The sequence below is a fragment of the Saccostrea cucullata genome, unplaced genomic scaffold (assembly GCF_032062105.1).
Source record: "Saccostrea cucullata isolate Sc308-1 unplaced genomic scaffold, CSIRO_AGI_Scuc_v1 ctg434, whole genome shotgun sequence".
NCBI lineage: Eukaryota > Metazoa > Mollusca > Bivalvia > Ostreida > Ostreidae > Saccostrea > Saccostrea cuccullata.
The window spans coordinates 1-71947 of record NW_026924500.1 but is presented as its reverse complement, the minus strand read 5'-3'; the positions used below and the strand labels follow the sequence as shown (position 1 = coordinate 71947).

Genomic DNA, 71947 nt, shown 5'->3' with positions numbered 1-71947 from the left:
ACATTATCATTTATTGGCAGGAATCTATTTAATTTGTAAGCTAAACCACTTTATTTTGGAAGTAGTACACTCAAAGAAAGTATTAGTTTACCGAATGTTTCTGAATCATATTGACCTTTATTAATTTCTTTATTAGATTTTGTTTTTGATATACAGATGGTTCTTGTATGAACACAATAAAATATTTTGTACTGAAATAGAATCTTTTTCTCGCTCTCTTTAAACACTTTGAAATACGTGATAAGTTTACCTATCTATATCCTTTGATCTATCCGTCCTACCAGGCATTTTATCACTTGTTGGGGGGACGTGTGCCTATAACGACACAATCATGACACCCTTGATCTATACGCGTGCCTACACGTCGGAAATTGATGGCGTTACGTCTGACACGTGTATGTAGTCAAAGCCTTTTCACGCCTGTTGTACCAAAAGAAATACCCATACATGCTGATCACAGACTTCTGTAATGTGTCTGTATATGACAATATTTTTACTGATTATTTCACCACATTTTCAAAGTCAATACGATGATTTAGCTATACAATATTCACCTCGCCCATACGTCATTTGTGCGTTTTGCAATGAAAAAGACCATGCTATATTGCAAATCTTGCGTTCTTTAGTTTATAAAAAAAAATCTAGATTTTTTTTTCGGAGTGTCCTCTGATAGGAGGTTGCCCGTCTCTAGAGAGAAGACTAGATAATGAGAGAAGACAGAACCGCTAATGGAAAACTCTCTTAGCGCTTTCTTTCACTGCATTAGCGACAAATGAAAATTCATCAGCGCCGACACTCCGGCCTCGAGCGCATTGCCATCGCTGGCTTTTTCGAAATTGAATTTTCCCCCTTCCGTACATCCAGTCTTACATACATAGCCTCGCTGATCCAGAGTGGAAAACGTCGTTACTGAAGAAAATAGCCTCTATTGTTTCATGTATACGACATCGTTGCAAAACTTATTGAAAAAAAGTTTACATTAATAATTTAGTATTACTGCTCACAAAATTGACGAGGTCGAATTTAAGAAATTGCTTTAGTATCGTTGCTTTGATCGTAAAGAGATAATACAGGTTTCAATAAAGATATTAAGTGAAAAATTGTCATTCGATTTTCTAAATATCTGGCTTCATTTGATGTGAAATTTTGATTTCATTTTTTTCCTGAAATCTAAACACGAATTTAATAATATATATATATCTTTTAAATTATAAAGATATGTAACACATGCTTTACATACTGTTAAAGCAATATGAGCTGCAACTTTGATGTTGGGAATTTTTATTGCAAAGTTTTAACTAACTATTTCAAAAACAGAGAAAAAGAACATTTATAATCTTCTTTTGTTCATATTTGCTATGGAAGGACTTTTTATATGCTATAATTGAAGCAAAATTGCAATATTGTCGCCCTGTACAATAATTGATTTCTTAAATAATGCTATATATTTTATTGTACAGAAGTCTTTCTTTTAAAACAATTTAATACTTTATCTTAGTTTAATTGAACATAAAGATTTAAATTATATGAAAAATTATCATAATAACACATTTTAACGGCAAAATAAAATTCTCAAAAATGGAGCTCATATTGCTTTAAGTTCCGATACTTTTTACCGTTTCATATTTAAATAATCTATCAATGTATTATCATAGCTCATAACATTCGGATATTATTTCTTATTTTCTTTCTAAAAATAATACATATGTACTGTATCATAATGAATGTATTTGATCCCTTATATATACAGATATTCTTTTTTTTTAAAAATGGTTACATGAAATTTTTGGTTAAGGAGCGCTTTGTGAAAAAAAGATAACATCTCTTGTTCAAATATTTCAGCATCATAATTGCACTTGTTGGCATTATTCTTAATTTGAACATATTTCTAATTTTTTATTATTATTTCTTTTTTGGTATTTATAAATGTACAACATATCACTATCATAGATAAATTTATTACGTTATGGTTCATTATAATTTAAGTTTAAATAACTAAGCATCAGATCATCCAAACAGGAAGAATTACAATGAAAATATTTATTTTTCTTTGTAACAGCTTTTTCGTACACCAATTGGTTTTTTCTGGGCCATTTTATTATAATAATAATATTATTTAATCTATAAAGAAACTCTAATAAGGGACGTTAAAGAAGCAATGCTTTGTAAAATTGCCCCTTTCTCTCTTTCTCTACATTTTTTTCTTGAAGAATTGTTCTAAGAAGGTGTTATTACGGCTCTTTACGAATAGATGACAATTTGAATTTTTAAAAAAAAAATATATATACATATATATAATTTGCAATGAATATGACATTTTAATGAAAATCCTTTGTGCCACTTACTAAACCCTCGATATATCTAAAAAGAGTTTTTTGCATTTGTTTTTATGTGGAGTATTTTATTATCTGGTTGGTCACATTTATTTTTGTGCGTTACGCATAAGCATAATTTTGTAAATTTAGAGGCCTTAATCGAAAAAAAAATTATATTTGCAAAATATTTCCGTTTCCCTTTGTTATAAAAAAAATTGAATATTTTTTTCCTTTGAGAAAAAAAAAATGATGACGAAAAAAATAATTATAATAAACAAAAATTGAAGATTTTGTACTGCTACATTGCATTCATAAATATTTCCAAGGAAGTCGCATATACTAAAACGAGGGAAGAATGCAAAAGGTAGATACTTAATCTGACTTAAAAAAAATCAGACGATTTCCGAGCATCTTTTCTGAGAAAATGAGTTCAGTTATGTTCTTTTAAATACTTATATATGTGATTCGGGAAAATATGTTAAAAATACTTTATCCAATACAACTACGTCAAAATCTGGCGATTGACGAAATCGGGTTTATGACCATTCCGTTTAGTTCAGAGCATTTTTAGTCAAAGCGTGACGGGGTCAATTAATAATGTACGACCGGACGAAACCTTTTCACACAAAATACCTGCCAATAAACAGGTATCAATTGTTAATGACAGGTGTATTGATTTCCTGGTCCAGGTATACATCGCAGGGGTCAATGTAATATTATTACAAATATAAATGTATTACACAACTCATCCAACCAAACGTGATTTAGGATTCATTTGGAAATCTCATGAAAATTTTATTCTTAGAGAATGTCACATATTTTAAAATAAATTTGCTATATAAGAAACATTTTTTCCCTTATTATTAATAAAAAGCGCCAAAAAGTTTTGTTCTTTAGCGCAATGGATTTTTTTAAACCGATATGAATGTATGATTATTTGCTGTTTCTTTACTTTAAACATATTTTATTGAGTATAATTCATTTCTCAATGCCTATGTAATTCCTTTATAATTGGTCAAATACAAATAAATAGTAAATAATACATGAACATGATAATCAATAAAATTATAATGAAAAATAAAGATTCACAATCAGGTATTATTTATCAATATTATATCTCAAAAAAAAAAAAAAAATGACAACCCCCTAACTGTATGCATATTATTTACATACTGTTCCAGCTTAAAAATAATACCAATATTTGAAAAAAAATTATGCATTTAAAAATATTTGATATAACAGTGTCCCTAATTTAGTCTTTTAGAAGATTTAATAAATTCTTGTACATGTGAAAATATTTTACAATTTCTTTGATAAGAGTAAGATTTTCCTCTAAGTAGAGCATTAAAAAACAACATCAATATCATTTAATTTTTTTATATGTTTCTTTCAACATTATACGTCAGTTGATAAAATAATGTTCACATGAAATCCACACTTTTGACATGATTGAATATCTGATAAAAAATGATTTTTTAAATGTGCATTAAGATTACTAGCATTGTTTCAAAAAATGCAAAAATTACCAAAGTTAAAGTAAAAGGTTTATTAGTTAAGTTTTGCTTTAAAGATAGCTAATGAAGGAGAGTTTTTTACATCTTCATTTTGTTTTACGGTTGATGGAATAAAACTATTATAGTATGACTATAGTATGACATTGTTTTACAAACTGGTATACATAAGTTATTACATCCAGACCTTAAGTTGTAAGCTGTTTCTTTATAATTTAAATAAAATTTCTCTTAAAATTCTTTACAAGCATGAAGATCAAAAACACCCTGAATGTATAATATCATTTAAGCATATTGTATTAATATCATAATATCCGAAACACTGCAAAAAACGGATTATGTCTCACCCGCATTGATAATGAATAAATCCCATTAAAAAACATGTTCAATGTTATATTCAAATTAGTCAATTTAGACATGATATTAGTTTAAAATAAGCACATATAGGGCAAAAAATATAAATAAATAAATAAAAATTATTCACGTGCAGTTTTTCAACATTTTGTTTGTTTTTAATTCAAACGAGGTTTTCATGGAACTAGCCTACAAAAATTGATCCAAGGTTTACAAGGGAATTACGTTTTACATCAGTGGAAAGAAGTAAGAATGTTATAAACTTGCAGGTATTTCGATATCATTTTATTATTGTTTTTTTTTTCAATTTTGATCAATTGGGCATCATACTTTGCTCTCGAAGTATAAAAAACATAAAATCAAATTATATGTGTGTATTTTTCGGTGAACCGTATTTTTTAAATAAAAGTCTTCAATCATAAATGTTTCTTTGCCTGATAAGACAATTTCATTGCCAAAAATATCATCAAAAATGGATGCATGGATTGGACTTATTTTAGTTGAAATGATGCAAAGATCAAATTTTTAATTTAACTTATTTAGAAAAGGTAAACTTAAAACAATGTTCAAAATCCTACCTTTTGCTTTCTTCTTTATAAATCAATATAAATATTATTTTAGGACATCATTTCGATAGTCGAAATGAAAATTAAAAAAATCTATGCAGCTATTTTTTTTTTAATTTTACTTATATAAAAATGATTAAGTTGCTATTTTCAAGATTTTTTAATTGTTTGTATCATCTGTCAAGCAAATTGAATATATAGAATTTTAATAGCAAAGCATACTGATTTAACTTTTATTCTAAATAGTAATTAGTAAATATTATATATTTAGATGAATTTCTTTTCCATCGGAGCAACGATTAAAGTTTTCCTCGTCATTGGTTCAAACTATCGAAAAATAAAAATCTTTTGAAGTTTTTGACGTTAATGATTTCGTTAGGTCCTTCGGAACCCCTCCCGCGGTGCGTTTCTCGTCAAGTTTAGTTCCATCTGTCAAACAAAATTTCCCTCGTTTGTTTCTAGCACGATTTTTTGGTACAAATATTGATAATTTTCTGACTAGACCCCTTGTTTATTTCTCAATGGGGAATTCAAGCTTTTAATTATGGTCAATTCTGTCACTCTCATAGAATCGTCTTCTCTAATTATGAGATCTGTTAGAACCTTTTCTCGAGAATCAGAACACTGTTTTAAGTCTTTATACCATTTAAAAATATTTTCGAGCATGAAATTCTGAAAAAAAATACTGAAGGAACTTTTTGTCTATTTATTTTGATTTTTAAGTTATGACATTAGTATCACAAATTTAACATTTAATCACGGGGTATTATATATAAAATCGAAAATTCGGGACAATTTAATTTTTTAATCAAGTCGCCACTCAAATCAAAACCACCTTCGTCAAAATTTGTAGTAGCCCCCCCCCCCCCCCCCATTTGATTTTGACATTTCTGTGCCGATCTTCTCCTCGAAATAAATATATATAAGCCCCATGTTGTAAAACGAAATAACAGACCGATATAGTTTTTCTCCTTAACATAGACATATACCATATAAATGAATTCTTCTAAATACTCTAAATACCAGTAAAAAATAAAATAATTTATTTTTACCTGTATTCTGGCCTCGTTGAGTTTTGTAATCCTGGCCAATTCTTCACGGCAGTAAATGTCAGGGTAATGGCTTTTGGCGAACGCATTCTCTAATTCTTGAAGCTGTTCCTGTGTAAATGTGGTTCGGTGGCGGCGTCGCGCGGGAGTAGGACACGCCGCTGGATTCGAACTCCCACCGCTAATTCCGGAATTGGTGGTTCCTGAACCAGGTTCATGCTTTATTTTCTTAAATGCGCCTTCGGGACCTTTGAAAAACAAGAAAAATAATTTTCTTCGAAGATATGAATAACAAATAAAAGTATCTAGAAGACAACATTCAAGAAATGTTGCGGAGTTAAAAGTTGGTATAATTTTTTTTTTAACCCGACAACTTTTTAATTTCTCAGATAAAAATCAACAAACGTCTTACAGCAATGAAATATAACTAAACAAGCAATTCTGAAGAATTCAAGATATATAAAGCAACGCTAAATTAAATTGCAAAAGCAATTTTGTCAAATTTATTGAATTCTCTTCACGTCTCTAATTATTGTATGGTCCCCACAAAATTCGATAAAAATACTTACCATGGTCGCCACTGCAAATTCTATCAAATTTTATTAATCTTATTCGTTCACATCCAAAACAAATTATGTGGGTCTCTTGAATCTAAAATTTAGTTAGTCCAAACTTCAGTCAACAAAACATTCCGGGTTGTGACAAATTACCTGTAATTTTCCGAATCTTATAGAAAAATTCGCCCCCAATACCGTTACAATAGTCAAATTGTTACTCGTAATTTATATCTCTATCGTAACTAAATCAAGAGTCCCTAATTTAGAAGTATTGTAAATTAAATGTAATTATATACCTAGATATGTAACAACCCACCTGATAGTTCGATGCTTTCCATTTTCAATTCCGTGATTAATGGGGTAGTTGTAAATTAGGTTAATTCACAAAACTTATTAGTGGTCAACTAAATTGAATTCAGCTGCGTTGATGAACAAGGTTACTAAATACCTACCATTAGGGTCAGAGAGGTTCCGAGTACTTGTACCATTGTCCAAATTATAAAGCGCAGAAAATTCATCGAGTTTTCTCTTGCTCATACCATCTTCTCCATGCTGAATTCTATCGTCCGTCATTTTTTAGAGAGTATTTTTTAATGGTATTTTTATTATTGTTATGTTGGAGGACGAAAATTAAATGTCTAATATAATTTTCTTATCTGTTGATTTATAGTACGACGTTTGGAGACTTTTTTACCTAAAGACCGTCGGCCAATCAAATTACGCGAAATCGCTATCAGAATACTAACGACATATATTGCTCCAAATTGATCGCTGATTGGTTCGTTCAGATTCAAAGAGTTTGCCGAATAATTATTATAACTAGAGGGCGTTACCAAATTATGGTACCAATATTGATTTTGTCGAATATTTATTATGACATATGATCTTTTTCGTTTACCAATTTCTTTTTATTAGGTTTCACATTAAAAATTTAACCATTAAGTATGCTAACGTGTATTCATAGCTCATTATTTCACGATCTTCTTTAAATTCAGACAATGAAAAAAAAAGAAGAAAAATCACAAGATTGTCATTTTGAAAAAAAGAATTTTGCAGAAATTAAAATGACTGTTTAGACATTGCAACTGATAGTCAGAAAACTTTCTTTTGGGTTTATAATTGGAAATATACTCAACTTATAGAACTAAAATATCCACAAATTGCATGAAGAAGAGTGAAATTGCCTTCGATTATCCAGATGGCCAGCTTCAATTGCTCTAAAGAGGGGGTTACACTTTCTACCAGAAATAGAGTTCTGGTGTTAGGAAAATCACCCCCTTAACACGCACGAGGTTACCCCCAACCAGCGGTCACGATAAGACATAAAAGGACCCAGGGAAGTCAAATCTCGGGAACAAATCTTGTGCAATTTTTACACCCTCGGAGGTTTTCAGAGGCTTACTTCATACGAACAACATTCAAATCAGTAACCGGAGTATATATGTACCATTTATCTCTCTACTAAAAAAAACTGTAATAACTGAATTCTAAGGCACGTTTCACCTACTTTAATTTCATACAAATTCAAATGAAGACATCAATTTTCATAGTAATTTACGCCAAATACTCTGAAGAAAATAGCAAGACAAAATAAATTTCAATGTAAATATTTTATGAAATCAATATCATAATTTAACATTTTTTATTCATAAATAAGTTTTGTCTCATAGTGACTACATTTTTCAGGTATGTGATGGACCTAAATTGGACCTTGCCGACAGGTAGAGAAATAGGTGGACTCAACGCAGATGTCCCACCCGCTGTTTCACAATTAGGTCATAAAAATAGTGAGGAACTTTGAAACTATTTTTGTATATAGCGTACGTGTATCTCAAATTTTAGAAAATTCTGAAAAATCTTTTGTTACTATAGAATTGCGTACATTTTAGGAGAATACTCAAAAGAGCCCAAGGTAATGCTTGAATCATACAAACGTCGGTACCTTTTTAATCTATTATCCAAAAACAAAATTCCGTAAAAAATAATTATTGTCCAATCTGTCTAATAGCTACTTTTGCTTTATCACCCAATTACTGTGTTTGAAGAAGACACATGTTTAACGTTTGTTACGGTCAAATTAATTGGATTATTTAATTGAATTAATTGGCCAATAGAGCACACGACCGTTATCAAAGCGGAAGGTGGTGAATAAGTATTGTAAAAACAGATGTTCATTGTACATTGTAGATAAATGTACTGGAAGCATGAATGCTATACGATATTATTAACTTTCCTAGTTTATTTTTCATCTTTAAATATATAAACAAGAGAAGAATTGGACGGGAGTGGAACATTTCCAAACATTCTGTGGATACATTTGACACGGGAGTAAATAAAAAGGATCTGGAAGCAAATATGCAAATAGCATCTCTCTCCCAAATTTATAGTAAAAGTATAATATTTGCATATTAAATTTGGAATAATAGGAGAGAAATACGTACAAGTACTGTATATAAAAATTATAGCAACAAACCCATTTAAATAGACGAAAAATATAAACATATTTTTCGAAGTTTACAAAAGTAGTATGTTTGTGTCTTTAACCTTTACGCGTTTTCAAAAATTACATTTATGTATATACATAACTCTAAAATCAAATCCGCTGTTAACTTTATTTGCATTCTTTCCAATTTAATGACAAGCAATGTACAAGTGTAAATATTTTAATTCCAAGATTCTGTAAATGATTATTTTGTCTTCATACAGAAAAAATCTCAAAGAATTATATTATCGGAGGTAGTATAATATACCGATAGTTCTTTAAGATCTTTGTCGATACTTCCGTATACGATCATATCATAATATCCATGTTGGCAATTTACTTTGTATTTGATTTTATCCCAAATTAACTCTTTTTGTAGTTTAAAGTTTTAAGCTAGAGGATGTACAATATAACTTAAGCCGTAGAAGATACTGTCTCCTTCAGTAGCTTCGTTGATTATTTAATCAATAATTCGAGACAGCATCGCTGTAATCTAAAACAAGAAGGATAAGTGAAAAATTATAGTTAATATTAGCTTAATATTTATTTTTTAAATTGATAATTTTATACATTAAAACTCCTTTAATATGCAATTTCATTTTTAAAAAGTGATACAAATTATGAATCAATCATTAAGAAGAATGTACTTTCTTAGATAAAAGAATTAAACACATTCATCCAAAAATTACATGCAATTGTCGCACAATTTGTCAAGAAAATTTCTTAAATTATTTTCTTGACTTCTACAAGACGGAGGCCAATACATTCTATATGAAAGAGAATATTTGGAGGTAATTGTCTTGATTGGCTCCTAACGAGTCCTAAGAAAATTACACAGGTCTACTGAACATGGATGATTTATATAATAGCGAGAAAAACCAGAGGGCCCATTGCTCAGTCTTAACTGGGTTGTTATCCAAATTGCATTCCTATTTCTCATTTAGTTTTCTCGATTTCTCATGAATACCAATAAGTAAGCAAGATTTTGAACAATTTACGTCTTTCTTCCCCTCTTCGATGACTTAAATTACTTGGCTCGCTTTTTTTAATTTCCTGGACCTAACAATGTGTTGAAAAACACACAATGATTTCTTATTCATAAAAACACGATAGATATCTTAAAATATTAACTAAATTGAACTGGGGATCTTTGGAAATAATTGAGCATGAAACAGAAGATAGTGAAAATTATTTAGAAGAGGAAAGAAAGACGCAGAATTAAACAATAATAAAAAAATATTACCCCCTCCAAGTTATCCCTCAATATTAGATTAAGACATTGAATCATTCTTTAAAAATATTTACTGTTCTTTTCTGACATAAAATTTGACAACTGAAAATAAATGAATAAAAAATGTAAATACAAATATTACGAATATATATATAATTCAAGACTGTATATAAACATCAGTATCACGTTGAAAAAGGAATTACAAGAAAAAAAGAATTAGAAAAAAGGAGCATTTCATCTGAATGTAATAATTTCTGTTCAAACCCTGCAAAAGAGTTTTAAAAACTTTCATATAGAGAGTAAATGATGCAAATATTAAAATTCTAAATCATTAAGAAATTGTAAACTTTCTGATGTTTAAAATTCTACTTTTATGCAACTATTCTTTTAAATCTATACACATTTTTTATACCCCGGATCGCAAGATCTCGGGGATATATTGCATGTTTTGTCCTGTCTGTCTGTTGTCAGCTTTAACATAGCCCATAACTTTTGAGTGGATGGAGATACGATTTTTATATTTCATTTCACAGGTGTATTCCTTGTGACAAGACTCTTCTTTGGGATACCAACAAATATGACCTCTTGACCTTAAAGTTTGATCCACTTAAAAAAAAAAAACAACAACAAAATTTAACATAGATTTAAAAAGTTTTGAACAGTTTGTGCTATTGCTTTCGTACATCACATGCGTATTCATTGTGACAAGACTTTTCTATGGGTATAAATATTTTGACCTTTTGACCTTGATCTTAGAGTTTGACCCACTTCTTAAAATAATTATATTTGTCCATAACTTTCGAACAGTTGCTCAAGGGCTTTCATATTTCACAGGTTTATTCCTTATGACAAGACCTTCCTTTGGATACCAACAATTTTGACTTTTTTGACCTTGAAATTTGACTTGCATTTGAGAAACTTCAACCCTCGCCACAAGCTGCGTGCGGGGACATCAGTGTTTTACTATAAACCTCTTTATCGTGAAATTTCGAATAAAATATTAAAATCTATGCAGAAAAAAATTTTCATTTTCCCTTTCAAAATTTTTTTTAAATTTAAGTGAGTTCGTATCATCAGTCCTTCTGATCAAAACAAAGATGAAACACATATGCATACCCAATTATACGGAAGCATATAAGTGCCACGCAAATTGGAATTACCAACTTTAAAGTTGTAAAAGCCAAGGAGAAAATTGGAATTTCCAACTTTAAAGTTGGAATTACCAACTTAAAAAAATATTGCGTGGCACTAATACGCTTCCATAATATTAGCTTTCAAATCCATAATTTTTTTTTTTAGTTAAACATTCAAAAATAATGTTATTATCACAATGAAAAAAATTGTCTGGGAAATTTTAAATCAGTAAGATTCAGTCTGAGCTCCCATATATTTATCTCCCGATATCTCTTCTTCGTGATTTTCCAGAAAATCGTCTGCAGCTCGGAGTACCTGACGCAGATTGTACAATGTCAGTATCTTAACCTCTTTCGAGACAGTTCGAGAGTTTGCGAGATTTTGCATCGGAAGAACGGTATAGGCAGGCAACCCAAACGACATGGCGACTTTGTCCCTCATCTCCAAGACGCTTTTGCTGTGAAATACTTTAGATAGTTCTTCCTTTGCAGTTGCCATCGTATCAACTTTGGTAAGCAGGATCAACTGCGGAATTTCTAGACAAAATAAAATTTTGTCATAACTCAATAGATATATACTACATGTAATTTTGCGAGTAAAATTGCCACCACAAATCAAATGTTGAGTTAATTATATATACAACGATTTCTCGCAATTTCTTTTTTAAACAATTTAAAAGCGCAACTTACTTCTTCTATTCATCATTTCTTGGAGTTCTTTCACTTGTTTTTCAACGTTCTGAGACATTGTTATTTCAGGTGGATTTGAACCATCAACCACAAAGATGACACAGTGGATACGATCAACAAAGGTGGGATTTTTTCTGAACTTTGGATTATCTTTTGTAATCGGTGTACTTTGATTAAACTAAAAAATATTAAGGTTTAGATTAAAATATATGTATTGTGCAAGTGTAAAATTAATGTTCACAGTTAAACTTCAAATTTTTCAATTTTGAGTAATAGAAATTTGAACTTCACACAAATCTCTTGGTGAAAATATGCACAAAGTCTCTCTATTAGAATATAAAATAAAATGATCACAGATAATTTTGATATAATAAAATTTTTCTTCCTTTCATCAAGGACAAAAAAACTATGTTATTAGTCTTGTAAATTTGGTTTATGTTACTTTCACCATTATTTAGAAATACATATTTAACTAATAAAAATGCTCCAAAATTGTTCCATATTCCTCAATTATACATTGTACTCAAAATATAAACCTTGTCACAGCGCAAGAACACGAATTGTGAACAATAATACAAACCACATATCCATCCATCACGTGACCATCCAGAATTGCCTCGACATCGCGAGAGTTCACACTCTGGTCCTCTTCTAAACCACGACAATCAACCATTCTAAAGTTTAGGGTGCCAGTGTTTTTTCTCCCCTTTACTTTGTAAATATCAATCTAGAATTAAAGTTCATTTCTTTAAAAAAAAAGAAGTCAGTGATTAGACAATAAGTCAAAGACATATACATGATGTAGTAGAGAAAGTAAAGAACTTTTGTTTATAAATCAATAGCAATTGATGTACCTAATTTTATGTAATTTGTGATTAGGTATATCTAGGTAAACCTACTGATTTTGTTAAGCTAGAACTTGCACATCCGGCACGTGACCTAAGCGATAACCTCCCTTTGAACACAGAGTCCACGGTATTGAAGAAACTGGATTTTCCCGATGAAATACGCCCTAATAGTAAAATATTGACGTGTGGAATATTTGAATGATTTCCAATTTCTGCCAAGGGCGTGTATTTCTCTATTTCCGTCAGAAGACTATCCAAGGACTATAGCAAAAAAAAAATGGAATAATATTATGATTTTAATCTTTTTATGAAAGGCACAAACATAACTTAGTCAATCTTTATTGTATTGCTGTTGAAAATACCACATTGTTAAATGTAAAACTTCTTATTTATGTATTTGATAACATAGTACAACGTCAAAATAAACAAACATATTTAGAGTAGATTTAAAAAAGTTAATTATCAAACTACATGTACTTTAGGAATATGCACTAAATCACTTTAGTATATATTAAAATAATTATATTTTATCAGCACCAAACTTTCATTAACAGCCGGTTTCTTATATCTACAGGAGAAAAAAGCATGTGCTTTGGATAAAAACAAGTACATAATATATTACTGTAGGTCAGCGTATTTGACTTACATGATGTTTTGTATGTTTTTTAATTCTTTTAATAACATATATGCCATAATAAACAAGTTTCAAACCCAAAAGCTATAACAAACAAATTTCTTACCAAAGTCTCGTCTCCATATGAGTGAAAATTCTCGAGAGGGAACATACAATTAATCAATTAATCAAAAAAAATTAATTAAAACAAATATAAAACTGTTTTTTCCAATTTTTTTTATTATTGATTATCCAAAAAGAAAAAAAAAATATTTTTCAACATTTCACCTTTTCGCTCCAGTCAAAGTCATCCATTTCCTGCCAAGGTGTCTGAAGTAAATCATCAGAAATATCGGTTGGTGGTTCTTTTGATCTGTAATATATTAAAGAAGGAGAAAAACAAATTTTAATACATCCCCACTAAATACATATATCCTTAACTTCAATTTCTCATAATATTTTCATTTCAAATGCTTATAAACAATGTTTATTGAAAGATCCATTACAAACAGAGATAACAAACAGTGCTCTAGCTCAAAATCAATTTTTCAATACAATGCGGGAGCAAACACGGACCTCCGAATTTATCAGAAGTGGGATCATGTGCCTTGGAGGAATGAGCATCCCCTGCCAACCGCTCATACACGCCGTGCGCTCCTCCTTGTCATGGTTGGGGAAAAATGGGAAAAAGTAAAAAAACCCGTAGACAAATCAGTGTATGTATAAGTAATGGCCTAACAAAAATTGCTCTTGTGAGTTACAAAGGGAAGTTTTCAGTTGTTTTGTTTTTTTTCTACATAAGATTTAGGTTTAATACCGATATTAGAAAGGACATGTTCATACAAACTAATGAAACTATTTCCGATATAACTGCAGGACAAAAAAGCACTCTAAATACTGCGACACGCAGACGACTCTATACAGGGGACAGTATAACGGAAGTATATTCTCGTTAGTTTCTAGAAATGGTTACGTTTGTGGATAGAGGAGATTGTGTTTGCCGATAAAGTAATTGTATCAACCATAGAAACAATTATTATGATACATATAATTAAATTCTAATAGAGTACAATGTATATTAAAGGTAACAAAAATAAAGTAACTTTTAAATTACTGCATGCTTATAGAAATATAAGATGCAAGTTTGATGGTGAAAAAACATGATGTTTTAAATTACATAGAGATATATCATAATAGCATGTTTAAATAGCAAAATTAAGCTCATATTGCTTTAAAACTACCGTTTTATTTAGCCTAGGTTATCATTATAATATTTCTAGAGAGAGAACATGTAAAAGTAAAAGATATTTGACAGTTTTTTAAGCTTACGTGACAGTAGAGTTCGCCATTATGCGCCCGAGAGAACAATGTATCTTCCTTTACTTTAAAGATTTAAATGTTAAGTTCGCTTACTCCTTCAAACTTTCATTTGACCTAGAGAGTGGTAATGTAAGCGCGTCTGGTTCTGATGGGCGTCTATAAAACTCAAGAGGTGTTTTCTCTTATAGTTATTCGATGTTACTTACAGGGATATGAATGAGAATGTAATGACTAAAGAGTAATTTATATTAGAAAGATGACAAGGCCTGTTCTAAGAATAGAAGAGATAAAATATTTGGAAGGAGATGAAATTGAACAGAAAGCGAAACTGGACAGAATTTTGATTTAAGATTAAGCCCAAATGAAACATTTTCAGTCATTATTTAAGATGATTTTAAGTGTATGGGTATTAGCTATTAGTAATGTTGATTATATATTCTTAATGCAAAGTTACATTATGTATTTTATCTTAAATAATTTGTAAATTGTAAGAGCCAATACAAAAAAGAAAATGAACAGTGAAGAGGCCTTCGTTTTTCGACTATGAAAAGTCTAATTTAAAAAAATCATATTAACGCGTAACAATTCAAGAAAATTTTTGCTGCACAAATTATATATTTTTGTGAAAAAAATACTGCTTCACTCAATTTATTTTTTGGAAATAAAAAAATGAAAATTCCATAAACGCACAACAAATGAATGCAAAACATTTAGCATTAAAATATATATCACGCAATATAGTATTTCTTTTTATAGCCTAAATATGTAAAATATCAAATGAAACTTTGTAAATTATTTTAATGTATTTTCTGAAAACCCTTCCTAATAGTATGTGACCCATACGAAAGCTGATATGGGATCAAATGTACACAGATTACCTTATGCGTCACCAATTTTATTAAGGTATAGGCCCCTATAATTAAATAGCATTTTTACACAAAAGGAGCATAATATCTGATAAAAATTTGCTTGATATCATTGTAATGTTTAAGAGAATATGAGATACACCTATTATAATAATGTTTATATTGAATTCCTTCTTTCGATTGAAAAAAATCGATTTTTTGTAAAGTATTTAATACTTATTAAAAATTGAAGAAAGGTTTAAAATTAAATACATATGGATATAATGAGCACCTTTCAAGCTCAAATACCAAATAAAAAAATACAAATAAGGAGCAAACAATAACATAAGAGGTGGGATCAGGTGCCATAGAGAAGAAATCATATCCTGTAGACTGGTCATATTAACCGCCGTGTGCTCCTTGTCATGATCTGGTAAACGGAAACTTAATCATCAGAAATTTCAGCGTGTAAATAATGTCCTCAGCTTATATATAAAACAATGTTCTCAGTTATCAAGTAACATGCATTGACTCGGTTATATGTCAGTTTGCTCGAATCTTCCAGCAAAAATTCCGCCTAATTATGGCTGAAATATTGCCGACTTGGCGTTAAACAATATAAAATCAATCCAGCAAAAATTGGTTCTGTCAGGGTTTTTTTCTAATAGTTTTCAACACATGCCTGATGTCATTGGCCAACTTAAGTATAACGGCAATCCTTGGTTAGAGAGCATTGATTGAAAACATTCTGAATTATGATGGATATGTATGTTAAAGATGACAACTTTGAAACAATGAAACATTTTTCCAATTTATTTATTTCATAAAAAAAAGAAAATATTATCACAACACATAATACAATCAGCATTATAATTATGTATTTTTTAAGCATTCAGTTTTAACAATCGATACATATTTTAAGATTTTATTCAATTTAAATCTTTTTTTTATCTTATTAATTTGCCACTGAAAATTACGGTTGTTTTGTCAGTTTTTTTGTGCTCCACAAGAATTTGGAAGATGCAATTTCTTTCAAAACCTGGACATCATTCAAATAACGGGGGTTATTTTATTCTTGGGGATTCGGTGTTAAAATTATTTTTTTTAAGCAACTAAAGATCCAAAGTTGTGTTAGGAGAGATTTTGTTGTTTAAATGAAATATGTAGGCCTACTTAGTATTTATCTTATTGGAATGATATTTAATCAATATTCTCATACATGTATTTACATTTTATGGTATGCTTTGCTGCATAATGTAGTACTTAATTTCTTGTTAAAAATAAAAAAAATATTGTATTACGAAAAAAAACCCAAGCGATAAAGTTCTGCTTTTATATTGCAGGATTTTTTTTTAATAACAATTGTAAATAGATAGCGTTAGATAGAAGGCAAAAACTAAACAATTACTGCATATTAGTCATAAACATATGTAAATTGAGAAGTCTTCCAAATTTTTGAAAATTGCATGAATTTTCACTGTGGATTTTCCTCGAATAGGTTAGTTTCGTTTTGAACTTCCCGACCTAGGTTTTTTAACACGTGACTTTAAAATGTTCTAGTTTCGTTTTCGTTTCTCTTACAAAGTACACTCGTAAGTTGATTATATGCAAGAACATAGATTTAATTGTTCGAATTATATGCTGTTTAACGTCCCTCTCGAGATTTTTTACTCATATGGATTTAATAGTTCTTAGAGGCTTTCTTGAGGGTTCATTTAATTTATTAATGTTTTATGTGCATATTTGTTTACCTATGAAAAATGTTTAGTTTCTTTAAAAAAGGTAAGTTCTGATTTTCTCCTCATTTTTATGAATACGTCTATACATAGATTTAAAATCAGAACACTTAGTACATGTACTTTGTTTTAAAGTGTTATAAAATGTACGATAATGAGTAAAGGAAATGTAATGTTGTCAATTGTAAATGTACTACACCAAAATTGTAAGGGTAAAAGTAACTCCTTCAAATTTGTAAATGTTACATCAAAATTGTATATGGTAAATATTACATAAGGATCTTCTCTACACCTTTAATTTTAGGGTTCTTTTGTGTAGATGGAGTGACCCAGCATTTGACATAGAATAGAATTTGACATGTAATTTGCACTGTATGGCATACTAGAAAATAAATCCAAGTATTTTAAACATTATATTAGACCAAGATAGAGTTGACAATACTAACTTACAATTTTATTTTTACAGCACCAACACAGAAGGACATGCCACGATTCACCGATAAAAAAGAAACTTTTTTGATAATAGAGAAGATAGAGGTAAATCTACAATATAAAACACAGATTTATTAAAACAAAATCACAAAATTTATTATTATTACAAAAAGTAATAATTTCATCATAATGTATATTTCTACTGAAAATCACTAAATGATTAAAAAAAAAATGACAAGATGATTATTATTACGAATAATTTCCCTGTATATTACGAAGAGATACATTAAAAAATATTCGAGCAAGGTGTATTCAGACATATAGTATTCCTGTTTGGCACGAGAACGTACTATGACGTATAAATAATTTTTGTTTAAAAAAGTAAATGTATAATTTTATATTGCATATTGTTTATATTGAAAGGAACTTCTAGGAGACCTTAAATCAAAGATCAGCAAGAACGAGTGTTCGAAGTGTGGAGTTGCTATTGTTGAGGAAGAGGGGTCAGGTGACTGTTATTACCCACCTCCACAAAAATTTGATCAAAATTCGAAAGGAACTGGAAAAGGGCAAACAGAGAAAGAAATTATTGATAAACAACGTAGAGGGAGCTACGAAACTGAATTCTCGAGAGGAAAAACTTCCAAAGACTATATAAAACAACTAGAGGAAGAAAAGAAGTTTTTAAACAGTAATTGTCAAAAGCTTAAAGAAGAAAACGAAAAGAGTAGTGATGTAATAGCTGATCTGAGGGAAACCCTTTCAAAGAATGAAAATGAAATTGCCAATTTTAGAGTAGAGTTGAAAAAATACAAAGAAAATGCACAAAATCTGAGAGACATTATTGCAAAAAAAGAAGAAAAAATAAAAGCATTAAATGACACAAATAAAGATTTCGAAGAAGAAAAGGCAAAATTGCTTCAAAGAATTGAATGTAAAGAAAAAGAAGGGAAATATCAAAATACAAAGCTTGAAGAATTGAGGAAACTGACAGATAAATATACAGCTAATAATAAAGAGAAAGGTAATAGCTAAGGAATAAAAACAAATTTTCAAACAATATATTACTGCCAATTAAAATGTAGATGCATTTTCCTATTACTCTAGAGCAACACTGAGAGATCATTTGTCTTTCATATGAGAGCTTGTTGGCACGTCATGGTCCTTATCTTTTAATTGCAACGGAAATTAATTTGATGAAATCATGTAATTTGGTTATCACATACATGTAACTGATGTCTTATGTGTATTTACCTTTAAACTAACTTGATGTATATTTTTGACTTATTGTCAAGAAAGTTTTCAATGAATTCTATTTAAATATAAATTAGGTACTAGTATGTAAAATCTTTTTTCAAAATACCTATTAAAAAGTATCCATTTAGCCAACCATTTGGTCTGGACCTTTGACCCACTTTTGAATCAAATTGTTTTGTTTCTATGGCATCAAAGTTTTTATTGTCATGTTAAGCTGAAATATATTTTGTAACTTTGATTTTTTATCCAAAGATAGAACAAACACAACTATTAGAATACACTGATAATTATTGCTTGTACTCCGCATGAATATAATTAATTTTACTTATATCCTTCTTTTGAAGAAAGCCAGATACAGAAATTAAACAGAACCATTGAAGGTACTATTTTATTTTAGGAAACAAGAAAAGAAAATAATAGCATTGTATATATTACTAATTTCATTAAAGAACTTGTAATAAAAAATGTAAATGTACAGAATACTTTTTTTTCAGAATTAAGAAATTCAAATCATCAACATAAATCGTCCCTATCTGTCAAAGAAAGAGAATTAAGCCAGGTAGAGGGTAAGCTACTATACTCACCTTATTCATCAAATCAGAAAAGTTCTCATGACCTATTTTCATTTTTATCATAAATAAAACGCAAACGTTATCTCTTGATTTTTTTAATCAAAGAGAGATGTAGAGAACTGAAGGTCCAACTCGAAATGAATTCCAGAAAAGAAATTAGTAAGTCTTCCTTCATTACATATTGAATTAATAATAGATTTATTGTTGTATTTCTTAATCTACTTACATTTTAAAAAGGTGTTGGATTTCATACAACACTTGCACCGGCCATGTCTTCTCTTATACTGGACGGACTGATGAAAGAACTAAGTGGCCGCTTAGCGGTGGAAAAGGTGGATCTGGTGAGACGGCCATTTTCCGGAAGTACAGATTTGAATTGTCCTCTGCTGGCTATCTGTGTCAATGTGTCAAGGATAGGGACGGATGCTAAAGAAGTTCTGAAGGGAATACCAAAAAGTATGTAGCTTTACAAGTTCAGTTTATTATCAAATGCTGTCAAAACTGCATTTGGTAAAAATCCACTATTTTGAAAAAACAAAACAAATGAATTTCAATCATTTTTACTTGTGACAAGATATCTCACAAATTAGATATTACGCCTATTTTGATTAATAGATGAGATTTTAATAATAAATGTTGATCATTATAGATAATGTACATTATAAATCTCTAAAGGGATAGATATATCAAACTGATGAACATACTTGTCTGAAACTTTTTTTCTGTGTAGATCTGAAGTGTATCATATGGAACACAATGCATTTAGCCATAGTGGCACTTATTTTAGTTACTTTTGGTTGTATTAAATTCTAAAAAGATGACTTTCACTGTGTTTTATTATGCATATAATATTTAGTGTATACTAATATGTACATGTATATTCTTGCTGAATCTGGATACCGTCATTTTTTTTTCACTTTTATAAAATGTACATGCATGCTTCTCTCCAAGTCTATAGTAAATTGTGGTGACTTTTTTCATATGACTTTCATATTTTTCTTTCATATGTCACCTTTGAGTACAATTAGTAAACGGACAAAATTACATGAAATAGAAAAAAAAAATATTGCATTATTATAGTACATGTAATTTATTGTCAAATGTACTTTTCCTTTCTTTTTCACAGCTAGCAACTTCAAGGACGTTGCACTTTTGGTTTTCCATCATAAAGAGGCCCATGCTCTACCAAGTCAGTCCAGTGACAAAATTCTCACTGGAGCAGATTTCAGTCATCTTGGTACTATTATAGATTTCGCTTTTCTATCTCAGAGAGGAATTTATGAATGTGACATGAACATGATGGGTATCGAACGAATTGCATCCTTCCTGCTACAGTACAAAACAAGGAAAACGTGAAACTTTGTCTGAATTCCTAAATGGGGCTTGGGGGGGGGGTCAACAAATAAACCATCAGATATAACTTTGTTTTATGATAATGTATCTTAGGCTGTCAACAATCATTTTGGCAGAGAATCATACAATTTAGTTTAAAAATTTGATCATTTTCGTTTATCTTTATATTGAGCTCTTTTTCTAAAGATTTCTTTAGTTTAAAATGGCTACAACCACCCAGCTCTCTAAATCAGAGAAAAAAAGCCTTATCATATAATTAACTAAAATGTTTGAAAATGTTAATCAGACAAAACACATTTTCCTAAATTTTATTTAATTTTATTTTTTACGATATTTACACTTACTTTCAATTTGTAAAAAACAGCAAACAATATGAAAAGAATCATGTCATTTTATGTCATAATTTGTATCCTTATCATTAAAAAAAACTGCAATTAAAAAGCAAAGTAAAATATCTGTCAATTTATTTTTTTAAACAAAACCTTCAACTCGACATTTTGATATATCGACGACGTATTATCAATTAACATTAGTTACTTCCATTCACATGTCGACTCGATATATCCCATTGAGCTTGAAATAAAAGATACCACGTAAAGTCAAAGACAGGCAAATTCCAGCAATTGAAAAGAAATAACAAAAAGGCTAGAGAAATGTCCATCCCTGACTTCTTTTCCTAACAGATTGCTTGGGGAGCCCCCACCTCCAAGTTTAAAACAGTTGCTATTGACCGTTAATTGTGGAAATTTGAATACACAATGTACAACTTTAACACATGTTTGCAGATTTATTTTGGTTAAAATACGTTGAATTAAAAAAACCCTGCTGTAAACATGTTTGTGATTTTATCTGTTGCAGAGAATAAACATATCTAAAGTGTTTAAATCTTTATGTGTTGAACGTTTTTAGCTCTACTGGTCAGAGACCAGAAGAGCTTATGCGATAGTAATGCGTCCGTCGTCCGTCCGTCTGTCTCTCTGTCCGTCTGTCTGTCTGTAAACAATTTTTCAAAATGCTACTCATCCTACAGTTTTGATCCGATTTCAATATAACTTGGCACACAAGTAGACTACACTAAGATACATAATTCTATGAATCGGTTTTTTGATTTCGATGAACGGTGTAACCGTTGTGACTAAAAATAGAAATATCTGTGAAATGCTTTCGAAATGCTACTCCTCCTACAGTTTTGGTCTGATTTCAGTATAACTTTGGCACACAAGTAATACACTAAGATACATAATTCTAAGCATCGGTTTTTGATTTCGATGAAAGGTGTTGCCGTGGTTACTAAAAAATAGAAATTTCTGTGAAATGCTTTCACAATGCTACTCCTCCTACAGTTTTAATCTAATTTCAATTTAACTTGGCACACAAGTAGACTATACTAAGATACATAATTCTGCGCATCAGTTTTTGATTTCGATGAAAGTTATTGCCATGGTTACTAAAAATAGAAATATCTGTGAAATGCTTTCAAAATGCTACTCCTTCTACAGTTTTGGTCTGATTTCAATATAACTTGGTACACAAGTTGACTACACTAAGATACATAATTCTTTATATCGATTTTTGATTTCAATGAACGTTGTTGCTGTGGTCATTAAAAATAGACATTTCTGTGAAATAATTTTAAAATGCTTTTACAAATACAGTTTTATTATTATCATAATGTGGCATGGCATGTAGATGTACTATATTAAGAAACGTTATTGTCTTTATTTTTTTTTAAATTTATTTTTATGAATGATATTGCTATGGTATTAACTAAAATTGGAAATTCTTTAAAATTTTATTAAAAGCTACTCTTACAGTTGTAGTCTAATTGCAGTATGGTCACAAAAATTGACTTAATCAAGGATCGTTTTTCTATTTATTGCTGTTTTAAAGTTTCAAGTCCCAACTGAGCTACCTTTCTCTTCCTTTGTTATAAGTATAAACCAGTAGAGCTACAGTCTCGACAGAGACTTCTGGTTAAACATAAAAAAACCTGAAATATTTAAGTTTAAAAAACACTACGGTGTTTATTCAGTGAATTCATTGTGTTTATTAACTGTATAATCTTTAAACATTTTTTGTTCATGATGTGGTTTGTATTTGAACAGAATTGAAAAAGTGTCTCCATGTTTTTCGTATTTAAACATTTAGGTGTATACTAGTATACGAGGATTGTCCCAAAAAGTCGTAGACAGGAAAAGCAGTTTATTTTCTCTTTGTTGAATTAAATTTCTTTTCTTCTCATAACAAAGAGTAACATTATATGATCATGCATTTCAAATTTCATATAATGATATCACATTTAATAACGAAATTATGAAAAAAATAAAGAAAGCATGTAAGTGTACATCGGCGCACGAAAGCAAGCGTAATTTACGTCTCATAATGTCATGATCTCTTTTTCTGCTTCACTCGCGTCTGTTAATATTCATTATTTTTTTTAAGTGAAAGACCACTCTTGACTAATGGACTTATATAAATTCACTACTGTCAGGTTTTTTGTTGTTTTTTTAAGCAGATTCAAATTTTAGTCGAATTTAGTCGAAAGATCGCCATACATTGTAGGTAGCAGATGACGTCGTTCGTGGCCCAGATTGTTCCCCGTTGTCTGCGTACTTAACAAACAGTACTCTACTTCTTACATGTTGTGACTAATTTCGGTATAGAGTAAAAACTCTCAGTGAATCCCATGTCATTTAAAAATAACTTCCCTATTAAAATCTAGTGTGTAATGTCACTTTTGTACTTTTTTCCCCGTCTCTAATGTATACAAATTATATTCAAAACAATTTATTATATATCCGTGCGCCGGTTACGCGTTTGACGACGTCATTTTCATTAATAAAACACAATTCCAACAACATTTTGAAAATCATGACACCAATCGTCCGTTTCCAATGCTATTTATACTAAATTTTGACATATTATTAAGATTTTTTATTCTGATTTCACTGATTTAAATTTGACTTCAATGTTTTACATAGTACTAAAGAAATAAAAGCAAATGCAATAGTTATATGCGAAAAATATTTCGAATTTCGCTCGTCCGCCGACAGACCTTATCGTCCCTCATATAACCCGTCCTAATATTATAAATATGAAAGATATATATTTCAAAATCCGCAGTCTTAACGGACATTGAATATGTTATGTTTATGCAAAATTTGGTTAGTATTGGTTGCATGTTTTAAAAGTTATAAACATTGTCTACGACGTTTTGGGACAACCCTCGTATATGTAAATAAACAAGAAACGAATAAACGATAACTTTTTTTTTTTTTTTTTTTTTTACCTCGGAAGGTTAATATGACATTACAGTATATTAAATTATATTTACAATCACTCAATATCGTTTCCTTGATCTTTTTATGAAGACTTTGCCATTAATCAGTGCATGAACAACACTAAGCAAGCCACGTGCGTACATTTCTTGAACAATGGCTGTTCCATCAGTTATGAATACAATTACATATTCATCTTAAATACAATATTTAAACAAATTTAATTTTAATGATTTTAATAATACAGATGTAAATATAAACAATGAAAGGCTTTCTTTGATTGTTAGTACGGGAATTAGCGTCGCAAACAAGATGCAAATTTATATATCTAGTACAGATTCTTTTTTCATATTTTAAAGATATACAGTGGCGCCTCATTTATCCGGACGCTTTGGTTCCCAAGCAAATTGTCCGGATAAGTGAAGCGTCCGGATATCTGAATTCTATTGATTTCTCTTCCAGATATACTGTATTTGTATTGTAACTCTTATATACAAAGAAAGACATTAAAATGCTATCATTTAGAAATAATTAATTTTTTTTTAAACACTTATCTTTAGTATATATCAGCACTACTTTTACACTTTTTTCAAATACACTGTAAATTGTTTTAAAAAATTCCGATCAATCTACAAGTTTACTATAGCATAGCAACAATGAAACGGCAATTTTTACCCATTCAGGTTTTCTTGGGGGCAAAATATACCGTATCCTTTTTATCATTTCGAGGAATATTTTTGTCTTTTCTAATCTAATAAGAATTTGTCTGTGCTCCTTTATATTTATCTCCCGATATCTCTTCTACGTGATTTTCCAGAAAATCGTCTGCAGCCTGAAGTATCTGACGCAGATTGTACAATGTCAGTATCTTAACCTCTTTCGAGACAGTTCGAAAGTTTGCGAGATTTTGCATCGGTAGAACGGTGTAGGCAGGCAACCCAAACGACATGGCGACTTTGTCTCTCATCTCCAAGACGCTTTTGCTGTGAAATACTTTAGATAAGTCTTCCTTGACCGTTGCCATCGTATCAACTTTGGTTAGGAGGATCAACTGTGGAATTTCTGAACGAAATAAAAACTTTTCTTTCAAAAAATGCAGTAATGTATGACATGTTGTTCAAACACAATAAAATGAGAAAAAAATTTAAGTACAGTCAAGCCCCACTGTTGCTTAAAAACTATATGCAAAACATAATTATAACCTACTTCGTGCATTCATCAGTTCTTGGAGTTCTTTCACTTGTTTTTCAACATTTTGGGACATTGTTATTTCGGGTGGATTTGAACCATCAACCACAAAGATGACACAGTGTACACGGTCAGCTAAGGTAGGATCTTTCCTAAACTTAGCATTGTCTTTAGTAATAGGCGTACTTTGATTAAACTAAATAAAAACAAGAATTATACATCAAATGTGTGTTTTATACTTATTATTTTATACATATATAATGCTCTTCTGTATAAATATACATGTGTTTGAAAGCATTAAATGCATACAACTGGTATGAAACAAATGTATCTTAACCCGACCATTTAGTCTGTAAATAAACATAAAATTAATGGTTTGTATACCACATATCCATCCATCACGTGACCATCCAGAATTGCCTCGACATCACGTGAGTTAAGACTTTGGTCCTCCTCTAAACCACGACAATCAAAAATTCTAAAGTTGAAAGACTTTGAGGTTCCTTTTCTTTTTACTTTGTAAACATCAAGCTAAAATTTGCCACAAATTAAACAAAAAAAACAAAAAAACAAAAAACAAACAAACAAAAAAAAACAAAAACAAACAAAAAACAAACAAACAATCAAAAAAACAATAAATAGCAAATCTTGCAAAATATCATTATGCAAATGCCAACGTATAATTCTGTTATTCTAACATATTTCTATAATATTTTTGTCATCTTCCATAATGTAAGTTATGTTTTATCCTAATATTTTCGCTTTTCCAGTCGATAGTTACAAAGTTTTACTAAACAAGAGTTATCGGTTAACTCCGATCCCCATATACATGTATTTACCTAAGTCAGCCACTAGCAATTGGCTACTACTAACTGACTTAAAATGTGAATTAAATTAATAGGAAGACTTAAGTTTAAAAATATATCAAATAAATATGATTTCCACAAAAACCTCAATTATGTTAGCTTTTCGAAGCTTCCAATCTTAGTACAGATTTGAGCCAAAAATCCTTTAAAAAGTGTTTTTCTTACTTGGTAAACGATCATTTTTTTTTTGGTTTTGTATTATTTTGTATTTTTATGTGACCAAAAAAAAAAAAAAAAAAGAAAGAAAGAAAAGATTAAATATAGTATGGAATGCCATATACGACAGCCAACTGCTTACTGCCAACTGCTGACTGCTTACTGCCAGCTGTCAGCTGCTTAAAGCGCGGATCTAGAACATTTTTTCCAAGAGGGTCGCTCATGTTTAAAAAAATCCAACCCAGAAATTTCTTGACAAGAAAAAAAAAACGTAAAGTCCTTTCCTTAATGTGAAAATTTATTTTGGCCGAAGAGAGGGGGTTCTCATGCGTCATACCTTCATATCTATGACATTTTTTTTTATACCAACTTAACACAAAACCGCGTTTTCGGGGGGAGGGGGGGAGTTCTAAGGTCCCTTTTAGTTGATTCGTTTTATACATTGGATAACTTTTAGTTGGTTTAGTTTGTGCATTAAATAACTTTACAAATTTCAGAGGGGTGGTCCGGACCTCTCTCTCTAGATCTATGCATGTCAAACATATCTTATTTGTAAAAACAAAGAGATATAAATGTTTGATCGGCGTTTTCTACGTAGAGGGTCCAAGATCAGTTTTACGCAGTTCGTTTAGTTTATACATTAACCCATGACTGTACAAATTTCAAATGCCCCCCATCCCACCCCAAGATATTTGCATGTAAAACATTATAACACACAGAGAAATACATCTTTAATTTGAGGAAATTCTTAACTATAGAATATAATGGAAAATATAAATTTATTTTCAAAACATCTTTATCTGCGAAACGACAAATCTTTTTTGTTTTTTAAATTTTCTCTCTTCAAAGGTTTTGTTGTCTTCGGGGGTGGGGGATGGGGGTGGGGGTGGGGTGGGGGTGTTACTTCTTTTAAGATTAAAAGCAGAAAATAGTTTTTTTTTTTTTTACCTATTTCAAATAAGAAAATAAAAATAAACAATGTACTTTATCAATGGCATACACTGTATATTGAATATTTCATGAATTAAAACATAATGGTCATTTAGTCAATTTAATTTTACCAGGGTGACCTCTTGGAAAACGAAGTCCTGGATCCGCACCTGTTTTTTTTTTTTTTTTTTTGAAAATTTATATAAATATCAATATAAATATAAAATTTATTCAAATATGTGTGGCAGTTGGCAGTAAGCAGTTGGCTGTCGTATATGGCATTCCATAATATAGGAAGAATATATAAATAACTAATATACAGCTTAGATTTAAAAAAAAAATATAGAGAAAATTCGGATTAGCAAATAATATTATTTATGTCAATTTGGTAATGTCATCCTCTTTCTGGTTCTATCTTTTTATGCCAAGAAAAGGAAACATTTAATCGTTTGAAATATAAGTAGGCATCGCATGATTGGCAACAGTCTTAATGTATAGGGAAAAGGTAATGGCCTTGACCTATTCTTACCTCTAATATAAAACAGTCAAATTAAATCTAACTGATGTCAACACTTAGAAATATTGTTTCTTTTTTATTCTGTGAACATTTCATTAAATATTAAAAGTAGTACATGTGTATATGCTAAAGTTTGCCATACTTCAGCAATATTGAAAGTGATATGTGGAATATTTTTGATAAGTTCAGACTACCTAAAACTAAATGAAAGATCTTTCTTTTTGTTTTGTAACTTAATATAAAGATAGGACTTTCCTGATAATTACACAATCTAAATCAATCGCCTTTCGTAGATATTAGCGATTTAAAACAATAACCGATTTATTTCCGACTCGGCATTAAATATCAGATATCGTTTAAAGTCAGCTATACTATAGAAACGTGAAGATATATAAGTTCAAATCGGTGAAAATTTTAAATTGAACGAAAATAACAAATATCATGTAAATCTACACTTAATCTCGTATTTTTATTTTTAATTTTTTAGCTCAGATACGCCATATGTAGCTTGAAAGGAATTTGAAGATTTTTGTAATGATGGTACTTAACTGATTTTGTCAAACTAGAACTAGCACATCCGGCACGTGACCTTAGAGATAGCCTCCCTTTGATTACAGAATCTATGGTGTTGAAGAAGCTGGATTTTCCTGACGAAATTCGTCCTAATAATAAAATGTTGACGTGTGGAATCTCTGAGTTATCTTCAAACTCAGCCAGAGGTGTATATTCTTCTATTTCCTTCAGAAGGCCATCGAAAGACTGAAAAAAAGAAAATCCATTTATTAAACTAATTCAGAAAAAAAAATATTTAAAGATTAATTTTTTGCAAGTGCAACGATTTGCAGTCTGTGTTCCTTGTTTAAATTGTGTCCCTTTTTCTAGTTCAGTAGACGAATAAATAAAGTTGAATTAAACTTTACAATGCTTTAAACAATGCATAAAAATACAATAGGATCTGGTTGATATTACTAGTAATTGTTTCCATTAACCAGGAAAGAAAGAGGTAAAATTACCGTTATATCAATGTAATTGACGTACACAACGGTATGCCGTGATTTAGTCGCCATTTATATAGCAGATGGCATTGATTGATTGATTGTAAACTAGTATTGTTAAACGTCCCTCTCGAGAATTTTTCACTCATATGGAGACGCCACCACTTGCCGGTGGATAGCTGCAAATTTTGTCCTATACTCGGCACTCAGGGCCATTGAGCAAGGAGGGGTCTTTTTCGTGCCAAAACCTACTGCAACATGGGACCTCGATCGGTTTATACGGTCTCATCTGAAGGAAACGTCTCCACGCAAATGGCAAATGAAGATAACGAACAATAATCAAGCTCAAAAGTCGATTCAAACAATACAAAAGAATAGCAAAGACGAACCTCTTAACCACTTCTGTGCCACAGGGCCGATTTTGGGCCGATCACACAGTTGCGTAGAGTGCCACGGGGCCGATTTTGGGCCGATTTTATTAAAATGAATTGTGACTTTGTATTTCTTTCACTTCTATTCAACTTAAATAATTATTGAACTTTAGCATCTTTTTATTGCATAACATTAAAGGTTTTATGGCTTATTTGTAAAATATCATGAAAATTTTGGGCAAATATATGGAAAAACAAAGTGAATTTCATACCAGCGATGACGCCATGAATTTTGAAATAAATGAGTTGTTACTTATAATACCGGTATTATTACTATTGAATATGCTAAATGAACACGATTTCATTTCAAAGGTTTATTTTCATACCATTATAAATTCACTATATTGAGGTACTACTCGTCCATTTAGCAGCAATAGAATCAACGTCATTTTACGTAAATGACGTCATAATAACAAGTACATGCAAGCCAAAACTTGAGAAAACCTTCCGAGTTTATAGATTACCAGTAACTCTTGAGGCATTTAGATTGATTGACTGATTGTTTAATTCCCTGATTTAATATTGTCAAGTTTGTTTATTTTACTTAGTATTTTGTTGCGTATGAACAAATTAAAATTTATTTCCTGTTTCGTTTTGTTTCCTGTGTTCGATGTATTTTTCGTAAGTTTCCTAAATGCAGATTTTAGATGCTGCTACTCAGCTAAAAGCATCTAATAATTAAACACATTGAATAGATATTGAAAAGATAACCAAAGCTAATAGCATCAAATGTTTGTTTTTGCTTTAATTGTATTCTGATATTTTAATTTTGATCAATATTTCTTTTTTTTTGTTCCGTATTGACTTTATTTATTACATACCGGTATAAAGTTTACTATTTCATAGATTTTTTTTAACAAGAGGCATGAATTCAATGTATTACAGTGAAAGGGGTAATCATGATCAGTTTGATATGACCATTTTTCTTCCAGAATTTTAATGGAAAATAATGACGCAATCTTATCGAAATCTCTAATGAGAAAATATACATGAACGGCAAATGAAAGAAATTCTTTGTGTGACAATCTTTTTTCGAAAAAGATTTTTTTTTAAAAATTTTATTTTGATAAAAGGCTATTGATCTTTCTATTTTCATCGTGTAGGATATATCCTTAATATATATCTTACACTATAGTAAGTTAATTTGAATAGGAGTACAGATTATTTAGATTTTTGCTAGGGAAGTAAAAATTGCACCCTTTTCTGATGATGACTACACAGAATCAAGTTTACGTGTACAAAAAAAACAACAAAGTGTTGTCATATATTTTTCTGATTTTCTGATTCCCTTTAAATTAATGCTAATCATGCATCGGGTAAATAAAATCTTGGGGACTAGGTAAATATAAAACAATTATTGAAAATTTATTTAAAACTGCAGTAGAAATTTGCCTAAAGCGCAAAATGGGGTAGGGGGGGGGAGCGAGAGAAATGAAAAACAAGAAGCAAAAACAATGTATTAAAAGTGATTGTTTTGATAATTCTCACTATTGTTTTCGGCTTCACGAAGAAAGAACAAAAAAAAAAAAAAAAAAACGGCAAGGGGAAAGCCGTCTTTGATTTAAAAAAAAAATAAACTAAATACATGTATTATATTATAGCAAAGTACTATCTCTTTTTTTAAAAAAAAATGGGTGAAAATCGATCCATCCCCACCCAAACCCCCATCCGTTAGAGTACACGTACGTATGCAATTTTTTTTAAAATATCGACCTTTTCCTTATACATGTACCTACTCCTGTGAGTTCCATTTACATCATGGAATATGTACATGTGTGTAGTTGTACCTTTGAAAACATTATATAGACAAATACAATTTCAGAGAGAGAGAGAGAGAGAATAAACGCACAGTTACTAAAACATGCGATTAATTTTGAATTGTTTTGAATACATTATTATAATGTTTTAAACTTATGATTGACTTTTTTTTTTAGTAATTCTCAAGTGTTGGTTTCCTCAGTTAAATTAGTATAGCATAAAGTGATTTTTTTTTGGGGGGGTGTATTTTTCTTTAATTCAGGGGGATGTTTAATCTCAATTTATTGAATAACTGTTCATGTTTTATTTTAGCTGCAATAATGTAGCCCTCTCCGATTATTTTATCTGTTATTTGGGGGGGGGGGGGCTACATTATTACAGCTACACTGTTTTATTAAACCACCAGTTCTTTATAATTATGTTAGCATAAATATTTTTTAAGATACAAAATATGAAAAAATGTGGAATTTTGTGAATTCAAACAATACAAAAGAAGAGCAAACACGAGCCTCTTAAACACCAAAGACAGAAACAGTTGGCATAAAGGAGGAAATTCCCTGTCGACCGGTCACACCTACTGTCAAAACGACCGGTCACAACTACCGGCAAATCTAAATAATCCGTAGACAATTCAATTTATAAATAATGGTCTGAAAAACGTCAGTCAGCATTCTACCTAGAGATAAATGTGTTTACTGTCAAGCTCATTGCGAAATGATTCAGACTGTTGATATCTTTATTTCATCAACTTGTTTCACAATTATTTCTTCGCTTTAGAAATTGGTTATGCATGCTCTTGTGTATCGAATGAACTGAGAGACAGAAACCCTATATGCAACATTACATAATTAAGGAGAGTTATCTTTTTTTCATAAGTCAAGTTGTTACTTGACTTATTTTTCTAATATATATATATATATATATATATATATATATATATATATATATATATATATATATATATATATATATATATATATATATATATATATATATATATATATATATATATATATATATATATATATATATACAAATCAAAGGTACTGCCATGGGCACCAAAGTCGCCCCTACATATGCCTGTTTAGTAATGGGATTTTTAGAAGAAAAACTTTACAACGTTTTGCCGGAAACATTTGATCTAGACTTTACGCAGTACGTTAAAGAGAACTGGAAAAGGTACTTGGATGATTGCTTCATCTTTTGGACAAAGAGTGAAGAGGATCTTACAAAATTCCATTCGGTCATAAATGAGTTACACGATTCAATTAATTTCACAAGTGACATGAATCGGGACTCACTTTCTTTCCTTGATATACTTATAATAAAAAACAGAGAGGATATTTCTACAGGCCTATTCTGTAAAGAAACAGATACCCATCAATACTTGGACTTTCGCTCCTGCCATCCGTCACATACGAAAAGGAACATTCCATACAATATGGCGAGACGTATTTGTACAATCGTGACCGATTCTTCTCTACGATTGAAAAGACTCCAAGAACTAAAACAACACCTGACGTGACAAAATTACCCAGTGAACCTTATTGAGGACGGAATCAACCGGGTAAAAGACATACCTATAACCCAATTACGAAATATTCGCCATCCCGAGGAAAACGACGAAGAGAATATTCCATTTGTGATAACTCACAACCCCCGTAACCACAATATTCTCAATTCAGCAAAGCGATTTTATCCAATATTAGAACAATCTGAAAACATGAAAAATCTTCTGGATAAATCGTCAATTATTAACAGCAGAAGACAAGCACCAAACCTGAAGAGGATATTAACCAAAGCAAAATTTTCCTCTAACAACCAGAGTGTCGTCAAAAAGTGTAGTGACCCCCGATGTGGAACGTGTGATTTCATTCAGGAGGGCGAACAAATTACACTTAAAAACGGGAAAGTTTTAAAACCTAATACCAGTATGAATTGTGAATCTTCAAATTTGATTTACTGTGCAACATGCCCAACCTGTGGCGAGTATTATATAGGGCAGACAAATCAACTTAACGCACGAGTGAGGGTACACAAGCAACATATACGGGATGAAACTGTCAGATGCACCCCTTGTTCAGAACATTTCGCCGAGTGTGGTAAAGGGAAATTTAAGATTTTCCCGTTCTATAAAATGTGGACATCGGATGAAATCGCCCGTGTTACCAAAGAGGACTACTTTATAAGACTTTTTAAACCAAAACTGAATTGCAAATGAGATTATGTATAATTCACAAAACTTATTTTATTTCTATGCTTTAATTATACATTCTTTGACTGCGTTGAAAAAGGTCATGCAGCCGCTACCACAAACTACATTGTGACCTCATAATGCCTAATTAAAAGTTATCACGACGTCATTAGCAACGTTATTGACAACGTTTTGAATTTTTTGTAACTGTCTGAAGAGCCAACATGGCTGAAAGCGCTAACAGTAAAGATTTTATTTAATCTGGACTGCAGCATTCTGTTTTTATTTATTTATGTATATATATATATATATATATATATATATATATATATATATATAAAGCACAAAGAAATTCACTTTTACATGGATACCCATTTCCGCCCCAGCCCGGGATTGAACTCTCGACCTTCGGAATCTGTCTCCTAGCAGTGCAGGAACAGCGCGCTAGACCGCTCGGCTATCTAGGCAAGTTCAAAAACTTGCTTTCGATGCCGATGGAATTCTCGCGGCGCTGCCCTACACTACACGGTCATTGAGAATAGAAGTGAGATACAGTTATTTGGACATTAGTTTTAACAGAGGATTGTTACCAATACATGTTGTAATGAAATTAATTATTATTTATAAAGCACATTTTACAACAACTCTTAAACTAACATAACTGCCCTAAGTGAAGAAATATTAATACAGAAAGCACAAAGAAATTCACTTTTACATGGATACCCACTTCCGCTCCAGCCCGGGATTGAACTCTCGACCTTCGGAATCTGTCTCCTAGCAGTGCAGGAACAGCGCGCTAGACCGCTCGGCTATCTAGGCAAGTTCAAAAACTTGCTTTCGATGCCGATGGAATTCTCGCGGCGCTGCCCTACACTACACGGTCATTGAGAATAGAAGTGAGATACAGTTATTTGGACATTAGTTTTAACAGAGGATTGTTACCAATACATGTTGTAATGAAATTAATTATTATTTATAAAGCACATTTTACAACAACTCTTAAACTAACATAACTGCCCTAAGTGAAGAAATATTAATATAGAAAGCACAAAGAAATTCACTTTTACATGGATACCCACTTCCGCCCCAGCCCGGGATTGAACTCTTGACCTTCGGAATCTGTCTCCTAGCAGTGCAGGAACAGCGCGCTAGACCGCTCGGCTATCTAGGCAAGTTCAAAAACTTGCTTTCGATGCCGATGGAATTCTCGCGGCGCTGCCCTACACTACACGGTCATTGAGAATAGAAGTGAGATACAGTTATTTGGACATTAGTTTTAACAGAGGATTGTTACCAATACATGTTGTAATGAAATTAATTATTATTTATAAAGCACATTTTACAACAACTCTTAAACTAACATAACTGCCCTAAGTGAAGAAATATTAATATAGAAAGCACAAAGAAATTCACTTTTACATGGATACCCACTTCCGCCCCAGCCCGGGATTGAACTCTCGACCTTCGGAATCTGTCTCCTAGCAGTGCAGGAACAGCGCGCTAGACCGCTCGGCTATCTAGGCAAGTTCAAAAACTTGCTTTCGATGCCGATGGAATTCTCGCGGCGCTGCCCTACACTACACGGTCATTGAGAATAGAAGTGAGATACAGTTATTTGGACATTAGTTTTAACAGAGGATTGTTACCAATACATGTTGTAATGAAATTAATTATTATTTATAAAGCACATTTTACAACAACTCTTAAACTAACATAACTGCCCTAAGTGAAGAAATATTAATATAGAAAGCACAAAGAAATTCACTTTTACATGGATACCCACTTCCGCCCCAGCCCGGGGTTGAACTCTCAACCTTCGGAATCTGTCTCCTAGCAGTGCAGGAACAGCGCGCTAGACCGCTCGGCTATCTAGGCAAGTTCAAAAACTTGCTTTCGATGCCGATGGAATTCTCGCGGCGCTGCCCTACACTACACGGTCATTGAGAATAGAAGTGAGATACAGTTATTTGGACATTAGTTTTAACAGAGGATTGTTACCAATACATGTTGTAATGAAATTAATTATTATTTATAAAGCACATTTTACAACAACTCTTAAACTAACATAACTGCCCTAAGTGAAGAAATATTAATATAGAAAGCACAAAGTAATTCACTTTTACATGGATACCCACTTCCGCCCCAGCCCGGGATTGAACTCTCGACCTTCGGAATCTGTCTCCTAGCAGTGCAGGAACAGCGCGCTAGACCGCTCGGCTATCTAGGCAAGTTCAAAAACTTGCTTTCGATGCCGATGGAATTCTCGCGGCGCTGCCCTACACTACACGGTCATTGAGAATAGAAGTGAGATACAGTTATTTGGACATTAGTTTTAACAGAGGATTGTTATCAATACATGTTGTAATGAAATTATATATATATATATATATATATATATATATATATATATATATATATATATATATATATATATATATATATATATATATATATATATATATATATATATATATTAGGGATGTCAAATCGGTCAATTTTTGATACTCGGTTACTCGGACGTTTTCCGATCGAGTACCCGGGTACTCGATAAAAGTGTAAATAAATATGAACAAGTTAATTGATAACTGTAAAACATTGTAAACTCTTGTAGAAATAAAACCGATGGGAGGTTACCTGCAAATGCGTTGTAACAATTATGACCACTTTGTAACCGACGATATTTAATCGAACATTTTTTTAAGTTCAATTTATTTATCAGATAAATACGAGAAATAAAATCAGAAATGGTTCACAGTGTTTTTGTTTAAAAAATGAATTCTGTTCCGTAATTGTAATGTAACTCTTAGGTGCGTTTGATGTCCAAGTGATAAGTGTCTGAGCTATATGTACGGTATAAACTTGATAAGTTATCCTATAACAGAGCGGATTTATACGATCTTCGTACACTTTTTGATCCTAGATTTCATAGAATTACGATACGGTATGTTGTAGTTTGGAGCAATGATGGACATAAGATTTTTAAAGCATTTGCCTTCAACCATTTGCATTATTTGGCATGTAATCAAATGCATCCAAATCAACAATCGCACGTGCAATAACGTCTTTCCCGAGAATTTACGGCTTCTTGGAGAATTGACAAAATTATTTAATTTGTTTAAATATAATGGACCTTAAACGATGTTCAATGAAAACAAATAATTAAAGCAAACTAAATATAAGGGAAGACGACAGTCGAAGGTGAGAAAAGCCCGGGTAGGTACATCAGGTGTTTGGTCACGATAATTACAGTATAAACACTGCCACAGGCGATAACGGTCATTTAGAGGCATAGGAAACCCTAATTACTGTATGTACAAGTGTAATGAACATTTTACGTTTTAAAACCGATGTTTTAATCCATTAATAGATAAGCTTAGAAATATTTAAAAATATACATCCGAGTAACCGAGTACCTATTTTGGTATTTGATTCTCGGACGTTCGATGGAGTCCCCGGTTAACCGGGTACTCGTTGACATCCCTAATATATATATATATATATATATATATATATATATATATATATATATATATAGTATTCAAAACAAAATGAAGAATCGGTACAGATTTTGGTATATTTAAAAGTAAAAATCCAAAAATATCACAAAACATTTACTGCAAGCGCTTTCGCCATGTTCGGCTCTTCAGGCAGTTATACAAATGTCAGGTAGGTTACCTGGTAACGTCAAAAGCATAAAGTTCATTGTGACGTCATAATAGATGTTGGTAGCGTAAAGTTGGCGTAATCGTTAAAACTACTTGAATATTGTCAAGGAGAAACTCAAGATCTTTTTAATATCAACTTTAGAGTAAACTTGCATGTACAAACCAAAAAAAAAAAAGGCAACCCTTTAAACTTACAATTACCTGCTTACAAGGTTTTAACTGTACTTTTGAATATGAAAATTTAAGGAAAAAAAACCAAACATTAAACTAGGAGACTTATTGTTCACAGAACAATAAGAGGTCTTTCCACCTTCTTTGAATTTCAAATTTGTTTTATATCTGACTCCTTAAAATTATATTCCATGAAAAAGAAACCAGAATTGTCTTAAAGCACAGAAAAAATAAATTAAAGAAAAAATTGGAATGACCTTGACCTTTGACCTTGAAAAAATATTCAAGGTCATATGTCAAGGGTCATAATGCAATTGACCCCATGCTTCTATGACTTATAGTTTTCAAGTTATAAGGTTTAATAGTAAGTACAAAGAAGTTAAAGGACAATAACTCATATAAGGGTCATGAGATCCTTTCGCACTTATACAGTGAAGTTAGGCGTAAAGACTCTTAAGACATTTGTGAAGATTTGGTGACTCTACGGTCTATAGTTTCGGAGGAGTAGTAAAAAATAGGTTTTTCACACAAGGGGCAATAACTTTAAAAAGGGTTAATGTTAGGGGACAAGAATGAAATCTTTGAAATAGTTTTAAAAGTACATAGTAATGATGCATAGACATTAAGTATATGTTGAAAGACAAAAGAGAAACAAAAAGAGCTAAATTTCTCAGTTTTGGAATGACCTTGACCTTTGACCTTTACATGAATTTTAAGGTCACAGGTCAATGAATCTTATGCAGTTGGTCCCATGTCTCTACGACTTCTCGTTTTGAAAATGTTTAATTATTTGTAAAATTCAAAAAGTTTCAGGGGCAATAACTCATTGAAGGGGTCATGAATACTTTTGCAATGAAGGATTTAAGGTTTTCTTAATTAGTCTAAGACATTGGTGAAGGTTTCATTACTCTACGATTTACAGTTTCGGAGGAGTAGCAATAACAAATATTTTTGCGAAAGGGGCGGTAACTCCAAAAGGGGTTTAATTTCATATACGCAGGGTCAAACGAAAAAATCATTTAAGGAGTACATTCATATGAACTATAAATCTCTTCAATAACTTGTGAAACAAAAAACCATTCGGCGGAAAAATAATAAAAATAACTAGGAGACTTATTGTTCACAGAACAATAAGAGGTCTTTCCACCTTCTTTGACTTTCAAATTTGTTTTATGTCTGATTCCTAAAAATTGAATTCCATTAAAAAGAAACCAAACTCTCTGAAAGCATAGAAAAATGGAAATTTAAAAAAAATGACCTTGACCTTTGACCTTGAAAAATTGATCAAGGTCAAAGGTCAAGAGTCAAAATGCAATTGACCCCATGCTTCTACGTCTTATAGTTTTAAAGTAATAAGGTTTAATAGTAAGTACAAAGAAGTTAAAGGGAAATAACTTATATAAGGGGTCATCAGATCCTTTTGCACTCATACAGTGAAGTTAGGCCTAAAGACCCTTAAGACATTAGTGAAGGTTTGGTGTCTCTACGGTGTACGGTTTCGGAGGAGTAGCGATAACAAGGTTTTTAGCATAAGGGGCAATAACTTTTCAAGGGGATAATGTCAAGGGACAAGAATGAAATCTTTGAAACAGTTTTAAGAGTACATATAAATGATGCATAGACATTATGCATATGTTGAAAGACAAAAGAGATATAAAAAGAGCTAAATTTCTCATTTTTGGAATGACCTTGACCTTTGACCTTTACATAAATTTTAAGGTCAAAGGTCAATGAATCTTATGCAGTTAGTCCCATGTCTCTACGACTTGTCGTTTTAAAATTTTTTAATTATTTGTAAAATTCAAAAAGTTTCAGGGGCAATAACTCATTGAAGGGGTCACCGAATACTTTCGCACTGAATAGATGAAGAGTCCTCTCAGTTAGTCAAAGACTTTAGTGAAGGTTTCAGATCTCTACGGCTTATGGTTTCGGAGAAGTAGCGATAACAAGCATTTCTTGTGAAAGGGGCAATAACTTCGAAAGCGGTCAAGGTTCATTTACGCAGGGTCAACTGCAATAATCTTTTTTGGAGTACATTCTTATGGACTATAAATTTCTTCGATATATCTTGAAACTCAAAATCACACGGCGGAAAAATAAGAAGAATAATAAGAAACAGAACAATACCAATAGGTCTTTCCACGGAAAGGTGGAAAGACCTAATAATAATAAACAGAACAATTTCAATAGGTCTTTCCACGGAAAGGTGGAAAGACCTAATTATTTCACCTTTTCACTCCAATCTAAATCCATTTCTTGCCATGGTTTCTGAAGTAAATCACCAGAAGTCTCGGGCACTGGTTCATTTTGTCTATAACAAAATCAAAACACATTTCTTAAGTGAAGAGAATTACAAATCAAAATGATTCGTAAAATAAAAAAAGTTTCCTCTTTGAAACATAAATGTAGATCAAACAAAAATTTAATTATTCAAATTTCTTTAACGAATAACCCAGGAATGCTCCGTGGTTTCATTTTATATTTTCAAGTTTGAAATGACCGTTTGGAAAGTTTTTATTAGGTTGCAAACAATACAAATTTTCATGAATAAACCTTCTACATGTATAATTTTAACCACAGGGACTTGGAGTATGGATTCCACTTCTCCCATATTTTATTTTATTAAATCAGGAATCGAAACCTTTTTCCTCTTCATGTATTTTAATATTTATTATTACATGTTATCGGTGATGTAACACCTTTGCCTTAAGCTGTTTTATGAAGTATTTCGTTTCACCTTATACATAAAAAAGAGCGCACTTGTAATACAACCCTTTCTTTTTATGCCCCGAAATCGAAGATTCGGGGGTATGGGTATACATGCATTCTGTAATTTAAAATCACATATTTTCGTAAGGTCATATTTTCGTTGTTTGAGTAAAAACTCTTGGTTTGTGGTGATTTCAATTCGAGGATGAGGAATGATTGAGTTGTTATGTACATAACATTTAACATTTTGTGGTAAACATGAACTCGTGGATCTCTTCATACCCCGAAAACAACGAAAATTAAACCCCCACGAAAATTTGTGATTTCACAGTAGTTCTTGTCCTGTCGGTTCGACCGTTTGAAGAAAAAACTTTAACCCTGTCCATATCTTTTGACTGGCTGGGGCTATGGCTTTCATATTTTACAGGTTTATTTCTTGTGACAAGACCTTTCTTTTGGTACCACCAAATTTGACCTCTTGGCTTTAGAGTTTGCTCCACTTTTACAAAACATTACCATACTTTAACTTTAGCCATTACTTTTGAATAGTTAGTGATTTCACAATTAAATTAAGAAAATTCAAAATTCCTTGTGACAAGAACTTTCTTTGGGTACCACAAAATTTGACCTTTTATCCTAGACCCTAAAGGTTAACCCACTTTCAAAACACTTTAACCTTCGTCATGACTTTTGAACAGTAAGTATTTGGGCTATATAATAGTTAATTAATAATGCTCCATTTGTTTCATTTATTATTTTTATTTTTATTGTATATAAATTTATAAAAAAAATATATTTAATTTGTTTTATATAAAGTTTATTATTATGCATAACATTAACGTCACGCCTCCATCTTGTTATATAGAGTTTTTGTACTTTGATTTTAGCATCTTGAATAGCAACAACAATCATCTTTGTAAAATGGTAACCAAGGAGCAGTCGATCCAATAATTTTATAAATTCTGTTGACCAGTTGTTTCAATTACTGGTTATTCGGTCAATATCCTTAAGGAGAATTCGGTTCCATGGACGAAGGATGCAGCTCTAATGTCTGTATCTGCATGGAATCCATCCGGTTTCAATATGATATTATAGGGCAAAGACATTGGCAAAATGGTATACCTATATACACTCCAAGGATGTAATGCAGGGCATAGTCCTTTAGATACGGTAATTGATCTTGTTGATAATGTTTCCTAATGCTCTTCCTCCTCCTGTAGACAATGCTTCGCTGTGTTTGGACCAAAAGCGCCCTTTTCATGGAAAAGAACTTAACGGTAACAATAGGTGCTGACTGTTCCTAGTTGGTAATCTCCTAGTCTATAGTCTTTCTGCTGTGTGCCACTATGGCGAATGTTTATTTTATTTTGTATGCTGTTTTAATAATGACTCTCCTTCATCACCTATGGAGCAACGGTTGATGTAGAGGGGGTGGGGTGGGTCAGACGGTCCCCTTTGTGTTCTGACCAAAATGTATATAAGATTTAGTTACTAGTAATTATTTTCTTGTGTGACTGTGGACCCCTTACCTAACTCTAAATTACCCCTAAGATTCCTAGATTGGTCACTGTAGAGTATCATACATCTCTTGTAAGTTTTCCTTCTTATCTGTAAAAAGAACTATCTCGTCTGTGTAATTTTAATAGGACTGAAATTTTAGATTCACCCATGGTTATTCCAAGGTCTTGACTGTTACTTTTGGACAAAGTCAGGGTTCTTAATTAAGATTAAATTATGTATTAGCCGAAAACGAGATATCTGAAAAGAGCTCATAGACGCAAAGGGATTATATTTTTATATTAATTGATAACATGTAAAGAATTTGAAAATATACGAAAAGGAAGGGAAAAGCATATCAATCCCTGATTTAAAAGAAAGAAAAGAAAGGGCCCTGATTTAAAAGAAAGAGAAGAAAGGGGGTGTCCATTCCCCAAGTTCCTGTGGACTTCCTATAATTTTTTACTTTTAATCCTAGTCTCATGTAAATTCTGAATATACCGGTGTCAGTAAATAAAAAGAAAGTGGACGCTTTAGATGGCGATTCGTTTTTTGTGAGGACACATATCTTCAAAGACAAATTCTTAGGAAAAATTAAGATATATTTTTGAGGAACATTTTGTCTGACCTTTTAATCTGGTAAGAATTTGCATAAATTCAAATAATTTTTATCAGCTTACATGATTGGATGACACAGCCTTTGACGACCAAGTAGCTCTAGGTCTAGATCTTCATCAGGATCGTACACTTCGTCTGATTCCAACATACCTGTCGTTTTGTAAATAATAAGTTTGCGTACTCCTTACGAGAGGTGGAAAAACGTTTCGTTCTGTGGCTTGTAAGAGATTTGATCCTTCGATGTTAGTTGTTTTTTATGTGGTTATTGAATTTAAAAGTAATATATAAAGACGGCGCCGCTGGTCGAAGGTTAGAAGAGATAAAATGTGATTTAAAAAAAAAAAAAACAGATCGAAAGCGAAACTTATTTTCATTGAAACTTATGACTGTCTATAAATATTCGACTTTAGATAGATATATCTTTTTTGAAAATCATATTTGTATTAAAACAAGATCGAAAGCGAAACTTATTTTCATTGAAACTTATGACTGTCTATAAATATTCGACTTTAAATAGATAAATCTTTTTTGAAAATCATATTTGTATTAAAACAATTTTTTTTCAAAAATACACATTTATAGAGATGTCAATATGAAAATCTAGAACTTATGTTCGGAATCCACAAGTGAATTGCAAAATGGTTTCATTTTCTCCTTTGAATTTTTTTCGCATCAATCATAATCTGAAAAAATAATATTTGCAACAAGATGTATCATACTGTAATTTAGCTACTAGAAGAGTACAAAATAAGAACCGAAAATATATTGTTTTAGTTCTGTGTTGCTATATTTTGCATTGATCTTGTTGCAAATGCAAAATACAGCGAAGCATACTGTAGATTCCTTATTTTTCGCGAGTACTTTTTATCGCGAATGAGCTCTTCAACAGCAAATCGCGAGAATAATAATTCGCAAATGGACGGTTGATCAAGAGTTTCAACATACATTTCAGCACCATAAAAATAAAGGCGAGTAATTTAATTTCGCGTTTCGTGCTTCTCACGAAATTACGCGATAATTAATTTCACGCGTATATTTAGGAATCTACAGTACTCATCCTTTAGTCTGTACATACCCTAGCGGAAAGTGAAGTGTACTGCACTTTTTGGTATAAAATATTTTTAAAATTAATATAGTGTTATTATGACATAAACCCTCGATTCCACCACTATTTTCTCGATTTTAATGGGCTTGATCACCTACGGTCAGTTAATGTGTTTGGAATGTTATCAGATATGTTATGGTTATAAGCCGAAAACTGTCCATTGTGTCAGATGTATTAGACGACCTGATGCGCGTTAGCGCCGAGGAGAGTCTAATATATGACACATTCGGCTTATAACTTACTTAAAACATTTCACCACTGTCGAACACTTCCATTGTTAACTTATTGTACACCCATAGTTAAGGTCTCGTTCTGCTTGGATGACTACCTGACCAGTTTTTGGTTTTCTTAATTCTTTCTTTATATATAGTAGGAATCATCGAGAGGTGTTTTATATCGATGAATATGAACATTATCTTTGTTTAGTCTTATTTATCTGCATTGCGACATTTTTTATATATACTACGCATGCATAAAAGTCAGTTCTATTACAATTACAATTATTCATTTTACAACGCAACGACCACGGATGACGACGTACATTTTAATATCAATTCTCTGTAATTATCAAAATTGGTTGGCCACGCATAGAAAAACATTTTGATTTTTTTATAATAATTTTAAACAGCTATGTCATTAATTGTAAAATCTAAAGTGGGTTTATGAAATAGACCCTTGGTTACCATAGAAACGGGGTGCAAAATTCTCAATTTCGTTAATTTTGAAAAACGTGAACTTATCAAGAAAAACTGTGTCCAGAAATGAAAAGGGATAACTTAATATGTTTTCATTATTTAAATTTAATACTACAAATTAAAGTATTTTTATATCTGTAGTTTTAATTTAATCTCTCAATAGTAAATGGCCAATTTACATATTATAACATATCAGATATGTGATTGGTTTAGTGGAGTTTTTGGAGGCTTAAAACAAAAAAGGCACACTGATTACAAATTTAGTAATAATTAATTATGAAAGGCTGATATTTGATTATATCAAAATATGTAAAATATTGGTGGGACACTCAAAGATGTAAAAGGAATTCAAAGGTAAAGATTACTTTTTTCTACATTTTGAAGCATTTTTTGCTTCCTAATTACTTCCCTTGAACTACTCTCTAACGTTTGGAGGTACAATGTGTATTTAGTAAACAGCAATGAACATTTCTGGCGAAAGATCTCATCAAAGTTTTACAGTATGGAAGAAGAAAAGAAGGCTAAACATCTTATACAATGAAGACAGAAGGTAAATTCATGTATATACTGAGCATTACAAAAATATCAAGATTAACAAATGCATATTTGCCTTACAATACACAGTTGTTTTACCGGTAGTGGTCAGTGGTCCTTATCAAATCAAGCGAACTATACCTTTTGACAGTTTGACTTTCTGACCAATGAATTAATTATTTTTATTAATAAAAATGAATTTGAAGCATATAAACATCACTTGCTGATACAGCTGAACCCCCCCCCTTCCCCGAAATATAAATCTCTATATAGAGATTGTATAAAATCTGTGCCATTCAGTAGGTTTACTTTTTATGATGTGCTGAGAGAGACTTTTAAGTGAACGTTATTTATCTTTATAATATAAATTTCCACTTCTGTCAGTTTTCATTCATTGTTTATCCTATTATTTCAATTCTTTATTTGCATTAGACACATAATTTACAGAATTGTGTTGTTAAAATATTTAACCAGAGCAAGTTTGTTCCTCTAAAAAGAATGCATCAAACGTTTATAATGTGTGAGCACAAGCATAAAGTAGCTAAGTTTTTTAAAATAGTATTCTATATATCAGCAAAATATGGTCATGTGATGTTCATAAGCAGAAAATAGGAAAACAGCATGTTTGTTTTAATGTCATTAATTGTTTTATTTAATAGCTTCTATCTTTTAAACTTTAAATTTATTATATATATCCAAAACTGTACTATATGTATTGACAAAATAGATCTAGGTTAAGAATGCACTGGAAATATTGAGTTACATGTATTTTTGTTTATATAGACTCTTATTCGCCTGTGAAGTACCAGTACTGTATAATCTACAGCTGATCTATAGTTCAATTTTGTGTGAATAATAATAATCTTTTCAAATAGCAAACATTAAAAAATATATATGTACACTTGTACATATGTATTAGTATTAAAACAAAATTTAACTAGAAGTACTGTGAGCAATGAGCTCATTGCTCACTAAATGATACCCCCTGCCTCCCATATGGTTATAACTGATGACAAATCCATGTTTTACTGTGGCCGGGAAACCCAAAATATGTTTCAAATCAAAAAGTAAAATAGGAGGTGCACAATGACAATATGTAATAAAGATTCCGTGAAAGGTTCATTAAATTTCACTCACTGCAGTGGTATAAGAGGAGTTGCGGATTATTAAGAGATGGGTACCCTAAAGCGTAACAGACAGACAGATGGACGTACAGCTAGACGGACATACCGATTACAGTATACCCTACCACTTTTCAAGCGGAGGGTATAATAAAACTACTAGTATATACATGTACATGTAGAATGTTCACCTCTGATTTATAATGATATTTGTTTTTAGGGGTGGGTCGATATACCGATACATACCGATATTTTCCTCCAAGATACGGTTTACGATACAAGCATTCAAATATCGATACGAAACGATACACGAACGACCCATCCAAAAATTGAAAATGAAAGTACCTGTCCTTTGAAAATGGCGGCTTGTACGAAGTGAAGAGATTATTTTGATATTGAAGACACACTTTAGAACTAATAAGTCGTTGATTAGGGGTAAAACGTTTTCACTTTTAAGCAGGCTCGGGAGATTGGACAAGAAAAGTTCAGTATGAAATGCGTTCTATACACAGAAAATATCGTTTCCAGAACATTTGATATTATAAATTGTTAATCTATCTCGTACTTTTTTTGTAATCTCAACTTGGCGACACACTTTCAGCAATGATTTAATAATAATGTAAATATGATCGATGTTTTTAAATGAATTTTTAGTCCGTGTTCTCTGATGAAATACACAACTATTTGTAAACAAATTCTGAATAGTAAAGCCATATATGGCGTATGTACAATGAAAATTATTAGACTAAAATTATAAGAACTTATTAATTGTCTCATTACTTTATATAAAGATAGAGCTTTTCCGTAAATTACAAAATCTAAGTCAATTGCGTTATAAAGATATCACAATTTAATTTGGATTCTCGGAATTTTCTCCGACTGAAGAAAATACAAAAGATTTAAATAACACAATACAGATAAGATAAAATTGTATTATTAGATGAAACGAGGTGTTCTCCGTGTTCAGAATTGTATGAAAAGTTTGAATTTAAATGTATTAACTATATTTCTTTACTTAATTTTGTATTTTTCAAAAATATATTTTTTTATCAGTTACGCCATATATGGCTGTAATAATAGTATGTACATGTATCATTGTTTTGTACAGTTTTAGTCAATGAAATTGATGAACTTCAAGTATTAATTTCAAAGCAAAGTTAACATGATTTGATGTAGAATAATTTGTTGATTTAATGTCTAGACAAAAAAAAGTAAAATACTTATTATTTGGAATAGTTTTATAATTTATCATAATATCGAGATACGTATCGTATCGTGCCAATATATCGAGATACGTATCGTATCGCAAGATGTGTGTATCGTCCCACCCCTATTTGTTTTATACACACTGACCATGTTTTATAATAATTATTCTAAACAAATTATTTGATACTCAGGCAAATATTCACTACTGGTAAGATGATCACACACATGAACATGTCTGTTTATAAATGAAATGAATTTTCCTTTTGATCATGTTCCTAAGAAAATAATTATTTTCATCATTTTTTCATCAAAGGATTTACCATATAAGATGAATAAAGAAAAAGTAAGACCAGTAAACCAAAACAGGACCAAATAGGCCATGACTGAAGTTCAAGTGCATTCTGCAAGAAAGTGGACAGCCTAGATTTTGTTCTTTTCAAGGTAACCATTCTTAAAATATGAAAGTAAATTAAGGACAGATGATACAAACAAAAAATGGATGCCTGGATTGGTATTACCGTATATATTTTTTGGCATAATTTAATTGCAAATTAATGATGCTATTAATAAATTTCTAGAATATTAAGAAATTGTAAACCTTCTGTATGATGTTCAAAAGTCTTCCCTCTTGAAACTATCCTTATTAATCTATACAAATATTTTTCACTTCAAATTCCATTTTTATGCAAATATGAATTAAAAATTAAAAAGTACTTGAAGAAAGTTATTAGTTTTACTGATTTAAACATGACCCCAGTTGTTATTTTCAAATTCTTTGACAAAAGTTTGTTTGTATCATCTGTCCTTAAATTGTTAAAAAATATTTCAGTTTTATATCTTAATTTAAATCTTGCTTATTTCTTTTTTTTTTTTAAACAAAATTTAATACCTGTCCAGTAACAGAAGAATTATTATACTAGAATAAAGAATACAACTTTCTAAAGGATTACATACACATTTAATTAGCTTGAAATCAGTGTATATTGGAAAGTTCAGGAATTATTTACCATTGCAGGTTGAGAAGGGATGCCATATTTTAGGTTTGAAACCAGGCAAGTGAAAGCTGAATTCCAACCTATTCCAACATAATTGTACCCACTGTCTTCAAGATATCAGTGTTTGAGGTGTCAAAGTTCAAATATAATAGGAACATGTTTATCATATTTTGTGATGGCATCCTCAAATCTTATGCTGTATAACAATATGTTTTAGAACTTATCAAGCTTTATCCTGTACCTTGCCAAAAAAACTCAACTCAGCATAATTCTCATTAACTAATTATCAGTGTTACTTGCGTATGTCAATGTAGATCATTACTGGTACATGCCTGACCAACAAAAACTCTAAAATTGAAAAATCAGAGACAAGATTTTCAGAGCAGCAGAAACAGTAGAATTTGTCACGTAAATCTAATGATATGTACCGTAGTTGAGAATACATGTACTCTAAATGTTGCATATATAAAAAATAAAAAAAGCGAAAAGTTCTCTTGTTTTCAGAATTTATATTTACATGTGAAAAAAAGAAAAGGAGATTGATATAGTTGGTGTGATGAGATGTTGGCAGGAACCTAGTAAAATGAAAGGAAGAACTTCCTTAAAATGATACTTGTGGGGGACAGTGTCTCTTGGGGGGGGGGGGGGGGGGCATTGTTTCAACTGACTTTACAGAATACAAAAGATCAATTGCAAACCAAATTGTTAATTATATGCCAAACACTATGTTTAAAGTTTTCCATTGTTGGATATTTATACCCCCTGCAAACAAAGTTTGGGGGGGGGTATATAGGAATCACCTTGTCTGTCTGTCTAACTGTCCGTCCGTCTGTCTGTCTGTGCAAATATGTCTGGTCCATATCTTTCTTACTGAGGGACATTAGAATCTACTACTCCACACAAAGATTGCCCATGACCTAAGGGTGTGTCATGACCTTGACCCAAGGTCATTTGGGGAACTTCAAGGTCACTGGAAGAAAAATTTCATAATTCGTGTCCGGTCCATATCTTTTTTATGGATTAACTTGGTAGGTTCTCATTTCACACAGAGATTGCCCATGACCCAAGGGTGTGTCAAGACCTTGACCCAAGGTCATTTGGGGAACTTCAAGGTCACTGGAAGAAAAATTTTATAATTCGTGTCCGGTTCTTATCTTTCTTATGGATAAACTTGGTAGGTTCTCATTTCACACAGAGATTGCCTATGACGTTATGGTGTGTCATGACCTTGACCCAAGGTCATTTGGGGAAGTTTAAGATCACGAGAAGAAAAATTTCATAATTCATGTGTGATACATATCTTTATTATGGAAAAACTTACTTCTGAAAAACCCAGCGGGGTGTATTTTGTCCTGTTTGGACAGTTCTAGTTATTTTTAAATCCAAGATAACTTACCAAAGAGGATGTGAATCTTTTTTAAACCAATGTAATTTTTCTCAAGTTTAAAGTCGTGTTTCATAAGTTTTAAAAGAAAAAATCAGAAGGGGGGGGTTAAATTTTTGACTTCATTCAAAGTATCTGTGGTTTGCAGTTGCCCATGAATTAAATATAAAAATTATACAAAGTAACAAGTTGAAATGAGTAAAATATTATGAATGTCCTGCTTGTTTTAGTTTCATTTCAGAATTTTTCAAGTTTGACCAAATCTTGAAAAAGTAAAAGCCACAAGGTTTTGCAATTATTTGACATAGCATTACAAAATGCATTATATTTTAGCAACATCATAAAAATTTAAGATGCCAAAAAATTTAGTTCACATTCACATTTAACTCATTACACAGGTTTTATAAAAGAGTAAATAAGTGTAGTTTTGGGAATATTGTTACGTTAAACGCAGCCATTTTGGTTAAAAATCTGGTATTCCTGTCACCATGGTAACAAATCTTGCATTCCTGTTTCCATAGTAATAGAGAATGGATAGGGAAAATTTTATTTCATATTAGTTTCAATCTAAGGGGATAGTTTCATGAAACTTGAAATATGGCCTGGTTAGTCTACATGTACTTCAAAATTGTCAATTTTACGGAAAGGGGGGGGGCATTTTGTGCAGGTGTTCACAGTTCTCCTCTCTAAGAACATATTTACATGTATTAATGCTCTTGGAAATGGATTGTGAATATTTTTACATGACACTTCTCCTGGATATGGACTAATTTTACTGTAAATGACATCAAAACAGGTAGAAAGGAACATTTCTTTTCTATATGAACTTGATGAAATGTGCATATGTTCCTTGAAATACGGAAATTTTGCAGATTTTGGGTAATTTTTCATCAGCTTTTTTAAAAAAAATGTTTAAGTGTCCCATAAATATTTTAATGTGTTTAAACTAACTTATGTACCATCTATACAATGCACTGTTTCCTGAATTTCAAATCAGTGTGCAAAGTATTAAAAAATCGCTTTGAAAAAGGGTCTAAAATGGTAATTTTCTCAATTTGGCAAAATGCCAAAATCCCCAAAGCTAAGCGTTGTTAAGCCATTATGTAGAATTACATTTTAAAAAAAATTATGCTGTTATACTAGAGAGGAATAATGGTAGTTTTGAAACAAAAGTAGATTTTCCCATTCTCTTGTTTCATTTAAGCTCATTTTTATTCAGTAAAACCTACAAAATCACGTTTTTTGGTCAAATTTTAGGAAGAATTTACAGGGGAAACAATAGGTGCCGTTACCATGGCAACGAGACATTTTTTGAAATAAAAAAATATAAAACCATTAATGATGTGACAATGTGAGTACACACAAAAAGTTTCATAGAAATTGAAAATGTAGCGTGGCCAAGCATTATTGACATTGTTTGATAATTACAGAGAATTGATATTAATTTTGAAAAAAAAGACCTTCAGAATCGGGGGATTTGACGATGCCATTTATCGATTACACCAAGATGCTTCAAGTTTTGTATTGTGAAACATGATCCGGATATATATTCTTATGTTTTGGAATTAGCAAAAAACAGTTTCTCGTTCACAGGTAATTTTTGTAAAGCAATAGGATTTGAAAGATTTTACTCCAACCACTCTTTTAGCATTTTCTATGAAATTGGGAAATTATTTCTGATGTATTTTTTTCAAATGCAAAAGTTTCTCTTTTGTGCGCAGGTTTCGAACTCGGAAGGATTTTACTCAAGCCAATCCTGAAAACAACGACAGACACTCGCTCAAACAACCGCAGGACTAGATGGAAAAATGGTCATAAATCACTGAACGAAATTACAGATTTCGTTGGAATTTCGTGAGCGAAATATGTATCATTTACACTTTATGATTAATACAGTGCAATCATAGTCCTCTTTTGGATAAAACGTTGTAAAAAAAAATGTTTACATGATACAATGTTTAGTAATTTGTTTAAAAAAGGTAGGTACGGGTATGTATTATGCTTTTGATTCATTGTTTGAATTTTGTTAATTTTTTAATCTTCAGGAACCATAGATAGCTTTGTACATCGGATTTGAATTAAATATGTTTATATATCGCTAGAAGATGGCATTGTACTACACTTGGATTTTTTGTAGGAATATCTCATAAACATGTGCCACTGTTCACTGGCGAAAAGGCATCATTCTTGATGATAGAGAAAATACAGGTAAAATTCTGTGTCGGTATCCGAATTAAATATTCATTTTCTCTGTCGGTCATGTTCTCTTATTTAAAACCTTAAACGTCTGTCGGAAATGGAAGTTATTTTTAATTTCATTTCATTGTATTGAATTTTTAAAACTTTGAAAATGTATCGATACACATGTAAAGGTATTTTGAAAGAAATTGTTACAAAGGAAAGGATATATGATTTAAATTGAAAGGATATTTTGAAAGAACTGAAAACTGAGGTCAGCTAGAACGAATGCCCCAAGTGTGGAGTCGGTTCCGCTGAGGAAAAGGGATCTGGTGATGTTTATAACCCACCTCCATATTTGAAAGAAACGGACAAAAACTTAACAGAAAAAAATGTTACGGACTGTTAAGAAATGTTTCTTGTGAAATAGATCAAAAGAATATATAGCACAACTTGAAGACGAGAGAGCTTCATTAAACAACCATTGTAAACTTCTTAAAAAGGAGGATGAAAAAGAACGTTGCCAAAATAGCTAATCTGGCTATTTCAGAAAAGGATGGTGAAATTGCAATTTTCAGTGAAAAGTTAGAATACAGTGAGAATATAGGAAAACTTAAAGACGTTATTGCAGAAAAGGATGATAAAATCAAAACCTTAAATGAAACAAGAAAGGATATGGATGACAAAACGACAAAATTACAGCAAATAATAAACTGTAAGGAAAAAGAAGAGAAGTGTCGAAATGCAAAGGTTGAAGAGTTACGGAAACTATCATTAAAACAATAAAATGCTTTCTTTGTTATTACTGGAATTAACGGAAGTAGCTGTTGCAGAAAAAATACATAACCCGCGTAAGCCGGTTATGTAAATTTTTTCTGCAATAGCTGCGACCGTTAATTCCAGTAATAACAAACAAAGAAAGACATTTTATTGTTTATATTTATATCTGTCTAATTAATCATTTAAAGTAGGATTAAAAAAGATTAATTATTGTACTAATGATGCGAACGTCTTTACATGTTTCATTGATGGAACAGCCATTCATCAAGAAATCTGTACAGGCGACATGCCTAATGTTGTTCATGCAGTGATTAACGCAATGGGTTTTCTTAAGAAATAAAGGAGAAAATATTCAGTGGATGTAATTATACAAACATGACGCGACGGATAAAGAGAAATGTACTAGTAAAACTTGAAATATCTATAAATTTTACTACAATGTCTGTTGCGTAGTACTAGCATTAGTCGAATGTTTTATGTAATGTTATAACGCAGCAGTTTGGAATTACGTGTCCATTACATGTATGTAGTATACTATGTACGTCTGTCTTACTCAATTTCCTTTCAAAAGTAAGAGGTAGGAATTAAATAATTAGGATGAACAGTATAAATAGACCTTTAATTTTACCTCTGAACTACTGTTTAACTGATTTATTTTAAAATTGGAAGATTGAAAAAGATACAAGAAGAATTAGAAAACACTTCACGTAATAATAATTTTTTAAATAATCATTTTATACGAACACTTTTCTTGAAGAAAGATAAATACGGAATTTAAACAAACTCATCGCCGGTAAGTATTTTATTTTAATAGAAAGATTAACAATGAATGGTATTAAATGTACAATTAATCCTTAATTTCGAGAAACAACTTGTAATTAAGAAAATGTCAAATTTATTGAATTTCTGTTTACAAAAGACATAAAATACACGTTAGAAAATCGTTGATTCGTAAACACAAGTCATCCCTTCTTGAGAAAGAACGAGAATTAAGTCACACAAAGGGTAAGCTGTCATTTCTTCTTCAAGTGAGAAATACGAGTCTCTCATTCTCAGTTCTCGCCTAACTAAAGTGTTGCAAAACTTGTTATCTATAAAGTATCCAATCTTATAGAATTTTATAATGTTTCTATTGAATATTTATAGATAGGTGTAGACAACTGGAAGTCCAGATCGAAAATTTATGATGCTGCATTTCTAAATCAGCTGATTGACAGAGCTTATTGTTTTTAAGGTGTTTTGATTTCACTGAAAGAAAAACCTAGTGAATTTAACTAGTGTGTTTCGTAAAGCGTTGGTCGTGATTAGTAAACTTTCAGTTTACTGGTTAAGATAGTGAGTTCTGGAGCGGGGGTCGTATAGATACTTAGATACCTAGTGAAATTTACTCATCAATTCTAAATTTGTTAATCTTATCTAGTAAATATACCAATATCTGGTAAAACTACTATTAAGCATAGACCTAAAACGAAAGGGAATACCAAAAAGTATGTAGCTTTACAAGTTTAGGTTATTATCAAATGCTGTCAAAACTGCAGTAAGAATCTGAAATAAAAAAAAAGACCACAAAAACAATTTTCATATATCTTTACATGTAACAAAAAAAGCACAAACACGCTAAATGTCATTGATGGGTGAGATTCCACCCAGTTTCAACATTAATGTTAATAATTGTACATTATTTATCTTAGTAATAGATACATCGAACTGATGAACTTATCTTAAACTTTTTGCACATTCAAAGTGAAACATATGAAACACAATGTATTCAGCCATTAATGACACTTATAGTTATTTTTGGTGGTATAAATTCTGAAAAAGGATTACTTTCAATGCTATTTATTATGCATATATAATACCTGGGTATTTAGTGTAGATACATGCATTTTCTTGCTGAATCTGGAAACTTTTGTCATTATCATTATATTAACGTGTACATGCTTGTCTCTAATCTATATTAAATTGTGGTGACTTATTTTATATGAATTTCATATTTTTCTTTAATATGTCACCTTTGAGAACAAAAATCAAAAGTGGAAAATGATATGAAAAGAAAATGTTGTATATGATTAAAGTACATGTAATTTATTGTCATATGTACTTTTCCTTTTTTTCACAGCCAGTAACTTTAAGGTAATTCCACCATCCTATGATGTCACAGGTTTTTTCAAAAACTGTAATTAGTTTAAATTCATACCTAATAGAACAATATCTCTTGGATGAATGCTTTACAATAGGTGTAATTATAAATATTGTTAAGTTAAAGAATTTAAAAAATGCATATTTTCTTTATTTAATCAATTATTCAATTTTTAAAAATGTTGACAAGGGCAATAACTCCTTCTAAGGTCTCTTCATTTAGGCATTTGCTTTATTGTAAAATAGTTTCCCTGATATTCACAATTCAAAAGTATCTTTTAAGTAGGAAGTATTTAGGAACACTCAGCATCAGAATTATGCATTTTAACCAGTTTTTACATATTTTTCATAATACTGTTAACAAAAAATGTGCGATTTTTTGTGTTGACATACACTTCTGTTTATTTATGTTTCACATCTTAAATAATATGGTGACCTATACATTTTTTGCAATAATTGGAAAGTTTAAAGTATATTAAATGAAAATAAAGCAAGTTTTTGTACTTTGAACCTATAAAATTGTGAGGGTGGGAACACCTTAAGGACGTTGCGCTTTTGGTGTTCCATCATAAAGAGGCCCATGCCCTACCAAGTCAATCAAGTGACAAAATTCTCACTGGAACAGATTTCAATCATCTTGGTACTATTATAGATTTTGCTTTCCTATCGCAGAGAGGAATTTATGAATGTGACATGAACATGATGGGTATCGAACGAATTGCTTCCTTCCTGCTACAGTACAAAACGAGGAAAACTTGATACTTTGTCTGAACTCATAAGGAGGCTGGGGGGTTGGGGGGGGGGTGGTTCAACAAATTAATCATAGGATATATAACTTAGTATTATGATAATGTATTTTAGGCTGTCAACAATCATTTGGCAGAGAAAAAATTCATACATTTTAGTTTTAAATTTGGTCATTTTCGTATATCTATGATACGATCATTATAATAGTCTAAAATGGCCACAACGACCCAGCTCCCTTAATCGGGGAGAAAGCCTTATTATAGAAATGTTAATCAGAAAAAAGACATTTTTCTAAAATTTTATTTTATTTTACGACATTTACATTTACCTTCAGCTTGTAAGCAACAGCAATACATACGAAAAGAATCATGTCATTTTGTGTCATAATTTGTATCTTTATCATTAGAAAAAATACTTATAAAAAGGTAAAATAAAATATCTGTTTATTATATTTAAAAAAAAAAACAACCTTCAACTCGGCATTGGGATATATTGACGACGTATTGTCAATTTACATTAGTTACTTCCATTCATGTCGACTCGATATATCCCAGTGAGCTTAAAATAAAAGATACCACGTCAAGTCAAAGATAGGCAAATTCCAGCAATTGAAAAGAAATAGCAAAAAGCTAAAGAAAGGTCCATACATGACCTTTTACTAACAGATTGTTTGGGGAGCCCCCTCCTCCAATTTTAAAACAGTTGCTATTGGTCCAATTAATATGGAAATTTGAATATACAATTTAAAACTTTTAAATTAAGTACTTTCTTTTGGTTAAAATACTTTGAAATAAAAAAAAAACTGCTGTAAACATGTTTAAGTGATTTTATCTTTTGCAGAGAATAAACATGTCTACAGCGTTAAAAAATTGAACGTTTTTACTTTTTACATATAAAAAAAAAATGAAATATTCAAGTTTAAAAAACACTACGGTGTTTATTCAGTGAATTCTTTTTGTTTATTTACTGTATAATCTTTAAACATTTTTTGTTCATGAAGTGGTTTGTATTAAAACTTTTTTATCCTCGGAAGGTTAATATGACATTATAAGTAGAATGACAAGCTCTTGCGTGATCTAAAATAAATCCAGGTTAATTTCTACAAAACAGTTGCAATCAAACTATTAGATATAAGAGGATATCTATATTGTGTGATTTGATATTGGCTTTATCCAACGAGTTGAAATGGTGTATATATTCGCGAGGCTTGCCGAGCGAATATACACCATTTCAACGAGTTGGATAAAGCCAATATCAAATCACACAATTATAGATGTTCTATTTATCTCATACTACTTTCGTTTTAACAAAACTTTGAGACTTCCCCTGCAAAACTATATGAATGATTGCTAATTCAAATTGATGACGTATAACTTGATGACGTAGCACCGTTTATGTTGACGTCCCTCGAAAGAAAGTAGATCGCGTTCAAAATTTTGAATTTTTGCTATCTGCGTCTTTCAAAACATTATGTGACAATTGCTGGAGCTTAACATCAAACGAACTTCTGACTGAAAGTTGTAAAGACCATGGATCGTGAAAATGAACTCATTGGACGATGGCAGTACAAAACGTGTTATGCAAGGCTAGGGGCCTACTTGTAGATTCATTGTTGATCCATGGTAAGTTACACCTACATTACTAGGTAGACATACGTAGTATAATATAAGAAAGCATTATTGAAGATGTTAAAGGAATCTTATAACAACAACTTAACTGCTAGGCTTTACTTTCTCCGAAAACGATTTAAAAGGAGGGGGGGGGGTGTACGTTAACATGATAGATCTGTCTTCGAGTAGCCAATAGGTTCCTTGATGAAAAAGACACTTCTTTGACATATACGAGTCTTTTTCTGGCTTTTAACGATATTATCGCTCTTTATCATTCATTTTATTAAGGCAATAATAGGGATCACAAATAAAAGTTTCAAATTAAATTTTGAAGGGAGGGATCGTGTCAAAACCGGAAGTGCTATTGATAAAGCATCTACCAGTTGATAAAGCATAAATTTATCCAACAGCCTGTATCACCAACACGTATGAGATAAATTATACAAAAACAAGATGCAAATTTATATATCCAGTTCAGATGCTTTTTTTCATATATATTTTTAAAGATATAAATTGTTTTAAAAAAATCCGATCAATCTACAAGGTAAATTATAGCATAGCAACAATGAAACACCAATTTTGACCCATTAAGGCTTTCTTGTGGTCAAAATATTCCTATCTTTTTTGTCTTTTGGAGGAAATTTGTCTTTTATATTCTAATAAGAATTAGTCTGAGCTCCTTTATATTTATCTCTTGATAACTCTTCTTCGTGATTTTCGAGAAAATCATCTGCAGCTCGGAGTATCTGACGCAGATTGTATAAAGTCAGTATTTTAATCTCTTTCGAGACATTTGGAGAGTTTGCGATATTTTGCATCGGTAGAACGGTATAGGGAGGCAACCCAAACGACATGGCGACTTTGTCCCTCATCTCCAAGACGCTTTTGCTGTGAAATACTTTAGATAGGTCTTCTTTGACCGTTGCCATCGTATCGACTTTGGTTAGGAGGATCAATTGTGGAATTTCTTAAAGAAATAAAAAATTTCTTTCAAAAATTCAGTAACGAACGTATGATATGTTGTTTAAACACAATGAAATGAGAGAAAAAATTCAAGTACAGTCAAGCCCCACCGTTGCTTAAAAACTACTAGTATATGAAAACATAACGTACTTCGAGTATTCATCATTTCTTGGAGTTCTTTCACTTGTTTTTCAACATTTTGGGACATTGTTATTTCGGGTGGATTCGAACCATCAACCACAAAGATGACACAGTGTACACGGTCAGCTAAGGTAGGATCTTTCCTAAACTCAGCACTGTCTTTAGTAATAGGCGTACTTTGATTAAACTAAATAAAAAGAAGAATTATATTGTATATCATATGTATTATATTCTATACTTATTATTTTATTTATATATAATGCTCTTCTATATAAATATATATGTGTTTGAAAGCATTAATGCACACAACGGGTATGAAACAAATGTATCTTAACCCGACCAATTTGTTTGTAAATAAACATAAAATTAATGGTTTGTTTAGATACGTATACAAACCACATATCCATCCATCACGTGACCATCCAGAATTGCCTCGACATCGCGAGAGTTAAGACTTTGGTCCTCCTCTAAACCACGACAATCAATCATTCTAAAGTTAAAAGACTTTGAGTTTCCTTTTCTTTTTACTTTGTAAACATCAAGCTAAAATTAGCCAAAAATTAAACAAAAATTCGATAAATCAATAAATAGCAAATCATGCAAAATATCATTATGCAAGTGCCAACGTATAAATTCCGCTATTTATACATATTTCTAAAATAGTTTTGTCATTTTCAACAATATAAGTTAAGTCTTTTCCAAAAATTGTTGCTTTTTTCCGTCGATAGTAACAAAGTTTTACTAAACAAGAGTTATCGGTTAACACCGCTCCCCATATATTTACCTTTAGAGGTTAGTCACTAGTAACTGGCCACTACTAACTGACTTAAAATGTTATGTAAATTAATAGTAAGACTAAAGTTTACAAATACATCAAATAAATATGATTTCCATACAAACTACAGTTATGTTAGCTTTTAAAGGTACTTTGACACAGATTTGAAGTTAATTTTTTCTGTATAATATCACGAAATTATATATTTTAATAGCATTTCACACAAAAATAAATTAAAAATCTTAATTCATTAAAAAGATATTAAAACTTTTAATTTTTTGGTGGGTTTGATTGACACATCCTTGCACTAAAATCCAGAAAAATAATTTTATTCAGAGTAGAAATGTTAGAAAGCAACACTCTTTTACAAGTATCGTCATTCCGTTGTGTACAGAGTTTAGCAAATCGAGCACACTCGTGTTATGTACACATAGTTTTTGTAAACAAGGCAAGAGGCTGTTATTGTTTAATGTTTACGATTCACCGGGTGCGTTTAAACGCCAAAGTCTGCTCACCACAACTGCACAAACTGACAATATATTGTATGTTTGTTTTGCTTTCGAACATGTCTACTCTGAATTTTATAGATTATAGTATAAATATTTTTCATTAATACACAACAAGGATAAAGTTCAAATTTGTGAAAGTGCAAGGACGTGTCAATCAAACCCGCCAAAAAATTAAAAATTTTAATAACTTATAAATGAAATAAGATTTTTAATTTATTTTTGTGAGAAATATTATTAAAATATATAAGTCGTAATATTATAGAGAAAAAATTAACTTCAAATCTGTGTCCAAGTACCTTTAATAGCTTCCAATCTAAGTACAGATTTGAGCCAAATAACCCGTTAAAAGTGTTTTTCTCCCTTGGTAAACGATCAGTTTTTTTTTTGTTATTGTATTATTTTGTATTTTTTGTGACAAAAAATAAATAGGCTTTACTTTAGAAACGTGAAGATGTTTAAGTTCAAAATCGATGAAAATTTTCAATTGAACAAAAATAATATATATCATGTAAATCTACACATAATCTCGTATTTTTAGGTCACCTGAATAAACTCAGGTGGCCTATTGCTATCCATTTTCGTCCGTCGTCGTGCGCTGTGCGTCGTGCGTTAACATTTGAACATTTTCAGCTTCTTCTCTGCAACCACCGAACCAATTTCAACCAAATTTGGCACAATGCATCTATGGGTGAAGGGGAACAAAAATTATGAATTTCATGATCCCTGCCCCCCAAAACCACTAAAATTAATCAATCTTTAAAAATCTTCTTCTTTACTCCTTGACATCAACCAGTCAAACTGTTTACATGATTGTAATCAGCATTGAGTCCTCTACCAAAATTGTGAAATTCATAGCCCTGGGGTCAGGGGTTCTAGTACGAAAGCCGGATAGGCTCATTTCTGAGAAGATAAAAAAAATTTAACTCGTTATAACGAGTTAATTATCTCGTTATAACGAGTTAGTATCTCGTTATAACGACTTAGTTATCTCGTTATAACGACTTAGTTATCTCGTTATAACAAATTAGTTATCTCGTTATAACGAGTTAATTATCTCGTTATAACGAGTTAATTATCTCGTTATAACGAGTTAGTTATCCCGTTATAACGAGTTACTTATCTCGTTATAACGAGTTACTTATCTCGTTATAACGAGTTACTTATCTCGTTATAACGAGTTACTTATCTCGTTATAACGAGTTAGTTATCTTGTTATAACGAGAAAATTAACTCGTTATAACGAGTTAATTTTTCTCGTTATAACGAGTTAAAACTACGGAAACGTATAACCATCTCGTGTTGTTGTTTTACAACGCGATATTATGATATAAAAATGTTGTCAAATACAATTACTTCAAGGTTTGGCGATATAATTATGACAACAATCTCTGATGAATAATACTTTTTTGATATGTTTTAGACGACTTATACACTTTGATATATCCAAGTTGAATTCCTAAATGCCGCACATAAAATAATGCGTAAACATTATGCCGCTAAAATTAGATATCGCAGACATTAGTACAATATATCATATATGAAGACTTCGTTTAGACGACTCAATTTAATCAAAGAGAAAAATTCAACAAAATTTGAACGACTTACAATATCAGATTTATACAAGATGCAAGATTTTATTAGTCCAATTTGGACCCTTTGAGGAGCTAAAAAGATTTACAAACAAAAGAAGGAGGATCCATATACATATAATGAGAGCAATTGATAAAAATGTACTAGTATATAAGAGATATACTGAAAATACATACATCTGGGATGTATTGTATATATGTTATAGCAATATTATAGTCAACGACAAGAAACTGGTAAAAAGTACATATATGCATTACAAAATATCCTCAATTAAGGTAGATAACCAAGGAATCTAGCCAGTGATCTAAGGATGTCAGGGTCTTAATTAGTCATGCACCAATAAAATTGATTATCATAAGAAAGAGACTGAAAAGAGCAAGAGCCACCTTATGCATAAAATGGCCCTGTACTTATATCAATTAATTAACTATCACCCTCTATTCCATTTCATATATCAAAATAAAGTAGACACTTAGTGCTTTCATTTTCTATAATAAAATTTCATTTTGAGAATCTAGATAATTGGAAAACAGGTTTGAGAAATTGCAATGTTCTTGAAATTTGCTGAAAACATGCGTATTTAACTACCTTCAGCAAAGAATTAAAATATGAGCACAGCCCTGGATCCAAAAAATAAAGATGTTTTTTGATCTTCAGAAACAGAGCTTTCATTATGTATTTGCATATTTTAGATCAGAGGTTGTGCTCTATATGAAATATTGAAAAAATGCTTCATTTTCAGGTCATTTTCAAAGGAATTTACAGGACATGAGGAAAATGACGTACGTATTTTATGACGTCATAATGCATTGACTAGATGGGAATTTACTTCTTGATTAATAGATACGTGGTAATCAACACTCCAAGTGATAAATACTGCATTTGCAACCTAAACTGAGCGGTTTTGATTTTTCAGAAATTCTCAGGGCCAAATAAGGCCCAAAGTGGCTCTTGCTCTTTTTACATCTAATTTTACAAATAATTATTTAAAAGTTCAAGTTCAAGTCTTTTTACATTTAAGATGAAGACCATACAAGGAGCAAATGAATTCCATCCCAAATATAACGTATTTTACTGAATTGATGTCTGAATAATTCAAATAATATAGGATATCTTGCAGGCTCTTCCCTAAATAATAAATCTTATGATTGTTGCTTCAAAGGACAGTCATCATATTTGGTAATACTTGTCCACTATTCAGTGCAAACTGTGATATATATTAATAAATCTGATGTTACAAGTCGTTCGCATTTTGCTGAATTTCCTCTTTGATTAAATCTAGTCGTCTACGCGAAGTTTTCATATATGTAATATTGCACTAAGTTCTGCAATATTTAATTTTATCGGCTTAATTTTTCCACATTATTTTATGTGCGACATTTAGGAATTCAACTTGGATATATCAAAGTGTATAAGTCGTCTAAATCAAATTAGAAAAGTATTATTCGTCACAGATTGTTGTCATATTTATATCGCCAAACATTGAAGCAATTGTATTTGACAACATTTTTATATCATAATATCGCGTTCTAAAACAACAACACGAGGCGGTTATACGTTTCCGTATAAAACTGATCTAAAGTTGATATATCTAAGTGATAGGAAGTATAGTAGTATAGCATATAAAACCGAGTTTGTTAAGTTTGTTTATACAGTATAATTTGTCCAAACCGGCTACCGCCGGTTCCATAAAATTTGGCCGGTTTAGACAGAATCCGGAGTGCAGGAAAAATGCAGAAAAATATTAATTTTGAAATTTCAATGTTTATTTACAAGTACATCATATACATAATATAAAGTATAATTAAATTATAAAATCAATCAATATTTTGGAGTCTAGAAATTATAAAATAGTCTCGCATGACTTACTGTATTTTCTTGTTTGTTCACGAGGTTTGAAAGTCTGGTGAAATGTTACCTAAATCAAAATCTACAGACACGCGTTTTATAGGCCTACTATATATCAAGCGGACCGGGTTTCCCTTGTCAAAGAGCACATTCTATGTATAACCAGTAATGCACAATTATTTACGATGTGAACTTTTAATTTTTTTGTAAAAAATTTCGTCTCCCCCACACTGTAATGGCGCCATTTTGAAATGCGTTCGATTTTCGATCCCGATTTATATTTTGATTTGTAAATCGGGTACATATTATATTTTGTATTTATGTTATAATGTGGTAAAATGAGTTAAAACAGGGTAATTTTTCTTTTAAATTGTAATTTAATATTATAATATTTTTTTCAAGCGGGCTGTATCACCGCCGCATTTCAATGAGTTCGTCTTATGGCACTATGCTAATGTAAACACAGATTAGCACATCCACCACGAAAGGTGTTAATTGCTTAGAAGTAACTCAGGTGTGGCCGGATTAAGGGAAATAATTACCGTTAATTATGAGCAATTGGGACCAGTGTGGCCGTTCGGAATACAGAATAGACAGTATCCGGATTACACAGAATTTTTTCTAATGAATTTGTTAAAGAAGTACATGGGACTAAAATTTATAGACGGAATGGACAAAAATCCGGAGTACTCAGAGTCCGGATTAGACAAATTTTACTGTAGTGTGTATGATAAAGATTTTTATTGAAAAACAGCAAACTAGTTTTTTTTTTTCGAGGGGTTGTGCCTGTGATTGTATTCTGTTTATGTATAAACGATGCAGTTGATGTGTATTGTATACTTAAAAGACCGGAGACAAATACATGTACATGTATACGGAAACTTATGACTGCCTCTTGATGTTGTGTTATGAGTGGTCACTAGCCCCCGAATTTTACGCCCATGGCCTCATTGCTGATGTCTCCATATCCCCCTTCTTCAAACATTTCTGACTCTCAAAATAATATATATCACACTGTAAGTGTATATAATATATGTTGCATTAACGCCTGCGTTAGCTTCCTATTATAATGTATTAATTTAGGTACTAAGACATTGGTTATGAAAGCTAATAAGTCATCCAAAACATATCAGAAAAATTAGTGTCTTTTAAACCATATCGCAAATTAAAATTGCAACTTTTTATCAATATTGAAGTGAAGTATGACTGATAATTATCATCTAAACATCAATGGCATTAAAACTACAGCCATTTTTAATTCATAACTAATTCGTTATATCGAGTTAATTAACTCGTTATAACGAGTTAATTAACTCTTTATTACGAGTTGATTAACTCGTTATAACGAGATAATTAATTCGTTATAACGAGACAATTAACTCGTTATAATGAGATAACTAACTCGTTATAACGAGATAATTAATTCGTTATAACGAGATAATTAACTCGTTATAACGAGATAACTAACTCGTTATATCGAGATAACTAAGTCGTTATAACGAGATAACTAACTCGTTATAACGAGATAACTAACTCGTTATAACGATATAATTAACTCGTTATTACGAGATAACTAATTCGTTATAACGAGATAACTAAATCGTTATAACGAGATAAGTAAATCGTTATAACGAGATAACTAATTCGTTATAACGAGATAACTAAGTCGTTATAACGAGATAATTAACTTGTTATAAAGAGAAAACTAACTCGTTATAACGAGATAAGTAATTCGTAATAACGAGATAAAACTAAGTCGTTATAACGAGATAATTAACTCGTTATAACGCGATAATTATCTCGTAATAACGAGATACTAACTCGTTATAACGAGATAACTAAGTCGTTATAACGAGATAATTAACTCGTTATAACGAGTTAAATATTTTTTTATCTTATCAGAAATGAGTCTATCCGGCTTTCATAGTTCTAGTGATAGGGCGGGGCTAAATAAGTATTTAGTTAAAATGCATTATTTCTTTGAAAATCTTCTCTGCTTCTGGGTATTTAATAAACCAACTAAGTACATAGTTCTGATGAGCAAGAGTGCCTCTACCAAAATTTTGAATTTTATGGCCCCAGGGTCGGGGGTTCTGGTGTTAGGGTGGGGCTCTATTGATTATATAGTGAAAATACATGAATTCTTTGAAAATCTTTTTCTCTGCTCTTAGGTATTAGATACTAACTAAGTGCATAGTTATGATGATCAAGAGTGCCTCTACAAAAATTGTGAATTTCATGACCCCAGGGTCAGGGGTTCTGGTGTTAGGGCGGGGCTCTATTGATTATATAGTGAAAATACATGAATTCTTTGAAAATATTCTTCTCTGCTCTTAGCTATTAAATAATCTTACTAAGTACATAGTTATGATGAGCAAGAAAGCCACTTTCAAAACTGTGAATTTTATGGGCCCAGGGTCAGGGGTTCTGGTGTTAGGACGGGGCTCTATTGTTTATATAGTGAAAATACATGAATTCTTTGAAAATCTTCTTCTCTGCTCTTAGGTTTTAAATAAATTAACTAAAGTACACAGTTATGATGAGCAAGAGTGTCTCAACCAAAATTCTGAATTTTATGGCCCCAGGGTCGGGGGTTCTGGTGTTAGGATGGGGCTCTATTGATTATATAATGAAAATATATGAATTCTTTGAAAATCTTCTTCTCTGCTCTTAAGTATTAAATGAATTAACTAAAGTACACAGTTATGATGAGCAAGAGTGTCTCTACCAAAGTTGTGAATTTTATGGCTCCAGGGTCAGGGGTTCTGGTGTTAGGGCGGGGCTCTATTGATTATATAGTGAAAATACATGAATTCTTTGAAAATCTTTTTCTCTGTTCTTAGGTAATAAATAAACAAACTAAGTACACAGTTATGGTGAGCAAGAATGTCACTTCCAAAATTGTGAATTTTATGGCCCCAGGGTCAGGGGTTTTGGTGTTAAGGCGGGGCTCTATTGATTGTATAGTGAAAATGCATTATTTCTTTGAAAATCTTCTTCTCTGCCCCTAGGTATTAAATAAACTAAGTACATAGGTATGATTAGCAATAATGTGTATTCCAAAATTGTGAATTTTATGGCCCCAGGATCAGGGGTTCTGGTGTTAGGGTGGGGCTTTATTGTTTATATAGTGAAAACACATTAAATATTTGAAAGTTTCTTCTCTGCTCCTGGAATTAAGCAGACGAACTACTTATATAGTTATGAGGAGCAAGGGCCGTAATCTTCCAGCATTGTGAAATTCAAGGCCCCAGGGTCAGGGGTACCATTGGGGGGGGGGGGGGGACTGTACTTATATACTGAAAATGAATGAATAGTTTGAAATCTGCTCCTTGATATCAATCCAAATATTTTTGAAAAGCAAGGATGCCTTTTTAAAAAATTTTGCAATTTGTGGATCTAGGCCTAAGAGTCAGTGGTAGGGGCACTACTGATTATTGCTAAATATTACTAATCAGTTGAAATGCATTTTTCGTTCCCCTACCCTGCCTATGGTTATTATGTTACCAAACTAAGCAACTGCTCAGTGTATAGTTATGATCATCAATGGTGCCTCTTTCAAAACTGTGAATGCCATAGGATCTGGCTTAAAACATGAATCAAATTCAATCACTGGAATGTTGTTGCATAATGCTCAGGTGACCTATAAGGCCCATGGGCCTCTTGTAATTTATTTTTTCAGCCCAGATACGCCATATATAGCTTGAAATGAATTTTAAGATTTATATAAATGATGGTACTTAACTGATTTTGTCAAACTAGAACTAGCACATCCGGCACGTGACCTTAGAGATAGTCTCCCTTTGATTACAGAATCTATGGTGTTGAAGAAGCTGGATTTTCCTGACGAAATTCGTCCTAATAATAAGATGTTGACGTGTGAAATCTCTGAGTTATCTTCAAAATCAGCCAGAGGTGTATATTCTTCTATTTCCTTCAAAAGGCCATCGAAAGACTAAAAAAGAAAAGCTATTTATTAAACAAATTCAGAAAAAATGTTTCAAGAATAAATTTTTGCAAGTGCAGCTATTCGCTGTCTGTGTTCCTTATTTGAATCGTATCTCGTTTTTCTAGTTCATTAGACGAATAAAGTTAAATTAAACTTACCAAGGTGTTTCAATGCAAAAAATACAATAGGATCTGATTGATATTTAAGGAATGAAGCTTATTTCAACTTTTGTCATACGATATAACATAACTTGGGGCAGTTTACGCTTTATAAAAAGCGTAAACTGCCCCAAGTTATGTTATATCGTATAACATAAATTGTTATAAGCTTCATTCCTTATAATTTAATTTAAATGTAGACAATGAGACAATTTTTCCATTTTTTCCTTCGGAAAAAGGCTTCAAATATCGCATATTTTCAAACTTAACGTCAAGCGGAGTAACATGTTTTTGATGTAGCTCATTGTGACGTAGGCAAGTTATGTTATACAAAATGGATAAAACCGTTTAACCAATCAAATGACGTGTTACAACTAAAATTGAATTATTAATTATTTCCACTGACCAGGAAAGAAAGAGTTTAAATTACCGTCATATCAATGTATTTGACGTACACTATAATATGCTATGATTTAGTCGTCATTTACATGTATATAGCAAATGGCATATAATTGATTGATTGTATATTGTTAAACGTCCCTCTCGAGAATTTTTACTCATATGGAGACGCCAGCAGCCGGTGGAGGGCTGCAAGTGTTGTCCTATGCTTGGCACTTAGGGCCGTTGAGTAGGGGGGATCTTTTTCATGCCAACACATACTGCGACCCGGGACCTCGTTTTATACGGTCTCATCTGAAGGACCGGTCTCTACGCAGATGGCAAATGAAGATATCGGACACTAGTCAATCTCAAAACTTAAGTCGATTCGAACATTACAAAAAGAAGAGCGAACACGAACCTCTAAAACATCAAAGAAAGGAACAGTTGCCATGAAGGAGCAAACTTCCCCTGTCTACTGGTACACCTACCAGCGAAGTTAATTAATCCGTAGACAATTTAGTTTGTAAATAATGGCCTGAAAACGTCAGTCAGCATTCTACCTCATAGATGTGGTTGCTGTCATTAACTTTGCTTCATCAACATGTTTGACAATAGTTTACTCGCTTTATAAATTGGTAAAGCATACTCTTGTGTATTGAATGAACTGAGAGACATAAACCCTATATGCAGGTGATAAAGATCTAGATCTTCAAAAACTACTTGGATATTGTAAATGAAAAATAATTCAAGCATCTTGTTAATAACTTTAGAGTAAACTTGCATGAACGCACCAAATAAAAGCATTTACATTACCCGCTTACAGGGTACAACTGCACTTTTGAATATCAAAATTTAAGAAGAAAAAAAAAAACCAAAATAATATACTATTTTACCTTTTCACTCCAATCTAAATCCATTTCCTGCCATGGTTTCTGAAGTAAATCACCAGAAGTCTCAGGCATTGGTTCATTTTGTCTATAACAAATTCAAAACACATTTCTTAAATGAAAAGAATTGCAAATCAAAATTATTCGTAAAAAGAAAAAAAGTTTTAGTTTCATTTCCTCTTTAAATAATTAATTTAAATCTTGGAGTATGGACCCTCTTCTCCCATATTTTATTTTATTAAATCAGGGATTGAAACCTTTTTCCTCTTCATGTATTCTAATATTTATTATTACATGTTATCGGTGATGTATCACCTTTGTCTTAAGCTGTTTTATTAAATATTTTATTTCACCTTATACGTAAAAAGAGCGCACTTGTTATACAACCCTTTCTTTTTCTGCCCCCAAAATCGTATTAGTTCTTGTCCTGTCCGGTCGTCTGTTTGCAGAAAATACTTTAACCTTGCATATAACTTTTGATTGGCTGGGGCTATGGCTTTCATATTTTAAAGGTTTATACCTTGTGACAAGACCTTTCTTTTGGTACTACAAAGTTTGACCTCTTGGCCTTAGAATTTGGCCAACTTTAACAAAACATTAACATACTTTAACCTAAGCCATAACTTTTGAATAGTTAGTGATAGGGTTTTCGCAATTCATAATTCCCCGTGACAAGAAGTTTCTTTGGGCAGCGCGAAATTTGACCTTTTATCCTAGACCTTAAATGTTAACCCATAATCAAATAACTTTAAAAGTCATCATGACTTTTGAATAGTAAGTATTTGGGCTATAACATAGTTTTTTATACAGAGATTAAGGTAGTCCGATCCTCAGGTATATAAAATTAGTAATCAAAAATACCCATAAAAGTATCTCTGAATCCACAAAATTATGTAAATATATCCACAATATTTCTTTAAAGTTAATAGATTAAAATTTAATCATATTATATAGGGAAAATTGTCAAATCTCCAATATTTTTTGCAGAAAAAGCGAATTGGAATATCAGCCATGCATTTTCTAATTGCAAATTGATCAGCAAATATATTTTAGGTTGAAAACGAGGTATCCAGGCATTCAGAGAAATCGTCATGATTTTCATACTTATTTGGCATTTTTATGCCCCCGTAAACGAAGTTTCGGGGGTATATAGTTTTTGTCGCGTCCGTCTGTCTGTCTATCTGTCTGTTTCTCTGTCTGTCTCTCTGTTTGTATGTTTGTCCGCAAAAACTTTAACCTTGCCAATAACTTTCGATTTAGTGGATCTATGTTTTTCATATTTCAAATGTGTATTTCTTGTGACAAGACCTTTCTTTGGGTACCACCAAATTTGACCTTTTGACCTTGACATTGGAGTTTGACCTACTTAAACACAAAAATCAAACTTTTACTTTGGCCATATTTTTCAAACAAAAGTAACCAGAACAATTATAGTTAAGATATGTATTCTTTGTTACAAGACCTTTCATTGGATACCAACAACCTTGACATTTTGACCTTGACCTTTGAGTTTTTCAAACTTGTGAAAAAACTTTAACCTTGGCCATAACTTTTTAACTGTAAGGGATAGGGCTTTCATACTTTACATATGTAATTCTTGTAAAAAAACTCTTTATTGGATACCAAGAACTTTGACCCTTTGACATTGACCTTGGAGTTTGATTTACTTTTAAAAAGCAACCCTTGACCTTAACTTTTAAGGTTTATGGATAATGCTTTCATATTTACATTTTTAATCCTTGTGACAAAGCCTTTCATTTGATAGCAATACTTTTTACCCTTAACCTTGACCTTAGATTTTGACCTACCTTTAAAGAAAATTAATCTTGGCCATAACTTCTGAACTGTTAGGGCTAGGGCTTCCATACTTTACATATATATTCTATGTGGCAAGACCTTTTATTGAATACCAATAACTTTGACCTTTTGACCTTGACCTTGGAGATTTTGTACTTATGAAAAAAACTTTAACCTTGGCCAAAACTTTAGAATACTAAGGGCTAGTGATCTCATACTTCACTTATGTAATCTTTCTGAAAAGACCCTTCATCGGATACCAAGAACTTTGACCCTTTGACCTTGGAGTCTGACCTACTTTTAAGACAAAAACCTTGACCATTCCTTTCAAAGGGTTAGGGCTCTTTCATACTTTTCATATTTGATCCTTGTGACAAGACCTTTTATTTGAAGAGGCCAAGACCTTCGATCTTGACCTTGAAGTTTGACCTACTTTTTAAGATTTTAACCTTGGCAATAACTTCTGAACGGCAAGTGCTAGAGTTTCCATACTTTACATATGTATATCATGTGGCAAGACCTTTCACTGGATACCAATGACCTTGACCTTGAAGATTTCTGTACAAATGAAAAAAAATTTAATTAACCTTGGCCTACTTTCATTTTTCACAATGGTATTTCCAGTGAGAATACCCTACTTCTGGTACCAATATACTAAATTTGCATTAAAGAAAATTTAAATTCTTTGGTATGTTGCCATACGGGGGCATCAGTGTTTCACAAACACTTCTTGTTTCTTCTATTTCTGTCATGTATTCTATAATACATAGTGTAATAGGCTTTTGCTATCATTGCAAGACACCACAAATCACTTCTAATGTCATATCATGCTGATAACATTGGTATCTAAGGTTGGATTCAAGAAAATTTTATTTATCTAAAACTGTACTATGTATTTTTTTAATTCCTTTTATAAAGTACAAATGTCAACTTTTATAAGACCTTTTCCAAGACTCCAAAAACCTTGAATCTTACAAAGGTGAATAAAATGAAAATTATTGCATGAAAAATTTTCATTTTCAAGCTTCATTTTAATGCATTTCAAATTAAATATAATTTTTTGGATTTATCCTTCCTGGCTGAGAATCGGATATCCTTTACACGAGAGTGTCATTGGTTGAAACTCTCATTCGAATTTATATCACCGTGGGACGTAGGGACCTGTCTTTCCGAGGAGACCGAATAGAGGTCCCCTGTCGCATGCGGTTGCTATACAAAGTACGTGTATATAGGCCTGGCACGAAAAAGAAAATTCCTCGATCACTGCTTATTAGCCCTAAGTGTCAAGTATAGGAAAAAAAATGCAGCTCTCCACCGACAAGTGGTGGCTTCTCGATATTAGTTGAAATTCTCGGGGGGGGGGGGGGGAATGTTAAAAAGAACAAACAAAATATAAATTTGCATATCGATTTGTGACGATTAGCTAAATTCTCCATTTTTGAAACGAAACTTCTAAATTATTGAATATCAGCGTTTTATATTACAATTCCTTCGGCTCAAAAATTTTACGAAGTTTGATTTTTCTTCTTCATCAAGAACAAAATTTAAGATAAATAAACCATTAATAACCATGTAGTAATTAATCCATATCATGCTAATAATCATAAGTATCTAAGCCTGGATTCAAGAAAACCTTATTTCTCTAAAACTGTAATAATTTTTTTTCCTTTTATAGGGAATAAATGTCAACTTTTATAAGACCTCTTCTAAGACTCCCAAAAACCTTGAATCTTATAGAGATGAATGAAATGAAATTTGTTGCATGAAAAAATTTCATTTTCAAGGTTCATTTTGTTGCATTTCAAATTAAATATTCAGCAACAGTCGTATCCTATCTCGACTATCACAATGCCCTTCTGCTTGGCATAACCGATCGAACCATGCACCGATTACAAGTGGCTCAAAACAATGCTGTGCGTTGTCTCACTAAAACATGCTACAGAAAACATATCACGCCAGTACTTCAACTCCACTGGCTGCCTGTAAAACAACGTGTTGTGTTTAAAGTGCTGACTACCATGCACAAGTCTCTACACTCCACCTCAGCATCACCATATATGAGAGAGTTATGCCTTACTTATCAGTCACAAAGGACTTTAAGATCATCGTCTGACAAGTGGAAACTAATAGTAAAGAAATCATCAAACAAATATGGTGCAAGAGCCATAAGCACATTAGGCTCACAACTGTGGAACAACCTGCCTTTAGAACTACGAGAGCTTGAAGCACATGGAGCATTCCGCAAGAACCTAAAAACACTCTTGTTCAAGCGTGGATATAACCTATGAATGTAAAATTCCAACACAACATCTAGGACTCCATGTGAAACCTCTCGTAAACTCAACTTCAGAAGTACTTTCCTGTGTACATATCAGTTTTTATTTTCATTTTATTTTGCCTTGTCTACGTTAACCAATTTCATCTTACTACCATGTTTTTTATAAGGTCCTTCTTTGTTTTATCGATTATTTACTTTCCATAACAAATTTATAGGTTTTATTGATATATTGTTATTAAATGTTAGCAAAACCATTGTACAGCGCATAGAAACTATATGTGATTTTGCGCTTTATAAATTAACAAAATACTAATAATAATAAAATATTAATTTTTGGGGT

General features: G+C 31.5%; 6 protein-coding genes and 1 long non-coding RNA gene across 9 annotated transcripts in view; 3 read left to right on the top strand and 4 right to left on the bottom strand.

The window, feature by feature from the left end:
• LOC134266546 (homeobox protein unc-42-like) overlaps nt 1-6925 on the bottom strand; it is a 9065-nt gene extending 2140 nt beyond the window's left edge. The window contains exons 1-2 of the mRNA XM_062748766.1: nt 6805-6925; nt 5799-6043 (exon numbers count right to left, since the gene is read on the bottom strand). Of these exons, the coding sequence (XP_062604750.1) occupies nt 5799-6043; nt 6805-6925 (366 nt within the window). The remainder of the gene's footprint in view (nt 1-5798; nt 6044-6804) is intronic.
• Nucleotides 6926-8945: 2020 nt separating this feature from the next.
• On the bottom strand, nt 8946-14900 carry LOC134266556 (interferon-induced protein 44-like). The gene is made up of 6 exons (XM_062748778.1): nt 14679-14900; nt 13638-13722; nt 12788-12997; nt 12469-12615; nt 11889-12066; nt 8946-11735 (listed from the first exon to the last, which is right to left on the bottom strand). Exons 1-6 carry the CDS (start codon nt 14696-14698, stop codon nt 11425-11427), a joined length of 951 nt encoding a protein of 316 aa, XP_062604762.1. The 5' UTR covers nt 14699-14900; the 3' UTR covers nt 8946-11424.
• Nucleotides 14901-16966: 2066 nt separating this feature from the next.
• LOC134266554 (uncharacterized) lies at nt 16967-54978 on the top strand. 3 transcript variants are annotated; one of them, XM_062748776.1, is made up of 9 exons: nt 16967-17106; nt 17717-17787; nt 18106-18706; nt 19284-19319; nt 19434-19505; nt 19617-19670; nt 19749-19967; nt 20638-20957; nt 54836-54977. In XM_062748776.1, the coding sequence occupies exons 2-8, from the start codon at nt 17734-17736 to the stop codon at nt 20865-20867; spliced, it is 1266 nt and encodes a 421-aa protein (XP_062604760.1). In that variant the 5' UTR covers nt 16967-17106; nt 17717-17733; the 3' UTR covers nt 20868-20957; nt 54836-54977. The 3 variants fall into 3 exon arrangements, with proteins under 3 accessions (XP_062604760.1, XP_062604758.1, XP_062604759.1); XM_062748774.1 differs by lacking the exon at nt 16967-17106 and adding an exon at nt 17116-17296 and having other exon boundaries at nt 54836-54978; XM_062748775.1 differs by lacking the exons at nt 16967-17106; nt 19284-19319 and adding an exon at nt 17117-17296.
• LOC134266555 (interferon-induced protein 44-like) lies at nt 24871-42119 on the bottom strand. The gene is made up of 6 exons (XM_062748777.1): nt 41900-42119; nt 39243-39324; nt 28349-28558; nt 25715-25861; nt 25349-25526; nt 24871-25204 (listed from the first exon to the last, which is right to left on the bottom strand). The coding sequence occupies exons 1-6, from the start codon at nt 41983-41985 to the stop codon at nt 24894-24896; spliced, it is 1014 nt and encodes a 337-aa protein (XP_062604761.1). The 5' UTR covers nt 41986-42119; the 3' UTR covers nt 24871-24893.
• Nucleotides 43838-47985, top strand: LOC134266545 (uncharacterized). Its single transcript, XR_009991992.1, has 3 exons — nt 43838-44187; nt 46812-46939; nt 47514-47985. It is a non-coding gene; the product is annotated as an uncharacterized LOC134266545 (long non-coding RNA).
• Nucleotides 54979-55005: 27 nt separating the features above from the next.
• LOC134266557 (interferon-induced protein 44-like) lies at nt 55006-67641 on the bottom strand. Its single transcript, XM_062748779.1, has 6 exons — nt 67539-67641; nt 65903-66112; nt 57832-57978; nt 57445-57622; nt 56758-57298; nt 55006-55842 (listed from the first exon to the last, which is right to left on the bottom strand). The coding sequence occupies exons 1-5, from the start codon at nt 67605-67607 to the stop codon at nt 56988-56990; spliced, it is 915 nt and encodes a 304-aa protein (XP_062604763.1). The 5' UTR covers nt 67608-67641; the 3' UTR covers nt 55006-55842; nt 56758-56987.
• Nucleotides 67642-71209: 3568 nt separating this feature from the next.
• On the top strand, nt 71210-71617 carry LOC134266566 (uncharacterized). The gene has a single exon (XM_062748792.1). It carries the CDS (start codon nt 71210-71212, stop codon nt 71615-71617), a length of 408 nt encoding a protein of 135 aa, XP_062604776.1.
• Nucleotides 71618-71947: the final 330 nt, after the last annotated feature.

Excerpts from the sequence above, each read along its gene's own strand:
- LOC134266556 (XM_062748778.1), bottom strand. The coding sequence starts at position 14,698 with ATGGCGAACTCTACTGTCAC. Across the intron at positions 12,998-13,637 it reads ACTTTGACTGGAGCGAAAAG|TCCTTGGATAGTCTTCTGAC; the intron begins GTGAAATGTTGA and ends TTTTTGCTATAG. Across the intron at positions 11,736-11,888 it reads AGAAATGATGAATAGAAGAA|AAATTCCGCAGTTGATCCTG; the intron begins GTAAGTTGCGCT and ends TATTTTGTCTAG.
- LOC134266554 (XM_062748774.1), top strand. The coding sequence starts at position 17,275 with ATGTTTAGTTTCTTTAAAAAAG. Across the intron at positions 18,707-19,283 it reads AGCTAATAATAAAGAGAAAG|AAAGCCAGATACAGAAATTA; the intron begins GTAATAGCTAAG and ends CTTCTTTTGAAG. Across the intron at positions 19,968-20,637 it reads TCTGAAGGGAATACCAAAAA|CTAGCAACTTCAAGGACGTT; the intron begins GTATGTAGCTTT and ends TCTTTTTCACAG.
- LOC134266555 (XM_062748777.1), bottom strand. The coding sequence starts at position 41,985 with ATGTTGGAATCAGACGAAGTGTACGATCCTGATGAAGATCTAGACCTA. Across the intron at positions 39,325-41,899 it reads AGGCTGTGTCATCCAATCAT|ACAAAATGAACCAGTGCCCG; the intron begins GTAAGCTGATAA and ends ATTTTGTTATAG. Across the intron at positions 25,205-25,348 it reads AGAACTGATGAATGCACGAA|AAATTCCACAGTTGATCCTC; the intron begins GTAGGTTATAAT and ends TATTTCGTTCAG.
- LOC134266557 (XM_062748779.1), bottom strand. The coding sequence starts at position 67,607 with ATGCCTGAGACTTCTGGTGATTTACTTCAGAAACCATGGCAGGAAATG. Across the intron at positions 66,113-67,538 it reads ATTTAGATTGGAGTGAAAAG|TCTTTCGATGGCCTTTTGAA; the intron begins GTAAAATAGTAT and ends TTTCTTTTTTAG. Across the intron at positions 57,299-57,444 it reads AGAAATGATGAATACTCGAA|AAATTCCACAATTGATCCTC; the intron begins GTACGTTATGTT and ends TATTTCTTTAAG.
- LOC134266566 (XM_062748792.1), top strand. The coding sequence starts at position 71,210 with ATGCACCGATTACAAGTGGCTCAAAACAATGCTGTGCGTTGTCTCACT.